The following is a 72,089-nucleotide window of genomic DNA, read 5'->3' on the forward strand; positions in this document are numbered from 1 at the left end:
TGTGGGCTGTGGGCCAGCACTCTGAGTCAAGCCTGATGTTCCCCACACGAACAGGAACTAAGACAAAGACAAATAAAAGATATTGCTCTTGGAGCTTCCCTCAGCCAAACATTAGGGAAGGGAGGTAATTGTGTGATTTATCAGTGAAGTCTGATTAGCCATAACTCTTTCAATTCATGACATTTTACTTCTGATTAGTTGTAGGAAATCGAAGGGCTGGAATTGGGATATGAAAAGCAGGGTCCTCAGAGATATCCCTTCATTGTGTTTTAACTTCAAAATGTTAGCAGACATTTTTTACTAAAATATCATGAAAGCAAAACACTGGAGAAAAAGTACAGACTGAATACGGTTTCCCAAACCTATAAAGTCTTGCAGTAATCTTACTATAATACAGGTGTTTCTTTTTTGTCCTTTGTCCTTCTCTATGTTTTGAGTAGAATTACACGATCTGAGACGTGGAGGGAATCTTGTGAATTACACAGTGAACTATTTCGGAAACATTCTTAATTTTTACAGATAAGTAAATGAAGTTCCACTAATTTTAAGGGATATATTCAATCCAATAAAGTCAAATTTGTCATAATTAAGGCTCTCATACTCTCTCGTGATCTTGTATATCGTGGTTTTCAGTACTTTCCTTTCATTATTCTTTTCTCCCCTGCTCTATTATCAACAATAATAACAACAGCAACAAAATATGTAATTCAGTGAATCTTTGGTGGCTGGCAATTAACTAATCTTGAATTATGTGATAATTAAATAAGAACACTCATTTTACCCACATCACCAGCTTGCTCTTAGGTTGGCAATGGTTTAAAACCTGGGTTAAATAATGTTGATGGGACACAGAAGGTTCTGAATTAAAGAAGAGCTGTACTTCTGATTTCCAATCAGAAGAGAAGCAGATTCACAAACATATTCTCATGCTTTGCAGATGAGAAAGCTTTAACAGAGCCAGTTGGCTGCAACAATACTTCCCCCACCCCTTGTCTCCCTAAGGAGGAGAAGGGTGAGTCAAGAGTCCAAGGGCAAAAGTGAATCTGAGGAGAAGCTATGCCACGTAGCTCCTAGGAAAGAAAAGAACTCCACATCTTTCAGAAAGGTATGACATAAATCTCACATCCTAAAAGTTCAAGAAACTTAATTATCTCTACAATAATCTCCAAATTACATCAGATTTATTCATTTATTATTGTGTCAAGTTCCTTCCTTTAAGAAAAAGATTTAATTCTGCTTTTTCTAATATGGACAAGTCTGCCTGTAGTCAATGCAATTTCTATATGAACAATGGGACATCACTATGAGGGATTTGTGTGTAGTAACGGAGTCAAATATTTACATGGTGCATACTTTGTGTGTCAATAAATTAATTCTAAAGTAAATAAAATCAATATAGAGTTTTGGGTTTTTTGTACCGGGAATCAAACTCGGGACCTTGTTCTTGCAAAGCAGGTGGCGGAATCACTGAGCTAAATCTCCGGCCCAATATAGAGTTTTTAATAATGCAGTTTTCCTGCAAATGGCAGAACTGAAAGTCTTCTTCCAAGCCAAATTTTCTTGGCAATTTTATGAACAGCGAAATGCCTGTCTTTCATCCTGTAGGCTCAAGGAGTTAAGCATTGTATAAATACTGGAGACCACGTGACCATTGTTGTTTTTGATTCTGACTTTTTGTAAGGTCCAAGTGCTAACTCCATTTACTGAAGCCTCCTCCAGGAAAGGTTCTGGAAAGTTTCAAGTACATACAATAAAAACAGTGATGAAGTACCTTAGGAATGTAGCTTACAAAGTCCTCAGGAAAATGGCAAGCCGACTGTAGCTGGGAAGTACTGTAACATTTGGTAAAAATGTCCATTGGAGGGAAGAAAAGGGCAATGGACACTGAAGCCTTCCCTTTTGTCTTCCTTCACCCTAAGCTTAAGACCACACAAAGGAAATGGGCACAGCGTACAACTGTTGTGGAAGAAAAGGCAAGAGACGAGAAGGAGAACTAGAAAGACACAGGGAATGAGAGAATCCTGAGCCAAAAGTAGCTTTCATGCTTGTGGCTCTTTGACCCAGGCAGGTTTTGCTTTTCACCTGGGAGGCTACTTTGGCTTGGGATCTCTGCAAGGTGAGGCTACACAGAGATGGAAGCAAACAGCTCATTACCCAGAGCTTATGGCCAACTTTTGGCTCAAAGACAAAAGCTTAGGAGCTGATTAGATAGGCCCCTATGTTTGTTAACCTAATTAGGAAAGACACAAATGCTCAAAGCTCCCAGTCCAGTATGTTTGCATCCTCCTGTGTCATATTTCTCTCTAGTGTCATAACTTCTCTCAACCAGGCCAGTCTCCCTCATCCAATGACTCACTTTTGTTTTAGATGATTAACTTGCTACTGTCCTTTTCCCAAGAACAAAATGCTATTTGTAGATTCTGTATATTTCCCCTGAGTAGGAAGATAAAGATTACTGAAACAAAGAAATGCAAAGTCACGTGAGAAGAGGAGAAAAGGTGTTATTGAACAGTTTTTACAGCATTGTCTATCATTTATCATCTGTCATCACTATATATCATTTTGTCTCAGCTATGTAGCTACAGAATTTACTTCTAGGGGAAAACTCTCTTATTTAGGAAAGCTCTTTCCTGGGATTTTTAGTTACAGAAAGTAGAGCACCTATAGGGACAAGTTATGAAAACACACAAATCCCTTTTCTTGTAAAGTAAAGGGTGAAAGTTGGTTTGATTTATTGTTGATTTTAAGGTATGTGGATTTATTCTATAAATTGTTGATTAGGTGGGTGCTAAGCATTTTCCATTCTGAGGGTCAGGCCCCAGAGTCACAATGTACCTGTGTCTAAGGGAACTGGAAGCCACAGAAAAGCCCTCTTTAATGGAATGGAAGAAAAGTTTAAAAAACATGAGATCTATATTCAGTTTTATATGGCTTTATGTTTTCTACTGTGATTCTCCTACATCATCTTCAGTGCTTCAGTACAACCTGATGCACAAATAGCTGTGTGTTAATGAGGACTTTGGGGTGATTTATGCCCACATTTATGTCACATCATGTGATGCAGAGAGAAGAAATCAACCAGAATGAATAGCAAGCAATGAAGTGGTGGAGATCAAAGGGAAGCTAGAAGTCCAGAATGAGCAATAAGAGTAACCAAAAGAGAAAAGTATGTGTCCTAATAATCCTTGGAATTATGGCTGACAGTCCTGGTCTTGATACAGTTAGATTAGCTGAAACGGAGAGGATTTGGTGACTTTTGGCTTACCTAGGAAAATAAAGTTAACCTATTACAGTATTTCAGGATGTTGAGCCAAAATAAAATAGAACTTCTAAGTATCTATAAATTATGTCGCTAAAGTAATGTAGTTACAGTGGGTTACAGAGCAAATAACTTTTAATCTGAAAGGGCCTAGAGGATGGACAAAGGTAAAGGAACCAATGAGACAAGATGGTCTCAACTGCCCATCTGAACATAGGTGGACATAGTATAGATGACTGTGTTGCTAGAGGGAAAATTTAGAGTTCATTGGTGTCTGCCTCTGAACTTCTGGCACCTGCTTCATCACGTGAGAGTGATGATTCAGAGCTCTCTTCAAGAGTGTAATTAAAGGACTATGCATATTTCATTATCTTTTCACTGTTGCTAGACAGACATACTTGAAGACTAGTGAAATTATAGAAATGTGAATCTTTGATTATTTTAAGAAAAAAGAACAATAAGCAAACAAACTTTAGAAAGGCTTATGTTATAATCTAATACTATGTTGTCTCTTTAAATCTTTCAATGAGTAATTTTTCTAATATGATTTTACATAGCTGATTTGAATAGACCATAAGTTCCTTAAGAGTGACTATATATTGGTTTTCTTGATACTCTAAAGCAATGCTGGTGAACCTATGGCATGCTGCAGAGGGCTCTTTGTATCACTGAAAGTTCTCAAATGTTCACCACCACTGCCCTAGAGTATTGATGCTTAGCCGGAAATTGAATCATTTTATTAATATAATAAAAAATTTTCAATCTGTGAATTACTCAGGGAATTTTTAAAATCCTTAAGAAAATACATTTGGGCTACAATTATTTGATTAATTAATGTAAATGTTATAAACTCTTAGGCAAATATGCACCTTTGTAGCATGTATGACCTTACTATCTTTAGTATGCTCAGGGGTTAATCAAGAATTTCAAAGAATATTTTTACATTTCGCTCCTATGCCCTCATGATTTTTATCTCGACAACAGCGAAATTCTCTAGAATTAAACCTTGAGTCAGTGAAGCCCTGTTTCCTTGTTGGTTGTTTTGGATCTTTTTTCGTTTAGCCAGTACCTGAAGAGGAACACATCACCTCTCCAATCATGAAATAAAGGTTTCATTTTCCACAAACCATTGTGCATATTAAGGGTACTGTTTTACCCCAAGATGCCTCATTGGTAAATGGTTTCCTGTCTTCTTCCATGGTAGTTCATTGGCAGACAGAATAGTTTAGCTGAGAAACATATTACATTATTCAGAAAAAATAGTATCTTTTGTTTTCAGTTATACTTCCCCTTAAGAAAAATCAATATCATTCAAGACTAACTGCATCCATGAATGACCCCTATAATAATCTTATCTTTTAACGTGGGCCATAAGAAGTATAATAGGCATGAGAAATGTTAACTTTTGGACTGAGAGTTCAGAACATTGTTATGTGGAACAAAGATCATTGCTTTAGTCAGATCAAATTGAATTCCTCTATATTAGGGATTGAATTTCATCTACAGTCATCACCAAACATCCAAATCATAGTCTAAAAATGAGTATATTTCAAATAAATTTTTTAACCATCATACTTCATATTTTAAAAACTTAGACCTCCATAGGTGAGTCTTCTCATAAATGTCAACTTTCCTGTTCTTTGACTCAATCTCTGAAATACACACAAACACACACACACACACACACACAGTTTTATAAAAACATAGACGTGGCCAAAATAATAATTAAATAAAGTTTTTTACACCAGAGTGTCATGAAGAGAAAAGAATACAACAGAATTTTGTTAAGAAAATCATTCTGATATTTGGTGAATTACACTTTGTTAACAGAAAAGTTTCTCAGCAGAAAAATGAGACGTTGCTATTGTGAAGTAGAAAACAACAGTCAGTCTTCTTTTTCTCATTCACTGCAGAATGGCTCTGAATCTAGTTTGAATTAAAGTCAAAATAATTTGGAGTATAAAAAATGAAAAAAGATTTCAAACCATGGAAATTATACTAAGAACAAGGTTCTAATATAATCTTGGCTGGTAATGAAAAATTGATTACGGAGTTAGGTATGGGAGTAATTTAAGAATAATAAACTGTGATGGGGAAGAAGAGAATGGAATCCGTAGAGTGGAACTATGTGATGAGAGCTATGACTGAGGCCTGTTAAATTACACATCCCTTGTAATCCCTAAGGCATTTGATTCCTTGCCTTGGTTGTATCGTCAATAGTGGCATCTAGCAGATTCATTTTCAGTACCTCTAAGAGTCTATGAACAAGGAAATTAAGTCTTTTCTCACTGTTTCCAAAGTTTGGCCTCAAATTCTTTCTATTCATGCTCCAGACTAAAACTACAGGTAGAAAAACAAATATATTTTATATGCATCCAGGGAAAGATGTAGTGCAGTCTGGCAATCATTTTCTTCTCATCAAAAAAGTGTATTAGATATTAATTTAGCTATTACTTGGGGCCAAGGCATAAATTCCCCAACCTTTATGCTTTATTGTAAATTATAAAGCTTTCTTTCTTGTTAAAAGAATTTTAAACAAGAGAATACAGGTTGAATGAGTGGGCTGGAGTGTGGTGCCAAAGGATGAAAAAGACCATGGAAAGATATTTGTTCATGAAATCTGTAAGCAAAACTACTCACTTGCTCATTTCATACAAGTGGGTTGAAGATTGCTCAACCAGATCCCCCCAAAAGTGGAGAGCTTTACTGTCTCTGACTATCCTGAATCTGAGCTCCTGGGCCTCTCATAAATATCAGGATTTCAAGTGTTGATCTTATTTTCATGGCTTCCTTTAATTCTCCTGTTTCCTTGACCTTCTCTAGGTCTATGTCCTAGTTTGCTCAGTTTCTTATGCTATCAGTTGAGACATTGTGGTTTCTCGGATCTGTCTATTAGCTGCCACAGGAATAGAGGGCACAGGGATGGATAGGTGGCAAAGTAGGTAGAAAAGCAAAAGCTCAAAAACCCAAATCAAATTAAATTTGAATTTATTTTCACTCACTTAATCATGCTGCACAAAGAGCAAAAAAAGATATGTATCTGACCCTATTTTCCCTTTTTAAAAAACTGGTAGATGCAGTAATCTCTGCAAAATACTTAACATAGTTTCTAGTTCGTAATTAGCACTCTGTAATTGTAGGAGCTGACATATGAATAAAGCCTTTACCACTACTTACATTGTTGTTATTAGTATTTTTATTTTGGTACTATTGGACCTAATCCTCCATTCAGTGCAGCAACATACTCTACAACTTAACTCCTGATAACTATCCAATCTTTTTATTAAATATTTTAATTCTTGAAAAATTAAAAGCACAATGTCCTCTGCCCAAATTACACTCTTTAGTTCTGCCTACTGGTGCTACATAGAACTGATTTATCTATGCATTTATCTTAAAACACATATGAAGCCCACTCTTATGTAGCACCCCTACTGGAGAATGAGCTTTATTCTAGGATATAAGAAATGAGAAAGATGTGATACTGTATTAGTCAGCATTGTATTACTACAATGGAAGAGCTGAGGCAGCTAACTTATAAAGAGAAAAGGTACATTTAGTCACAGTTTTAAATGTTCAAAGTCCACCCTGATCAGGCAGTTATTGTTTTGGTCTGTGATAGGGTGGCAGGTGGTCACACATCATGGCAATGGTGCACATAGCAGCAAGTGGTGAATTAATGACGTCTTGAATAGGATCAGAGAGATAGGCACAGTGGGGCAGGGCTGGCTCCTTTTATAACCATCCCCTCAGGAAAACTCAAGGTGTCTGCCTCACCACATTCCAGGAGCAGTGGCCTTAGAACCCCCCTCAAAACTTACTGTCCAGACTCTACCATCTCCCAGTGGCACCATCCTGCAGACTAAGCTTTTAATAATAGTGCGTGCTTAAGGAACAAAAACAATATTTAAATGGCAGCATATATCTACAAGAGTCTTAACTGTTAATTTAGTAGTTATTAACCTTTTATAGAAAACAAAACTATGTTAGATAGTTTTCAGGAGACTGCAGTATTGGGTATGCCCAAAGTAGGCTGTAAGCAATGCAGGCTGTGAAGAGTTAACTCCACAATTGGCTTTTTTTGAGAAGCCAGTCTGGCCAAAGCCTGTGTGCCACCGAGGTTAGAGTAACTTGCAACCAAATTCCATTCCTACAATTAAAACCTTCTTACTAGAAGGATAATGTTCTAATAACAACTATATATTTTGTCTGTTCTGTTCCTCATTTGAGAATGCTTTGCCTTGCCCTTCATGAGCTTTGCTTGCATTAATTTCCATAGAAACCACATGACTGCACATCTTTGCATGTACTTCTGCCCTTGCACATAGCTTGCCTTTACCCCAACTGATTACTAATAAAAATGAGTGGCTTGGACAGACCAGTGCCTTTTGCTAAAGTAGCATTGGCTGTCCTGGCTCCTGCTTTGTGTCTTAGTTCTGTCTTTTAGTTATTTTTTCCTCAGGCTTGCATCATATACTGAGTACAGACTGGAGCCTACTGCAGAGGTTTCCAGTAACATTTCAGGGCTTTCCAGTAATGGTTATCATTATCTAAAGTTGTGCAGTTAAATGCAAGCAAAGAGGACTGGAATCCAGATCTTCTGATCCATATCCTAGGTATCTTCAAATACACAACTTTTGCTCACTGTGAAATCTCCATAAATTATTTTTTAAATAGCTACTTTATGTTCCCAGTCAAATGGAATGGAGTATTAAAGATATGTGAACATAGACTACGAAGAATCAAAATTTCATACATTTCTCAGTGGAAATTTGTTTTCCATTTATATTTTTCCATTTTAAATTTTAAATTTTTCACTGGTCTTTGTGATGCATAATAATTATATTCATTTGGCAGACTTGGTACCTATATAGCATATCTTGATCACTTTTCATTTGCTCTCTCCCCTTTCCTATTCTTCCTTCTCCCTCCCTCCCCTGATCCCCTTCCTTACCTCTAAAATGTCTACTTCTCCCTGTCATCTATCATTTTACTCTTTAAATTATTTATATTGTATGTTTCTCACATAAAAGAAACCATTCTATATTTAAGATTCTATGTCTGATTCATTTGAGATCTATCCATTTTCCTACAAATGACTCAAATTTAGCGTCTCTGTAGCTGAAGAATAATTCATTGTTTATACATACCACATTTTGTTTATTCATTCATCTGTTGTTGAACACCTAGGCTGTTTCCATGATTTAGCTGTTTTGGGCATGGATAGGCATATATCAATGTACTAGGATGTCTAGCTGTTTTGGGAAGCTATCCAGAAGTAAAGCTGGTTCAAATGGAATTTCTACTTTGTGTTTTTTGAAGAATCTCCATAGTAATTTCCATAATGGTTGTACTAGTTTAAATCCCTACCAATAATGTAGAAGGGTTCCCTTTTCCCCACATCCTTATGACCATTTGTTGTTTTTTTATGTCATTAATGATACCCATTCTTACTGGAATAAGATGGAAACTTCTTGTTTCATTCCATTTGCATGTCCTTATTGGCCAACAATACTGAATAGTTTTTCATATATTTATTCCTATATATACTTTTGACAATTGTCTACTTATTTCATTTGCCCATTCTTTGATTGGGTTGTGTTTTTTTAGAAACTAGGGGTTTTTTTGTTTTGATTTTTTTGTGTTTTTTTTTTTAGCCCACTATCAGAAAAGGAGCTGGTAAAATATTTTTCCCATTCTGCAGGTTGTCTTTTCACTCAGTTATTTTCTTTTCTATGCAGAAAAACTTTAATTTAATATAATTTTTTTTAAATTTAATATAATTTCATTTGCTGATTCTTGGTATAATTTCTTGTTTGTGCAACTGGAGTTCAGGTCAGGAAGTCCTTGCCTATGTGCATGCCTCTGCTATTTTCTCTATTTTATTTTCCATCAGAGTCAATATTTCTGATTTGTATCTAGGTGTCTGATCCATTCTGACTTGATTTTAGCACAAGGTGAGATAACTGAGTTTAGATTCATTCTTCTGCACAAGGATAACCGGTTTTCACAGTACCATTTGTTAAAGATATCTTTTCTCCAGCATTTCTTTTTAGATTCTTTGTCATTGACCACATGGTTAAACCTACATGAGGCTCTATTTTTTAATCCAGAACCATCTTGTTTTTATTACTATAGCTCTGTAGCTCAACTTGAATCCATGGTTACAGTACTTCCTGCCTTTTTTAACCCAAGCATCCATTTCATGGATAGATTTAGAAGTTTTTGCAATGATTTTGATGAATAGTTTTTATATACCTTTAGTTTTCTTCACTAATCTTTCCTTAAATTCTGTAATTTTTAATTTGTTCTTTTAGTCATTCAGGAGCTCTTGGACCAACCTTTCATGCTGTAGCATCACTGACAAGACGGTCTAACACATCAGTCTTGTTTTCAAGTCCTGATGTTCTCTCCTTCAATTGGTCATATGTACTGCCATACATTTCAATTGTATTTTTATTTCCAAGATTTCTGCATGATTTCTTTTCATACTCTAATTCTTTACTAAAGTGGTTTATATAATGCATTGTCATCCATATTCAGTTGTTTTTTGGTACCTTCTTTAATCTCATTTATCTTCTTTGAGCTCACTGAATGTCTTAGTAATTGCTTCATGCATGTATTTATCTCTTCTTTGATCTCTTTGAACATTTTTAAGATTTTCTATTGGAGTTCTTTGTGTGAAAATTCCTCCCCTTCAGTGCATATGAGAGAAGCATTTTTTTCAGGAGTTAAGATTTTTCATAGAAATCCTTTTGTCTTATTTTCTCATATTTCTACTGTATTTGTGTTGGGGGCTGTAGATCAGTTAGTGCAGAAAGCTCGGCCACTATTGTGGCAATATCTTAGTTACTGGGTATCTCCCTGTGATGTGGCCTTGGGTTTGGATATGCTTTGGTGTTGTTCATGCACATATTCAACTTATGGATCATATTAGGAACAGTCCTAATTACTATGTTTGGAAGAAAAGATAACTATTAGCCTCTACAGAACCAACCATATATCAAAATATAATTTAAAACTTGTTAAAATTTTTCACATATTTTCAATAACCTAGAAAGACAGACAAATTAATAGGCTGGTAGCAACCTTATGTTCAAAGCCTCCATATACTACTCTTGGTGAAAGTTAACTTGACATGTTAATATAAGACAATACATGAACTAAAGCAGTAATTAACCCTTACTCACCATTGCACATATACATACACCTCACATATATATTCCAAGAAAGCAGAAAAGAAAAATGAGAAATATACATTGTGCTGATAGTATTTGTGTCACATAAAATTGTGGAGAGCAAGGGGGATTTGAGAGGATTGTGAACAGAACTAATTATAGTAGGGGAAGTGGTGGAGGGCAGGGAGGTTGAGTCTAATTTATGACCAAAATGAAAAACTAATCTAGCTATCCCTATGAAACAACACTTGTCATGGGAGAACCTAACATGACTTGGTAAGGAACCCTTCAGATAAAAGAAATAACTCATCATATCAAATTAAAAAGCTTCTATATAGCAAAGGAAACAACCAACAGAGTGAAGAGGTAACCCACAGAATGGGAAAAGATTTTTGCCAGCTACTCCTTGGAAAGAGAACTGATATTTAAGATATATAAAGAATTCCAAAAAATTAGACACCCCAAAATAAAAGACCTAATCAAAACATGGGCAACTGAAATGACTAGACACCTCTTAGAAGAAGTACAAATGGCCAATAAATACATGAGAAAATGTTCAACATCTCTGGCCATTAGAAAAATACAATTTACAACAATGGGATTTTACTTTACTCCAGAAAGAATGGCTATTATCATCAAATCAAATAATAACAAATGCTGGCAAGGCTGTGAGCCAAAAGAAACCCTTCTTCATTGCTGTTGGTAGTGTGAACTAGTACACTATGGAAATCAGTAGAATTTCCTCAAAAAACTAAAAATAAACATTCCATTTTTTTCCCAGCTGTTCCCCTTCCAGGTATGTTCCCTAAAGCGTTAAAGACATCGTATTACAGGGATATAAGCATACCCATGTCTATAGCAGCACAACTCATAATAGCTAAATCTTGGAAGTGGCCCATATGTCCATCAACAGATGAAAGAATAAAGAAAATGTGGTGCTTATACACAATGGAATATTACTCTACCTTATATAAGGAAGAATAAACAAGTTATTTGTAAGAAAATGGGTGCAGGGCCAGGGATTTAGCTCAGTGGTGCCGCCGTCTGCCTCGCAAGAGCAAGGTCCGGAGTTTGATCCCTGGTACCAAAAAAAAAGAAAAGAAAGAAAATGGATGCATTTTGAGACTATGTAATGTGAAATAAATAAGACACACGTGTTTAAATATTGCATGATTTCTCTTATATGATACCAAAAATATAAAGAACAAAATAAACGATGATAAGAAATAGAGAGATATTTTTAAAAAGGTAAGGAGAACAAGACATGGAGGGAGAGGGGAGGAATGGGAGAAGGGGAGAAAAACAATTAAGATGTGTTATGTATAAATACCCACACCCCACAATGAATGTATTCATTACATACTGCAAATATGTACTAATAAAAATAAAAATTTCAAAAAAGCAGTAACTCATGGTCCTACTTTACTAGCACAAAGCCACCATCCCAGCTCTTATAAAAAGCAGTATCAGAAGAAAGAGCAAATAAAAATAAATAAATAATACACTGCGTTGATATTTGTGTAACAAAAAAAGAGGGAGGAAGGGGAGATTTAAGAGGGTGTGAGGGGCGTGTAAGTCAAAGCGGGGGAAAGGGAGTTTAAATGTAACGTGATGGAGGGCTCAGGGTACCTCGGTGTGGAAGGAAGAACGTTACCTGGACTTGGTAATGACTATGGAGGTCAGAGCAATAATCGGATGCCTTCCTCTCAATGTCTCACAAACACCCTCACCCCGACTTTCAAAAAGCAACACCAGATAAAGAAAAGAAAAAACAAAAGCCCACGAAAACAAACAGTCCTCTCGCACACTACAGTCAGAACTGGACCAGGCCACTCTTTTCCTGTGTTCCATACGAAGGGACCCTGCACGGCGGGGAGGCCGAGCCGCGGCCTGTGGTGCTGGCTGGGAGCTGGGTGTGCCCACCACGCTCCAGCTGGTTCCCTGCAATCCACCTGTGCTCCTGTCTACCAAAGGCTAAAGGGGCTGGAGAATGCCGACGGACCACCCAAACTGCCTCTCATGCCCACAGGCGGCAGAGCGTTGCTGGATTTCGGGCAGCTCCCCTACGTGTGCCCGGATGGAAGCCTGGCCTCTGTCCTCTGACCAGGCGACCAGGCGCCTTCGAGTGGGTGGAGGTGGGCTGGGCACAGCGGGGCAGTCTGGCACCAGCCCGCTGTGCTCTGGAGCGGCTTCCCCTATCTCAGTCCCCTTCCGTCCACACTGGTTCCTGCGGCCGTCTTCTTCTGCTCATTCCATGCCTTACGAGCACTGTGCTCTGCGCCAACCCTTCCGTGTCCCCTCTTCTCCAGGTTTTTCCACTGCATTTTAAAACAATGCCTCGTCGTAAATCAGCACGCGCCGTAAATCACTGCTTCATTTTACGTCTATGCCTCGCCACCTGTCTGCTTTTCATCAGTGTCGTGGTGGCCACTGGCAGAAAAGGACTCCTTGCTTATTGGGCCATCCCCAGGGCAACGGGGCAGGTAGTTTCTCTGCCAATCTTGTGACTCTACTGTGTCACACTTGCCTCTTTCTAGGTCTCAAAAGGGCTGATAACCAGCTGCTCCTGTCAGGTGGTAGCATCTATGCCTTAAAGTTATAACAAGTTTCAACTGATTCATTTTTCTTTCTAATAGCTAGTCTCTCTGGATTTCACCTGGATACGTCCACTCTCGGGCTGTGATCTCCTGAATTTCGGTCTCCTTCCAGAGGTGCGTATCTGTTGGTTTTGGAGGACTGTGGCTCCGAGGTCCTGCTAGTCCACCATTTTGAAGTTTTCTTGTCTTCCTTTTAAAATAAAATCTTCTAATCTTTGCTTTTTCCTAACTCAGTGTGCAAGTATTAAATTCGTTAGTAAAATTTGAATACTGCCTAATTTGTCAGGCATAAAAGGAAATTTAAGACAAAAAGCTAGCAAGGAAAGAACATTTGAAATATAATGCAGACTAAGGTCAGTCCAAGAAAGATTCTATTTCATTATCCATTCACACTAAGACATGTGTTCCCGAAATATTTAAAGAAATAAATTTGGATTTGAATATCTAATGGCCAAATATTTTTTAAATTATATTATTAATGCTCATAAGCATATTAAAAAATATTATTAAAAGTGATATATTTTAGAGATTTCTAAATTGTATAAGAACCGAAAAAAAGCTTGTGTTAACTTAATGTGTGACCAAGTTAGTACCTTGTCTAGAAGTGTTTCATTAAAACTATAATAGCAGCAAAAAGATTACAAAGTTGTAATTTCTTTCTTCATTGCCCCATTCATCCCTTTGACGAAGCCACAGTGTGCCATCCTCCTAAGAAAATTGAGTATCCTGTGACTTCAGAGGCCTTCAGATGATTAGAGAAAAATCTCCTCACAAGATAATCAGTTCCTTTTTTGGGGAGGCCCAAGGGCATGTAACAGCCATGCAAGGAGCCAAACCTGCTTTAGAAATAATTTGGTTTTCGGTATTTTAAATATAGCTGAAGTAGTTTTTATGGCAAAAATCAGAACATTTTATAACTCTACAATCCCTTCATAATTTAGGTTGTTTTTTTTTTTGTTTTTTTTAATTTTAAACCAAAGCAGGGAAACCATAATCATTCATTGCTTACAACTTCCAAGAGCTGTTTCTTTTTCCGGAACTGCTATTCAAGTTACTTTTTTAAAGTTGAGATTTATTGCTATTTAAAATCACAAATGGCACACCAATTCTAAAATGATTTTTAGATTCTAGTGAAAACAATGGCCATAAACTGACCTTCTGAATATGTGTTGTCTTTTATGGCCACCCTCAAGGAAATTTTAAAGTTGGTACTGCTTTTACCCTTTGGCTGATACTGATTGGCCTGATTGTCACTTACTAGAAGTGCTGTGGAGGAGACTTTATCTCCTTGCCTTTCCCAGCCACTGGAGATGCCCACATTCCATGGCTCCTGACCCCTTTTCTTCATCCTCAGAGCCAAAAATGGTGGAGCCAGTTCACATCACCCTAACCTCCTCCTCTTCTTTCTCCTTCTGCTTTTCAGAACCGTGTTATTATTATATAATGTTCCTCAATCTTTAGTAACTTTTTACTTTGAATTCTGCTCTATATAATATTAACATAACGCTTCCTATTTTGTAAATTTAAAATGTATAGCTGTTATCATTCACTAAACACACACATATATAAAATTTAAAATTATTCAAAAAAAAGCAATGCAAGGGAAAAAACCTATAATAATATTCAAATATAATAGAACTCAACCAAAGCAAAACTGAAGACTACTTAAACATTTTTCCACATAATTTAAAAAAACATCTCAAGCATTAACAAGACATCAGAAGATGTGATTTGTTTTAGAAAGATTTTCAAAACTAATATTGAACAAATGGTGGTCTGGAGAAAAAATTCTAATTAAGTAGTAGACTCCACATAGGCCAAATTTTTTTAAATTTAAATTTCAATACAGTCATGTGACACGTGATGAAAATATAATCTGAGACATATGTTATTAGGCAATTTAATCTGTGTGTATCGCAAAGTACCACACAGAGTGCCAACTTCTAAGTGTAAACTGAGAAGGTATACATCAATCATCTGTGATGGCCGCTTGATATTATCCACATATGCAGTTAAACATGAGATACATGAAGCTACCACTGGCATAGCAGCACACTGTTTTACAGTAAACTATGTAAGTAGGATTATCCTCTAAAGGATGAAAAGCTCAGCATGTTATGGTAAGTACCTAGAACACTAACAGTCATTTATCACACTGTCGAGTACTGTGTACTATACATAGTTGTATGTGCTTCTTCTGGAAACACACCCTCCTCTCCTTTGATCTCAGTGACTCTTCCTTCCCAACCCACTGGTGAGCTCCAGCCTAGTCTCTATCTACATCTCTTCCCATAGTTTTAAACACAGTCTATATATGGATTCTTTCCAGATTCCAGCCTGTAACTCTGATCTCTCCCCTTCCCTTCCTGCCACCTTTACCCCTTTGAACTTTTTCTTCATATTTCAAATTATCAATTAATTGTTTTAATCACTTCAATCCTTAATTACACTTTCAGTTTCTCACACTGGAGAAACTATTTGGTATTTACACATGTTGAGTCCTATATATTTCACTTAAGAAGATGGCTTCAATATGCATGCATTTAGCTATAATTGTCTCTAGTTTGTCATTCTTTATGGCTGAATAGTACACCATTTTATTAAAAAAACCAAAACAAAAAAACCCACTTCTTCTTTATCCAATCTCCAGTTGATGGGTACTTGGGCTGTTTCCAAGCTTTAGCTATTACAAACTGTGTCGCTATAAACATGGGTGCACATATATCACTGTGGTATGATTCCTTTGATTCCTTTGGGAAGATACCCAGCAGAGGGATAGCTGGGTCAAATGGGACCTTTAAGCCTAGTTCTTTGAGGTATCTCCATACTGATTTCCACAGTGGTTTTACCAGTCTGCACTCCCACCAACAATGGAGAAGGGTTCCTTTTTCCCCACACCCCCACCAGCATTTGTTATTGGATGATTTCTTTATCACAGCCATTCTTTCTGGAGTGGGGTGAAATCTAGGCATTGTTTTCATCTGCATCTCTTGAATGACCAGTGATGTTAAACATTTTTTCATATATTTATTTGCTGCTTTTACTTCTTGGTCTGAGAAATGTCTGGTCATTTCAGCTGCCCACTTTTGAATTGGGTCTTTGAATTTGGGGGGTCTGGTTTTCTTTCGTTCTTGTATATTCTAGATAGTAGTCCTTTGAGGTACAGCCACTGAAATTATTTTCTCACATTGTAGGTTGTCTCTTAGCTCTGTTGGTGGTTTCTCTTGCAGTGCAGAAGCTTTTTAATAAGATGAGACCCCAGTTATTGATTCTTTGTGCTAGTTCCCGTACTACTGAGGTTTTGTTCATAAAGTCTTTTCCTATGCCAATGTCTTCAAGAGTTCTACCTAATTTATCTTCCAGCAAGCTTAGTGTTTCTATCTTAATATTTAGAAATTTAATCCACTTTGATCTTAGTTTACAGCATAGTGATAGGTATGGGTCTAGTTTTAATCTTTGGCAGGTTGAAATCCAGTTTTTCCAACACCTTTTATTAAACAGGCCATCTTTCCTCCAATGAGGTTGCCTGGCTCCTTTGTGAAAGATGAGGTGGCTGAGTATATCTGTAGTTGTTTCGGTATCTTCTAATCTATTCCACTGATCCTCTGGTCTGTTTGTTTGCCAGTACCATGCTGTTTTTATCACAGTAGCTTTGTATTATAGCTTCAAGTTGGGTATTGTAATTCCCCAGCCATGACTCTTTTGCCTAGAATTTCTTTTGTTATTGGTCTCTTCTGGTTCCAAATGAATTTTTGGATTTTTTTTTTCTCTAATTCTGTGAAATATATTGTTGGAATTTCAGTCGGCATTGCATTAAATCTGTATAGTAGTTTTGCGAGAATGGCCATTTTCACTATATTGGTTCTTCCTACCCAGGAACAAGGGATGTCTTTCCATTTTCTTATATCTTCCTCGATTTCCTTTTTCAGAGTGCTATAGTTTTCAGTGTAGAGTTCTTTTTCTTCCTTTGTTAGATTGACTCCTAGATATTTCATTTTTTTGAATGCTATTGTAGAAGGAATTGTTTCCCTAATTTCTCTCTGTGAGTCTATTATTTGTACATAAAAAGGCTATTGTTTTTTGAGTGTTGACCTTATATGCAACTACTCTACTGAATCTGTCAATTAAATCTAGAAGTCTTTTGGCAGAGTATTTTGGGTCTTCTATGTAAAGATTCATATTATCAGCAAATAATGACAGTTTAACTTCTTCCTTTCCTATCTTTATTCCTTTTATTTCTTTCTCTTTTCTAATTGCTGTGGCTAATTTTTCCACAACAATATTGAACAAGAGTGGTGATAGCGGGCATCCTTGTCTTGTTCCTGATTTTAGCGTGAAAGTTTCAGTTTTTGACCATTTAGTATGATGTTGGCTTTTGTTTTTTCATAGATAGCCTTAATCAAGTTGAGATAAAGACTTTCTATTCCAATTTTCTGTAAGGTTTTTATCATGAATGGGTGTTGGATTTTGTCAAATGCCTTTTCTGCATCTATTGAGATGATCATGTGGTTTTTGTCCTTGACTCTGTTAATATAGTGTATTACATTTATTGATTTATGAATGTTGAACCATCCTTGCATCCCTGGGATAAATCTTACTTGGTCAGGGTGTATGATCTCCTTGATGAGCCTTTGTATTCTGTTTGCCAGTATCTTGTTGAGGATTTTTGCATCTATATTCATTAGGGAGACTGGCCTATAGTTCTCTTTTTGTGTTGGGTCTTTCCCTGGTTTTGGAATCAAAGTAATACTTGCTTCCAGGAATGAATTTGGAAGCCTTGCTTCCCTTTCAATTTCCTTGATGAGTTTAAAGAATACTGGTGATAATTCTTCTTTAAATGTCTTATAGAATTCAGGAGTGAAGCCATCAGGACCTGGGGTTTTTTTGTTGGTAAATTTTTTATTACATTTTCAATTTCACTCATAGTAATTGGGGTGTTTAGAATTTCTATATCTTCTTCCTTTAACTTTAGCAATTCATATGTATCTAGGAATCTGTCCATTTCTTCTGTGTTTTCCATTTTATTAGAGTACAGTTTCTCGAAGTAGGTATTGATGATGCTTTGGATTTCTGCTGGGTCTGTTGTGGCTTCACCTTTTTTATTCTTAATTGCATGGATTTGAACCTTTTGTTTCCTTTTTTTGTTAAGGTTGGCTACAGGTTTATCGATTTAATTTATTCTTTTGAAAAACCAACTCTTTGATTCATTGATTTTTTGTATCATTTCTCTTAGTCTCCATTGCATTGATTACTGCTCTGATCTTTATAATTTCCTCTCTTGTACAAGCTTTGGGTTTGCTATGCTCTTCTTTTTCTAGGAGCTTTAGGTTCTGCATTAAGTTATTTATTTGAGTTCTCTCTGTTTTCCTCATATGGGTGTTGACTGCTATGAATTTCCTGTGTAGAACTGCTTTCATTGTGTCCCATAGATTCCTGTATGTTGTACTGGCATTATCATTTACTTGTAGAAATTGTCTAATTTCTTCTTTAATTTCCTCTGTGACCCATTGGTTTTTCAGGAGGGTGTTGTTTAATTTCCATGTGTTTGTGTGAGTTTTGTGGTTTCTTATGTCATTGATCTCCAATTTTATTGCACTATAGTCTGATAATATACATGGGGTAACTTCAATTCTTTTACATTTACTTAAACATGTCCTGTGAGCTAGCATGTGGTCTATTTTGGAGAATAATGCATGTGGAGCCAAAAAGAATGTGTATTCTGATTTTTTGGGGTGGAACACTCTGTAAACATCTATTAAGTCCATTTTTCAATAGCTTGGTTCAGTTCTAGAATTTCGTTGTTAATTTTTTTGTCTAGATGATCTGTCTGTTTGTTATAATGGGGTATTGAGGTCCCCCACTACAATTGTATTAGTGCTTATTTGGTTTTTTATGTCCATTAATACTTGCTTTGTATAGTTGAGGGCATTCGTATTTGGTGCATGTATGTTTATGATTGTCATCTCTTCCTCTTGGACTGTTCCCTTCACAAGGATGTAGTGACCATCTTTGTCTCTCTTAATTAGTTTTTGTTTGAAATCTATTTTGTCTGCAAATAAAATTGCTACCCCTGCTTTTTTCAGGGTTCCTGTGGGGTGGAGAACTGTTTTCCATCCTTTTACTTTCAGTCTATATATTTCTTTTTGAGTTCAGTGTATACAGCATATATGTTGTATACAGCATATTGTTGGGTTTTGCTTCTTAATCTATTCTGTCAGTCTGTTTCTTTTGATTGGTGAATTGAGGCCATTAACATTGATAGTTATAATTGATAGATATTGACTCATCCTTGTCATGATATTTTGCTATTGTTGGCTCTTTTATTTCTTATTTTTTCCCCCTTTTTCTTTAGTGTCTTACCTTGCCTGGTGGCTTCCCTCCATTGGGCCTCATGGAGTTGTGACCTTCATTGTCTTTTACTAGGATATTGCTTAGAATTGTTTGGAGTGCTGGTTTGGTGTTCATGAAATTTCTCAGGTGTTCTTTGTTGTGGAAATATTTAATTTCCCCATCGATTTTGAAAGATAATTTTTCAGGATACAACAGTCTAGGTTGGAAGTTATTTTCTTTTAGGGCTTGAAATACTTCACTCTAGGCTCTCCTGGATTTGAGGGTTTGTGTTGAGAAATCTGCCATGATTCTGATGGGCTTTCCTTTGTAGATAATTTGTCTCTTTTCTGTAACTGCCTGTAGGATTTTGTTTTTCTGTTGGCTTTCTGGGATCTTGACCATTATAGGTCTAGGCATAGATTTTTTTTGATCATGGATAGTTGGAGTTCTACATGCCTCACTTATCTGTATGTCCAATTCTCCACCTCTGTCTGGGAAGTTTTCTACTATTACTTCTGTGAACAGTTTTTTTATATCATTTGTATTTTTTCCTGTTCTTTTGTGGACTCCTATCAGTCTTATGTTTTTCTTCTTTGCATCATCTAGCAGCTGCTCGATTGATTTGTCAAGGTCCCTTACTATTTTTAAGAATTCTCTGTTTTCATGGTCCTTCACTGCAATCCTGTCTTCTATAGCTGATATTCTATCTTCATATTCCCTTAATCTGCTCTGCATGCTTTCAATGAGTTTTTAATCTCCTGAATATGTGTTTGAATCTGTTTCATGGATTCCATTTCTTTCTTGTGTTGGGTGATCATGGTTTTCATTTCTTTCTTATCCTGGGCATTCATGGCTTCCAGCATGTTTCTGGGCTCATTTTTTTTTTATCTCTTTCTGTTCTAGAGCCTCTAATCATGTCTTTCACTCTGCTCATGATCTCTGTAGTTATCTGGGAGATTATTTCTGGGAGATTAATTCTATTTTGAATTTTTCTAGAGCCTCATTCATCTGTTTTGTTACTTCCTGTGCTATCAGTTCAGGGTGTCCAGGTGGTGGATTGTCATACTTTCCACCTCGTTTCTGTCAGAATTTGCCTTTTGTGGGGTGGAAGTCAGAGTTTGTGACTTGCTTAAATGTCTTCTCACTTTTGTTTTTGGTACTGTCCTTGGTTTAGTTCCTGGGTTGATAGTTTGAAGTTGCTTATTGTGAGTATCTTCATTGATGTATTTAGAACCCTTATGGAATGATTGCTTCTCAGAGGTGTCTTCCAGGTATAGCTGTTCTTTAAGTTTTGAGCCTCTAATGGCTCTGAGGTTATCTCATTTTCATTATAACTGGAAGGTCAACTGATTAGATCAATCACAGCACCTTAGCCCAAGTGATACAATCAGCAACACAATAGTATCAAGTACCTTTTAGAAAATGATAATTTGTTGTGGTTATTAACCTATCACCTTTAACTGTGTGAATTAAATCCAGATCAAGGACCAATACAACATATGTTTATAGTGAACAAACTCTTCAATATAGCAATTTTACCCTTTGGGATGGGGAGTCAGAAGGAGTTAGGGTGGGAGATATAGGTAGATAGAAGGATAGGGGAAGGTTAGCAGTGAAGCTAGAGGGCACAGGTGAAGAAGGAGAGAGAAGAAAAGAAAAATAAAGAGGAAATACGAATTAGGGCCAGAACAAGAACACAAAGGGAGATGAAGAACAATGTGTGACAGCAAGGGAACAAGGGAGAGAGAAAGAAAGAAAGAAAGAAAAGAGTAAAAGAAAAAAGAATTAAAATTTTAAAAGAGTAGAAAAAGAGAAGAAAATAAAAATAAGAGCAAAAAAAGTAGTAATTCTGAAAATAACAAATAAAAAATAAAAATGAAAGGTCTCCTTCAGGGTATAGCTCTGCTGTCACAATAAACAACATGGGCAGCAGTGTTCAGTTATAAGTCAGTGAGTCACAATAAGCCAGTCGCAGACCTGTGAGATTCAGGCAGATTTCTGCCTGCAAGTCCCAAGTTGAGCTCCCTGTTCTCCTGCAGGGTTGAACCCTGCAAGGTTCTATTACAGATTCCAGCTTCCTTTCCCCTGAAGATAGTCCAGGTTCAAGTGGGAGGTGATGATCCCTCCAACTTACCAAGTACAGTGGTCTGGTGTGCCTTTATTGCAGAGATTTTCCAGTGGGCTTCAGTTTCAATCAGGGACCCTGAGAGAGGCCCTCTCTCTGTTGTTCACTTCTGCAGCTCAGGACAATGGCCTTTATGTCTCCCTGTGCCTCTGTAGTGTGGAACCAGGGAGCTGTACAGCCAAGAGTCGGGGCGGGCAGGGGGCAGGGCCTGTTATTGCAGGGGAGCTAAGCTGGTGGCTGGTGGGCATGCCAGGGGGTGGTCCTCACAGTCTCCCCGATGCAAGTGGGTCAGGTGAGCCAGATGGAGCAGGGCGCAGCCACCCTCCATTGTTCTAACCAAAGGGCCAAGCTGGTGCCTGGTGGGTGTGCCCAGGGAGGTCCTCACAGTCTCCTGGATGCAAATCTCCTATTTTCTAATAATCAGTATTTCACAACATTCTTCTTTTGTCTGATTTTGTTTAATTTGCAGTTAGGTTCATTGAGGCAGCATAGGTTTGGATCAGATTTTTAAATTCACTCTATCAATTTCTGTCTTGAAATAGGTGTATTAAGTTTTTTATGTTTAACATTAAAATTAATATTTTCAGTGTGTCTTTTAAATTTTTTGTCTGTTTTTTCTGATTTTCATGTCTTTGTTGTATTCTTCCTATTTTCCTATATGCTATCAGAAATTTTTTTAGATTTTCATTTTGACATATGTTGTTTTTGAGTATCTTTTTGTATGGCTTTCTGGTGGTTGCTTTAATTATCATACAATGCACACATAAGTAAAAATCATATTCTACTGTTGCCATTTACCATGTATAGAAATTTAATATCCCCTTAAGTTCCTTTACTTTTCTCCATTTGTAATATGGTTGACTTAAATATTTTCTCCACATTTAGACCTACATTACACTCAGTGTTGTAATTTTTACTTGTATAAATATGGTAGAAGCAAGAGAAGAAGAAAAGTCTATTGTATTTAACTACAGTTTGCTCTTCAAAAATCAAGTAGCTCTGTGAGAGAAAGCAGTTTTTCTCAACAGTCTTAGAAATTTGTGTTGTAATACTGCTACTGGCTGAGAGAATCCATTCCCCATCCTTACCACAAACATATCTTATATCATTGTATCTTCCATATATACAGCCTCAGTAGTAGGATGAGGTTTAGAACATCTTTGGTGTCCTATAATTTTCTCTATCGTTTTGGGTCCCATTGGAAATTGCAACTTTAGGGCTTACCCAGCAAATAATGAAGAAAAGTGTCCCCAGAAGTAGCAAATGCTTTCCATATCACAAGAACTTGCTGAGTTCTGTGCTCCTTTCTCAATGACCCAAAGTGAAAGAGGCAGTAACGTCTTTACTTCACAAAGGATCATTCCAGGATACTTCTGACACCTCAAATTTCCCCAGTTTAACAAATGTCTAAATCCTCTGTAGCCTAGCCACTACCATGTCTTACTAGGGCAACAAAACGACTTACCATGTCCTGCACAGTGGACTCTTTGACCTCTGTCCTAATATAAGAAATGTCCTTAATAAAAAGCTTCATCTTTGTTTTATAATTATGAGAAGTGATTTTTAATGGTAAAATGTCTTTAAAAACAGGAGCCAAAGCCAGCAGTCTGGCAGAGCTGTGCGGGGATGTTTACTCCAGTGGGTGGATTTAACTTCATATTAAATTCAGTGTTATTTATGTGTTATTTTGTCTAATTAAGTTTTTTAATCCATAAAGGCCTTTCCTGGGTAATAAACTGTATATTTTGCTCATTTTGTGTTTGTTTCTGTGTTGTTTCATTTTATGAAAATGTAGACCCTACATGGGGGGAAAGTGAGAGGTGATTCTCCAAGAATACATACGTCAGCCAAGGCCATCAAGAAATTCTCTGTACTTCCTCTTTACTCTCAATCATTTTAAAACATTTCCAGAAAGTTTGAACATGTAATTTAAAGTAAAATTAATTACACTGATGGAAACTTCAATTCACTGACAGAAAACAGCTCATGGAACACAAAGAACAACTACAAGTTAGTTTCAGTGGACGTTTGTGCACACTTATCACTGGTGTCATGGGCACATCTGTAAGCTCTCTCTCTGTACAGAGTTCTTTCTGCTCTTTTCAGTTCACAGTTCAAAGTCTTCCTCTGCCAAATTCTAGAAAATAATAGAGAACAGTTTGTCTTAATTATATGAATGAATAATGAAACACATTTTAGAAGCCATTTTCACCCTTGAAAAATTTAGGTATAACTATTATTTCTATATTTCTTTTATAAAACTACATTCAGTATCATTTGGGGTATCAGAAAAGCATCAGAAAAGCTACTAAAAAGTTGGTAAGGATATAAAGACAAATACATGAAGAATAGAAGTTTTTCTTTTAAAATATGATGCTAGGGCTGGGGATTTAGCTCAGTGGTTCCACCTCCTGCCTTGCAAGTGCAAGGACCCAAGTTCAATCCCCGGTACCAAAAAATAAATAAATAAATAAAAATCTAAAATATGATACTAATTATTTCAAACAGATGAAAGAGCTAAATCTTTTCAGACAGGCCAATTGATGAGTAAATGTTTAGCATTATGCAAATGTCCATTGGAGAATAAAGCAACATGGAGGATAAATTCTGGTACTAATAAAATGATACTTATCAAAAGTAATTGTCATTGGATGAAAGATTTATCACTTGAATTATTCAGACTTAACAATGAAGAAATGTCAAATGTTTTAGTAGCCAATAGGAAATGTAAAAATGTCATGTATGGAAACTTAATGCATTATGCAAATTGAACCAACATTTTCTCAGCACTTTTTTGCAACATCATAAATTCCAACTCAAAGATGCTGAAAATCCAGTTGTGTCAGGTAGCATATTTTATTGTGACCAAATATTTATAAAATGGACAATAAACGTTCTTGCTGGTAATGTTGGATAATATAGGCTGGTATTTCTTAATCTGTTTGTGCAGTAGTCCAAGATGCCCAGCATTACCTATAAAAGTGCCATGAAAGTCTCATACTCCACTTCTTTGAACAAGTTCTCAAAACCAAATAAGATCTTAACTCATTTAATCTTCTATTTTAGTAATCAAGTATTAAGAGGATAGGACATTTAGGAAGAATGGGTACCATAAAACAAGGGTAAACTCCAAAAAGTTTAAAAACTGTTTTTTAGGCAATAAATATAACCATCAAATGAGTGACATTTCCCATTGGTAAAAATTCTCCCTGTGATTTGTTTCATGGTTAGCATTCAAGGCAGATTTTCATAGTTCTAACAATATATGAATATGTTTTGTTTTATTTTCCTTTTGTTCTTTCCAATACCAGTAATTGTGGGGATTATTTCTTCTAACTAAAATCAGATTTTAGCATTTGACAATCCCACTGAACATGAGAATAAATGCAAAATGGGATGATTTCTATTTTGGTTTAGTAAAATAACAAATCATGTCAACTTCAGAATATTTAATATTTAGTTTTGAGCTTGGCAGCTTGGAAAACTCAAAAGGAGAAATAATATTCAAATAATATTCATGTCTCAGCTGAATTTTTTAACTGATATTTAACGAGTCTGCTATGAGGAAGGCACAATACTGAGCAGAAAAACCAAAATAATCCTTGGTAGATAGGAGTTTTCCAAGTAGACAGGGTCATTAAGCACATTCACCAAACTGAAAAAAATACAAAATAATATGAGTGATGCAATAAAATGCTATTAATATTTAACAGGAGGACTATTAGCCCATATCTGAAGCTGTATAATATTTTGGCACACAGAAATATGGAAGGAAATTCCAGGTGGAGAATGGAGTCAAATATTCTTAGATTATGAGCAGTGTATGAAGTAGGTAGAACACACCCTATGGTAAGGCTATATTGTAGGCAGATTATAGGAAATTTCTGAAAACTGGCATCATAGGTGTGGATTTTATTCAGTAAGAAAGCCAAGGGAGTTTCTTAACAGTAGGATGACAGTAAAATACACACTTTACGACAATTAATTTTTCAGAAATATGCAAGAATAACTGAGGTGGACAAAAGATGTAGGTGCGCGGGTTATTATATGTTTTAAGTCAGTGCATGAAGGTAAAAAAGACTGAAGTGTGGGGCTTCCCACAATAATGGAAAAGAAAGTTGACTACTGGAGAGAAAGAAGGAAGTTGTTAAAAATAATATTGCCATATACTTTCAAAATGAAACACTAGCAATATATTTTATTAATAATTTTCTGTAGTTGGAAATATATCAGCAAATTTCACTAATTAAATTAGTTATGTTTAGAGATAAAATATATTCATGTCTAATAATATACTCACAGATCTATTCTGCTTTTCCTAAACATTCAAAAAAGTTAATAATATGCTTTATGTTTAAAATATATTTTTGATAAAAATTCATTATTTACTTTAAAATGTGAACAAATGACTTCAAATTTACTTAAGTAGGTAGATACAAATATAATTTTATCAGTATGAATTAATGGGCAATCAATTCAGCTATTTATTACTGAAGCTACTTACTGTGCTTGTAGTTTGAAGAATTTGTATAATGCACCTGTAAAGAAATAATCTAATTTTTTAAGCTAGAGGAAACCCAAAATGTACATAACTGAATACAAATAAATGATAGAAAATTTTTAAAATTTATGTTACATCATTGAAAAAAAAATTAAAAACTCAGGTCTATAGCAACACCAAAGTAAATGACATTGGTCAGCTTAATATTCTATATAGCTTTGAGTTGCCCTTATTGTTTAAAAAGTAAATAGTGAAACTATTCCCTAAATTAAGAATGTTTTCTTATTTTCCCAGATCATTTTACCATGCTTCATAAAGCTAGAGATTCAGTGGTGTAGAGTGTGAGACATTGGCCTAAATAATTTGGTTGTTTCTATATTATGGCACCAAAGCTTTCTCTGGAATTCATAATTCTTCTATGTTCCATTTCATTCTCACATGTTTTTGCTAATGACCTGCCCTGGATTACTATCACCATAAAACATCAGCAACCAGACCTTATACACTGGATATCATTGGGGCTTTTGTTCCTCTCTGTTGTGTTCACTGTTGCTGAATACCAAGGAACTGCTTTTCTGACCACGACAGACTTTCCTCTTGGCATGTTTCTTCCAGTTAAACGTGGGAATCATATCATATGAATAATTATGTCCATCTTCAGTCCCACAGGGGCAATTCACCAGAATTAGAAGAGACAATTCTTTGGAAATGCCAGAGATCACACTGAACTTCCTTTTGGCAGGTAGAAAAAACTTTATACTCTAGGTATTTTGTTTATTCTTTAATAAATTTAGAGAAATAATTTCATTATTAAAGTTATTATTTGTATTTCTTTTATTTTCAGGCTAACATGTTTCAGCCAGTCACTCTGAGGAATTAGATACTAACAGAACCCTTTTGGAAGTCAGGTCACCTGATATTAAATCGTGTCCTCTTTAGTGGGTGTTTCTACTTCTTCCATGAAGAAACAAGTGCCAACATCAATATGTCCAATAAGGATTCTTTTGCTCAGTTCAGAAGGAAATCATGAATCAGTAAAGTATTGTTCTCAGCTCCTAGTTCCAGTGGCCTTTGGTTCTTACAGTTACACATCTCAGCAGCTCCGAGCTGTCCTATCAGCTCTTCAGCAGCTGAGGTTTCCAGGCCCCCTTTGGCAGCTTTTTGGATTTCTTCCACCAGCTTCTCCTGCCTCTTTGGGATACTCCACAGATCCATTCAAGTCTCCCCTGTTGTCTACCAGTTGCCACAGCCAGTTGGTGCTGGCTGGTGACAGTTACCATCAGTAGATGCTGCTAGTCTCTTCTCGTCTCTGTGGCTGGTTGCTGCATCGCGATCTTCATCCGTTGCTGCTGGTCTCTAGCACTCTTCCAGGCTAGCAGCCCGGAGTGTTACCAACTCTTTTCAGTGCAACCTGCTCTGTGCACATTACCTGCTAAGAATCATGAGTAGTTTTAAGGACCACAGGAATGAGACTTTATTTGGAATTGTGTTGCCACACAAACTGGTGGACACTGGAAGGTGCCCTCCTGGACTAATCCAGGGGCCATGAGGGAGCACTGCTACAGAAGGGCAGCAGACCACACATGATCAGTTTTGTACATTTCTCAGACCTGCTTGAGAACTTTGTAGACATGGGGGTGGGGAGGCAAAGGATAAACAGGAGCCATCAGGAGTGGCTGCAGGGCGGAGTCATCTGGGATTGGTCTGAGTTTCAAGCCTGCTGAGGCCTCAGCAAATACCTCCTGGAAGAGCTGCAGGGCACTTAGGAGCACTCTGGCGGTTCTGAACTTTAGGACCAGAGGCTGCTTGATTGACAATTGTTGCCTCTTCTTGAAGATAGTGGGGCTGAAATTGAGACTTTCACCAATTTTGAGAATTCTTTAGCAGGATTAGCCATGTTCATCATATCCTATTAGGGTTTAGCAATTTTGGGGAAATTCACAATGAGGCTAGTCCCTGCTCCATCTTTGCCCTGTCAGGCATGGTTTCTCAGCTGCCTTTCAAAGAGGGAGCAGCAATTCCTGGAGCTGGGGAGGACAGCTGTCATTCAAGCTGTGACTCCTGTGGACCTGGCCAGAGGGTGGCCGCCACAGCAGCCACAGAGGTGGTGGCCTCCTGGAGCTAATCACCCCAGACCACCCTGGAATAGGCACCAGGGAAGGCAAGGGGGGAGTGTGACAAGCTGCCAGTTGGATTATGCCCCCACCCGGCTGACACAGGGAAAAGAGAGGTGTCGGACCTCATTTCTTTTTCATCTCAGAAATAGTTCATTTTTAATTGCCCCTCCATTTCTTGATTTTTAGGAATTATAACCAAGACCTGACACCCAGCCCTTGAAAAATGATGAAAGCAAGAAGAAGAATACATGACAGGAGTAAAATGTGGGTTCTCAAGTATGAATCACTTGGGAGTTACGTGGATATTAAAATTTTATTAGCTCATTCAATAGAGTAATTCCTAAAATATATTTTCAGACTACAAGTTAATTCTTGAAAAATGAATTAGATCATTTATATTGCAAGATCCTTTATAAAATATTTAAAATTTTAATTCCTATTAAATTTAGGAAAAGGGTCATACTTCCCCTATTTCTTTTTTTTTTTTTTTTTTTCCAGTACTGGGGATCAAACTCAGGACCTTACGCTTGCAAGGCAGGTGTGGTGCCACTGATCTAAATCCCTAGCTCTAGTTTTTATTCTGAATATACACTGCCAATTATCATTGTATTGTATGTTTTAAATAAATATCCATACCATTTCTCCTCATTCTTTTAGAAGCCATAGTGACAGGTACCTCTTTTCATAAACTTGTTTTTTGCATCCAAACCTGTGAGCAAATGAAAACTTTTTCTTGTTATAAGTTGATCATGTCATGTATGTGCTATACTGGCAGCAAGCTAACACATTATCTTTCATAGATGAGGAGATGGAGCTCTAAAATAATCAGTCACCTGCTCAAGGTCACATAGATCCTGCCTTCACAGCCTCAAGTAGAAGGATTACCCACCAGAACCAAATCAAAAAATGCTTTTATATATATATATATATATATATATATATATTTTTTTTTTTTTTTTCAAGATGTACCTTGATCAACAAGAGATCAACAAGTAGTCACACCAAATCAAATTTTGGGATTTTTTTTTCACTCTGAGTTTATTTCAAATGTGAATTTCAGAAGATGTGCAATGTTGCTTTTGTGTCTTTGCATCTCACTGTTTTTAACATTTACAATACGGTATGATCTCAAATACATTTAAGAATGAAGTAGAATTTTTTTCTTCTAAAGTAGTCATTCATTTTCTTTTAATTGCTTTTCTATATATCAAATTACTTCCAGTTACCATTAAATCTCATAATGCCCATCTGTGTAAATACATATAGATACTATGCCAAAGAACTATAAAACAGGGAGAAATCCTTTTGGCATTCACTAAGATTTTCCATTTCCTTTGAATTTGATTTTCCTTCTCTACTAAGCAAAAATGAAAGCATATAATTAGCTAATTTGATATTCAGGGTTAAATTTGCTATTTTATTTTCTATATTAATTTCCTCCAACATATCTGTGGCCTCCATTTTTATGAAGAAGCAGCTCATCCCAATGATATTTAAACACTAATTATTTCCCTTTAATGTCTGAAAAGGAGCACACACTCAAATTTTAACTTTCCAGTTTTTTCTCTTTTATTCCCCATGGTGTTCTCAAGCCGATTAAATTACGTGCAGAAGATGATGCTGAGTTTGCTCACACAGCCTGCCAAAACAAACTCCTGCTAAAATAGTATGTCTACTTATGTCTCACTAAGTAAACTAGCGCTCCTGAAGTTTTATAATTTGGTATTAGAACTAAAATTAAAATGGTGTCTGGAAATGTCAGACTGTTAAATGATACATATGATGTCATCTTACAAAATTCCTCTACTTTAATGTTACTTTGCTTGCCAATTACTGTATTGAAAATTACTGTGTATTAAGAACCTACAGAGTCAGCCATAAAGAATGAGAAACTAGCTAAATGGATGCACACTGAGGCCATACTCTGAAGTGAAATAAATAGGACAAGCATGTAAATACTGAATAGTTTCTCTGGTGTGAGAAACTGAAAGTGTAAATAAGGATTAAAATGAATATTTGATCATGTGAAATAGGAAGAAAAGGTGCAAAGAAAAGGGGAAGTCAGAAGAAGGGAAAGGAAAAAATATGATAAAAGGAAAAAAAGGAAATAAAGTCTTTGTAAATAGGGAAAGGTGGAGGGGCTGAAGGGAGGGCAGGGGAATGGGGAAAAAATAAGAACAAAGATACTCATGTACAGGTACAAGCACCCAATGATAAATGAAAATATATTGTATACCTAAAATGTACCAATAAAAGCATTTAAGGGAAAAAAAAGAACCAACAGAGGGCTTGCTTTTCATACCAGGATATTAATAATTTGTATTTAGCCATCTAATTAATTCCAACTATGCAAAACCAACCACCCAGAAAAGTGAAAGCTATACTTGGTAGAGTTACAAGAGCAGTCAATCATTTCTAGTAATTATAGTACAAATGTCAATCATTTACCCTAAGAAGACTGAGTTTAGATTTTCAGGCCAGCACTTCTTATATTACATTCTTGGTTTAAACTTTCTCCTGGTATTACAGATACTGTGCTATCTCAGAGTGGTTTTATATGATCACTTGAACAGGCAGTGAGTAAGAGGTCCTTTTTTGTGCAAATATACCATTTTTTGAGGTAGTTTGTGTTTTGTTTCTTGTATACAAAGATCAGGAAAAAATATAAATACTGCTTCACATAGATAGACTTGCCAATGTAACTCTTCTATAGAATAAACCAACAAAATATTTGACACATTACATAGTTTCATCACTGAGATGTTTCCTTATTCAAGCTGCAATAACCTTGGATGTTGGAGCTACCCACTGATTTTTAAATGATGCAAAGTTATGGATCTGTTTAACAATTGGAGGTAAAAATAATTATATTTATCATTAATTCTCCATAAATAGTTTGTTAACAGTTATATACTGGCTTTCCACTTTCTTTAGCTGCAATTTTTTATCAGAAACCTGGGAAGAGTATTAAATAGAAATTTTCACCTTGCCTCTGAAGTTTTAGAAAAAAAATCTAAACTTGAATTCCAATGGCAGATAATTTTGGGAAAACAGTATTGATTTTTACATGGTAAACTGTGAATGTTAAGGCTTTTACTTAGTCAATGTTTCTTCCAGGTTTTCCAATGTATATGTTACTTTACAGACTTAAAAATTATCACTGCAATTTAAGTAAATCTGTGTTTGAAGAAGAGTAAGCTTTGTCCTTCAAGGAGAGAGACATTATTTTCTTATATTTTAATTTCCCTTTCCTCCAATATTCTTCTCATAATTATTTTCAGAAGTAGTAAAAAAGTAATTATTTTAGTAGTTGCAAGCTGATTCATCCCATTAAAGTATTCTGGGTTGATTTTTTTGACCTTTGACATTTTAAAAGCATAATTTTATGATTTTCTACCTTCAGTAATTTCTAATGTGAAATCTTCAGAAATCTGCTATTTTTCATGTATATACATACATGTAAATATAATATTTCCTATGCTTAATATATGCTGGCTCCCTTCAAGGTTGTCTCTTCATCTTAATTTTCATCACTTTGAATATACTTTGTCTAGTAATTTCTATATTTGTATTATTTATACTACTTGGTTATTTATGAATTTCTTCAATCTGCAGTTTCAAGTCTTTCATTTATTTTGGAAATTTCTCAGCCATTAACTTAGAGTATTTTCTTTCCTTTCTTTTGTTCCCTTTTCTTTGTTAGAGTGATCAATATTGTTTTCAAGGTCTTCCATATAGTCCATATAATCTGTTTTGATACACTTTTTCTGATTTAGCCTAGCCAATTTCTATTGAATCATTTTCATATTTACTGTCTTTTTGCTTTGTCTAGAGCAGTTTTACTAGCTCACCATTTTTCCTGTATTTAGCATTTTAATTTTATTCTTATGTTTCATCAATATGATGAAATTTAAAATATGTTCTTATAATTTTATTTGTCTGCTCTCAGACATTCATATGGATTTTAATGTATTATTCATAGTTATTTAAAATTCTCAAATCATCTTGACATTCTGGTAATCTATCATTCTGGTTCTACTAGTTCCACTGTATTTCAGCAGCATATTACTTTTCTTGCATTATCACTCTGTGATTTTTTTTTGTTGGATTATAGCCATTATGTATAAGATAATACAAATTGAAATAGATATTGCTCATGCCTGAAACAGACACATCTCTATTTATGTGAGGCTCTAAATGTAGCAAGTTGAGTTAATCTAGTCAAGAGTTGAGGAGGGATTTTGTAGTTGCAATGGTTTCAGGGAATTATTGCCTTGCAGTTCCTCTACACTTTCCTTGTGCACATGATGGGGAGGAGAGTCTCAATGATTCTGTACCTCCATAAATTCTAGACTTGTTTGTAAATTCACTCATTGGAAAGATCTCACTTTCAGCAATAGACTGGTTTTGCTTATGATACTTCACTTAGTAGTTTGTGAGGGATGGAGAAGGTTTTCTCTTGTCCTGCTTTAGCATTACTCTCAGCAAATCCTATGTTCCCAGGTCTCCAGCCTTTCTCAAATGCAGCAACTCCGCCCTAATATACTGACTTTGCCTTTGTACACAGGGTTTTAGTTTGTTTGTTTCTTCCATTTTCTCAGTCTTTAGTGGTTTCCACATGGTCCCTGAATGACATGGAGTTTTATCCCCCTCCTTCAGTTGTTCCAGGCTTTTTGTTTTTTAATAGTAGTATAGACAAAATACTTCAAATAGAACTTTGTACCTTCTTTGGAGTGGTTGCTACTTTTCTCCTCAAGATCTGTATCAAGCAAGAGGGTATCTCTGATATCCTGCTCTGACCTGAATCCTTCTCCTTCTTTTATTTTTAATTTTTTGTACATATTTGCAGTATATAATGATTACATTCATCATGAGGAGTTGGCACATGTGCATAACACATTTTAATTCTTTTTATTTCCCCTTATCCTCTGCCCTCACCACTCTTCCCTCCATCTCTTGGTTCTCTTTCCATTTGTAAAAGATTTATTTTCTGTTTCCTATTATCTATCTTTTAGTTTGTTCTTTGATGTATTTCTACTTTGAGTTTCTCATATAAGAAAAATGAAGCAATATTTAAGCTTTTGCATTTGATCTATTTCATTTAACATTATGCTCTCAATGCATCCATTATTCTACAAATGATCCAAATTTCTCCTCTGCATGGCAGAGTAGTCCTCCATTGGGTACAAATGTCATATATTCTTTAGCCATTCATCTGTTGAGCACTCAGAGAGGTAAGTGGACCAAAGCTTGACACTAGGTGTTCAATCTGCCTTTCTGTCTGCAGTTATAAGGATTCTATATTTGCATGCCAACCAATGGTCAAAGTTAGGAGTTTATTGAAATATTTAGCTAACTTTTTATGTTTATTTAGCATCCTACATCCCTCCCAACATTATTTCCTTCAGATAAGTCAGTACTTTCATCCTACCTCTCTGGAGGCACCTGTGTTTCTTGCTTGATTGTCCTGAGGCCTCGGCTCTGTGATAGACTCATGAAAAGTTGTCATTTTCTAAGTTATCCAATTTGTTATTACTGGGATGAGGGCACTGTGTTTTTAAAACTCTCTACATCCTAAGTTAAAATCAGAGTCCATCTCAAGTGCTTTTGAAGATATGACTTCTACAGTTAAATATAATGCCATACATTTAAAAGTTTAAAATTGTTTTGAAATACTACTAATAAACATATATTTTTCTCATTGAACTCATTAAAGGATGCTGAAGAAAAACAAAGGAAGAGATTAATGAGCAGAAATATTGGGTCACTGAGCAAATATGTAAATTAATTTCATGTACGGGATTAACCATTAGTGTCATTAATTTAGCATGGGACTAGTGAGATCCTTGCTTGATTTTTCTTTTCAGTCCTGAAGACTGAATTCATTGTACCCAAGACCGTCACACTGAGCTAGATTTCCACCTCTTTTTTATGCTTTTATTTTGATTCTAGGTCTCCCCAAGTTGCCTAATGCAGGCTCAAACTTTAGCTCCTCCTGCCTCAGGCTCCAGAGTGCTGGAAATATAGGTACACACCACCACACTTGAGCTTGATTTTTATAACTAATCAAAATAAATGTAATATTTAAGTAAATCATAAATGCTTTTTCAAATCCTACATTCTTTGGAAATATAATGGGGTATTAAATGCTATTCAACACATGCTTATGATTTGAAATAAATATTTAAGAACAATAGATCTACTTTAATTCAACTGTCAACATTTAATATCATGTGTTCAACTCATGAATTGTCATCAAAAAATGTTAGTTCATTAGTAAGATCCTAATGTAATTTTAGCCATTTTTCAGTGCCTTTAATAAATCAAATAACTTGTGTTTACATAACATGAATAATATTATTATTAAAAATGTAATTTTCAGCGTCAAAAAATGTCAGCTTTGTACTGATTGCTTAATACTTTGTTTTAAAATTAACCCACTAAGCTTTATTAGGAAATAAGAAATAATTAACTGTGAGGAAATGAATTCAACTTTTAAAAGTTCATAATCTGGGCCAGGGATTTAGCTCAGTGGTTCTGCTGCCTGCCTCACAAACACAAAGTTGAGTTCGATCCCCAGGACCCAAAAAAAAAAAAAAAAAAAAAGGTTCATAATCTAATAGATACTGAACAGAAGTCAATTAGATATTAGATAAAAATAAATATCTTCCCTCTTTAACATAACAAGTTTTATGACAAATATTTCTGTGATGTCTGCCATGGCCAGGCATTATGCTATGTAGAGGGAGAGACAAATGTGAAGAGTTAAAAGTATAAATATGACTCCATAACACTTATGAAATAACTAAAAAAATCCTAAAAGAAAACTAAACACAAAGCAGTCATCATTGAGACAAAAATGGACCAATTTTATTTATGTTTAAAGACTCTTAGAAATCAAGAAGGAAAACCTCACGATCTAATTAGAAATGGGCCAAATGACATGAATAGTACAAAAAAAGGACAAAACGATGATCTTTAAACTTATGAAGGATATATAATCTAACTTGTAAGAAAGTAAGTGCAAAATCAGGCTATAAATTGTTTTTTAGCAATCACATTGTAGAGATTGTTAAAAATTGTGACCTGCTATATTAATAGAAAGAAAAGAAACAGATAAACTTTCACATTCCTCCTGGAAGGAGAAATAGACATAACCTTTTCAGTGATCATTTTGCCAATATCACTCAAGGAGTAAAATATATATATTTACCACTTCTAGGAATTTATTTTATTCTCTAAGGGCCAAAAATTGAATGGTATGTTGTACATTATAATGTGTTTATAATAACCAAAAATTAGAAATATATTAAAGATTCATTATTGACATTCATTATATAACATATATTGTATAAGATGCCATATATCTATGTAATGCAATAAGAAATGTACATGGTATAATGTACCAAATATATTATAGTGCATTTGGACACAATACTATACTCTCATTCAAACAAAGATTGGTTCTACAATAACTGTCATGGAATTATGTCTAAAATGTATTGTTAAGGGAAATATGTAAATTAGAGAACACAAGACTATGCCACAACCTGTATAAATTATATAAATGGATATCAGTGTGCTTTCCCATGCATAAGTTAATCTGTGTTTGTACCTCCATTGAGTATTCTTGAAAGATATGAAATAAGGAAATGGGACTGTTTGGGGAGGGAAACTGGGGACATGGTAAAGTATGGAGTAAATTCTTATTTTACCTCATCTATAACTCTTCCTCATCAATAGGTCTTATATGAAAATTGTAAAAAAATCGTAACAGAAGATAGTTTTCAGGAGCACAGGTAGGAAATAATGAGTGCATTAGTTTGGCTGGTAAACTCAAGACACAATTAAGAAATACTCAGTTTGTAAAATGTTAAATGCATTTTGATCCATCACCAGTTTCTGAAGTCTTCCTGAGATTATATACCTTTATTTGCATGTAAGAAAAGTTGTTGTATTTGCAATTAAGAAATATAAATGGAAAATATGCTCTCCTGTCTGACTGCACAGCATAAGCCACTGATCCACAGGGAAGCAGCAATGGAACAGGAGCTCCCGACCCAGGATTACTTGGGCTCTGTCTGGGATGCGAGGGAGGATTTAGCTACCCAGGCGGACATCTGTCCCTATGCAAATTCACACCCAAACCTTGTTGAAATTTCTTTTTTCATGCATTAATCAATTTTCTAAATATTCCTCCTTACTAAAGTATTAGAAAAATAATTGAATTGCTAATGTAATACAGCTAGCACAAAGTTATTTCATATAAATATGAGATTTTCATAAGAGATGAAATCTATTTCTACTTTAGCATATGTTGTAAATTAGTGTCGACATCCATCCTGCCATGAATCCCACACAAAAAGTGATGGAAGCCCATGATAAATGATTCTGTTTCCTACTGCTGGGGCAAGTCTGAATCCACTTCTTCCAGCTTGGCAAAGATCTTTTTAGTTTTTTAAGTTCCAACATTAGTATTTTTAATTCATTAGTTTGGCACATTATGATAATAAGTAATATGGAACATATTCTATACCTTAAGGACTTGTCATAAAATTACAGACACAGAGAACATTTCTAAAACAGTCTGTCTAGTGAATATAAGCCAAATGTGACCCCAGTAGTCAAGGATTGCTCACAGAAAACTACGACTTTATTTTCTACTTCTCACCACCTCGTTTTAATTTCTCATTTTACCAGTCCATGAGATAGATATAAAACTATAAGTAATTTCTCTTTTTCAAATAGTATTGTTCTGAAGAAGTGTTTAATAACCAAGATTTGTATTAATGCATGTTAATATAGAATGTTTTGCTCTTTAAGGAGACCTATAGGTAAATCTTCTAGAGTATAAATTATAATACCCAATTGTTAAATTGTTATGTAACAGATTTCTTTTGAAAGAGGAATGCTAATTACTATCACACATCTGTAACGTTTCATTATGGAGGTCATGGTAAGCACTTCGGTGGCCCCTTCTTGCTGGGCCCCACGTGTAGGAGGAGCAGGTAGCTCCCTCACCCCTTTGGCATCGATTCTGTTCTTGAGGGCTCCACTTTTCACTTCCCAAAAGGCTCTACTTCAGACCTCCACAAAGGTGATGAGACTTTGACATGAATTTTCAGTGACACATTCAGAATATAGCAGAAGGCAATTTGTAGGAACTGTCAGAAATCCCTATGAAGAAGAGATATTTGAGGTTCACAAGTCTTTTGTTTTTTACCAGGGACCAAATCTCTGGAATACTTTCGTTTAATCAAGGTTAAAGTATATGATAGGAGCTTACGATGAAAGCTTTAAATCCTAAAGCAATAAGCAATGACTATTTCTCTTGTAAATATACTTATTATTATTTTCCATCTTTCCAGAAGTTTAAAAATAAAAATAAAATAGAAAAATAAAGCTGGAATTCAATTGTTTCTGTATGATTTTCTTTGCAAACTCATATGATTGATGGATTTATTAATTCAATGATCAATGATTAAAGATGTTCTATATTTTATACCCTCTTGAATTGCCAGGCACATAAAGCCCAGCAATTGTATGATACAGAGAAAATTTTATCCAATAGGGGAAGACTTAAGGATACTTTGTCCAGAAGGTTGCAGTTGAATTGTTTCCAAAGGAAAACTGTTTTCAAAACAAAAGACTAAAAAGATTAACATCAGAACAACAGGTAGTATAAACACCCAGCAGTATTTAATAGGCTGGTAGTGTAAAACACAGTAACAAAACTTTCAGAGTAATTGGGGGCGGCTGGATGAGGTGAGAAAATTTGTTGAAGCAGACAGAGTGCCAATTGGTAAGGACTTTATCCTGCAGATCATATGAACCAGAGGAACAGTTTAAGAAGAGTTGGAGGAAATCGTGGGCATTTTATAAATTATGAATAATTTTATAGAAGGAGGCAATGAACAGTGTGAAGCTTACAGTGTTAGAAGACTAAAAAATGAGTCTTTATAAAGTTCAAAAAGAAATCTAGTCTCCCTTGGCCAGAAAGTTGCAATTACTTCACCTCTAAAAGATTTATTATGTTATGGTGCACACCCAACATGAAGATAGGGTGGTTCTAAAATATGCTGTAAAATGGAGGCATATGTGAAAGCTAAATTTTCTATGAAATACATAAAGTACTGTGAATGTAGACTCCTATAAAATAATATTTTTCTGAGTCAGATTTGTTTAGTGTGCTTTTCAGTATTTATTCTTATTATGATGATTTTATTCATTCTGTTTCATATAATGTTGCAAACAACTACAACTTTACTTATTTAGATTGTTTGTATCCAGCAAGAATCATTGTAACTGACACAATATCTATTTGTTTATAGTATAGAATATTTTTTCTTATTTTTCAAAACTAGTTTTCTTTGCAATTTTCATATTTATATACCTACAAGTATGGAAGTAGGTTTATTTACAATTTCCCTGTTTTATTTTTGAAACTCTAAGGAATGCTCTTGATATTCACTTGAGTTAGAAATATATTTCTGGATATTTCATGTATAAAATTAATAATTCTGTGTAAAATATTTTAATAGTAATATTTGCATTTCCCTTACCTATCAGAAATTCTAAGAACAGCACAAAATAAGATAAAATATAGTTACCTCCGAAAGTGGAAAAAAGTGCGATTCTAAGCAGATAGGGATAAACTAGACAGTGCTGAACTCAGAGTTGTTGATTTTACTTTTCCTCTGGTAGTGTCTGCGCTGAGCATCAGCTGTGGAGGCCTTCAACCTGAACTCACTCTACCTGCATGGGAAGACATGCAATCTCTCTCATCTCCTTTGTAGTGTGGTCTGTATGGCTGAGACCTAGAACTGTTGGAGCCATCTTGCTATCACAGTGGAAAGTGGCTTGTGGCATAGGGAGAGAATCACTTAGACATGAAAGTGAAATTCTGATTAAACCATCCTTGAATACCTCCTATTCATAAAGTTCTGAATGTCATATGAACTGGGGTAGACCTTTCGTGGTTAAAAAATTTTGAGTATTCTGTTACAAGTAGAAATAATCGACATAGATGCAAGTAGTCTAAAATAGAAGTAAAATTCTATGAATATGTATTTGTCATTATATAATAAGAAAAAGTGTGAGAGAAGAGACAGGTGGCATGAGTTGTGGTTTAGCTTATTGTACATGATCTTCTAAACACTGAATAAGCACTGGAATAGAGGGCTGCATAAGAATATGTGTCTCACCTCAGAGAGGTAGACGAAGTAGGGATGAAACTGGCACAACAAATAATTTTATGAAAATTGTGTGTGTGTGTGTGTGTGTGTGTGTGTGTGTGAAAATACAGTGGTTAAGATATTTACAGAAGAAAGATAATCAACTCACCTTCTGTGAGCGGAGGACCAATCATTACCCAGGTATTAAAAAGCAAGATGATTTAACACATAAGCAAAAGCATCCTGTCATGAAACGGCCCATTACTATTGGGGAGCAATTAGACTAAAATATAGATGTAAGACAAAGTTTAGAAATAGATGAAGTTGCAGAGGTAGATTATGAACAGGTAGTTGCATATTTCTGAGAAGTTCTGGCTTTAAAATTGTAAAGTGGGTAATAATCATTTTAAGCAATAATATTAAAACTACTAATACTGAGCTCAATAAAGTACACAGGATGTATTCAGCAGGGCAAATAAACCATGCATATCTATGAAGACAATATTATTTCAAGTCAATATAATTTAAGGCTTATTTATTCAGATCAAATCATCTAACAATAAACACATCAGTGATATCATGTCCCTGAATTTAAGACTAGATGGAGTGAATCAGTAAGGTTTGATTTATTTGACTTCTTTAAACTTAGAAGAAAAATGCGTTGTCTTGTAGAATAAAGATGTGCTTTAGGTAATAGAGGTGAATAACAAGATAAAGAATCACAAAATGTAAGGAAAATTGATTTTCATAGAAGTACAGGAAAATGGATATACAGTGGGAGAAAAGACCAGACTCAGAAGGTAGGGTGATTTATGGTTAGGTAAAAAGAGCATGTGTGAAAAAAGGGTTTAAAAGTAGGCTTCTGATTGTCCAAAGATAAGCTATTTATCTAGCACACAGGAAAGGTCACTAGCTGTTATCTATTGCTTTTATTGCTTTGATTATTTCATCTTGGGGCCTTTCCATGAGTCACACTGCAGTGAACACAATAAGAGGGCCTCGCCATGGGCAAGAGAGCCTTCTCCAGTGCTGTCAAATCAATCTCAATATTCTGCACTCTCCCACAGTCTCCCTGGCTATCTGACCTCTTCCCTAATAACCAGGGATTTAAGAGAGTTCTTTGGCTGTAACTGTGTGCATCGCTGGATTCTTTCAGCCTTTGTGCTCTTACCATAGGCATCCCTGCTCCCAGTCTTGCCCTGTAGGGTCTGTATAGGATGCCAGTTATGTTTAATCTGCTTCTGAAATGTGCATTGAAGATTAGAATTCGCACATTCCATTTTCATTGGTTGGAAACTGTCCCTGAAATAAGCCATGCTGGAGTCAGTGAATCTTATTCCTTTCATTTTGCCAGTTAGCAGTTTAACCAACTTCAATAAATCTTATATTCTTTTTATAGACATGGAGGCATAATCACAAAGAGTTTTGTAAACACCAGCCCTATTAAAAGCTAGCAGGTATGCTTTAGCACACACTTAAATTTGAGTGAGGGCACTGGAAGTAATTAGTCCTCTTCCCCATGATGATACAATTCGCAGTTACTAGATGTACTCTGAGTAACACATACCAGCTACAGGAATGGTTCAGATTTTTCACACACTTCTCTCAGAGGTGTAATCAAAGCCAATAATATTACTGACTAGTTCATGCCACATCCTCAAACAACCAGTGGTTAATTGTCTTGCGATTTGGGGAAAGGGATTTATATATTTTAAAAGAACAATGAGTGCATAAACTAACCACATTCCACATGCATAGCATGAGGTCAGACTAATTGATTATTTTAAAACCTAAAGCCTAGGATAATTGTTTGGACTTTCCTATTGTCCAGAAATAAATACCTAGAGGAGAAATGAAGTATGAGTTTATGCAAAACTGAGAAAATCTATTTTTAAAAGACTTAGAAATCTATGATATTATAATCCTAAGAAAAAATTCCCTGGTTTCTATTTTTATTTGTTTTAAATCATTTAAAAATTCTTAAGTGATACGTAGCTTAGTCTGAGGGAAAGTGCAATTTGAATGACATCTCTACTATATTAGAAAGACAAATCAGAGACTCTACAATGGTTATTGATGGGTTGATAATGGATCTAATGCAGTTAACAAAATAAATAAAAATAAGTAAGTGCAACAATAACTACTTCTACTCAATACATACAGACACAAACACATGGCCATGCCAAGTCTTTGGAAAATAATGCTTATTAAATCAATAAATTGCTTTAGTGTTCTCTAGGTAATCGTGTTAGGAAAATAGCAGTTGCTGAGTACTCTGTGATGGATATTTACTTATATTCCCAGAACTTGTTCTTAGCAACCAAATCTGGTTTGAATCATGATCCAGAATCAGTCCTTTTATCTGGGAGGCCAAATATTCTGTGACTATATAATTTATTTTTAATATGTTAGAAACAGGGTGAAAATTGAATTCAGAAACCCTGTGTTAGCATGCTAATACTACTTTTAAGATTTTGAGCATGTTACTTATCTCTGTAACTTCAAATTTAGTATATGTTGAAAGATATATAAATAATGCCAGTTCCTTGTTAAGGATTTGAATAAAATAGCAAACGTTAAATTGCTTATAAGTTGTGAAATGATATGAAATTGTTATTGTGCAACAGATTTCTACCAAAATACTTATTGCAGGCTTCTGGTCTTTGTATATTTGAAAACACCTTTATTTTCCTACATTTTTGCCTAATAGGTTAATTGGTTGTCAGCATGCAGGGTGATAGTTCAATCAGCAATAGTCTATTCTTTTGCTGTTAATCTGTGTTTTTCCTCTCATTATTAATTTCATATTTCAACTCCCAAAGAATTTAATTATTAATATGTATTTCTTTATAATTTTATCTTGCTTTGAACCTTTAATTATCACTGCCAGTCTGAGGTTACATATCTTTAATTCTGTAAGAATAATCTTACCCATTCTTTCCTTCTTTCTTTCTTTTTTTTGTTTTTTCTTTTTGCTACTGGGGATCGAACTTAAGACTTTGTGCTTGTGAGGCAGGCACCGGAACCACTGAGCTACATCCTCAACCATCCATTCTTTCTTCAAAAAATATTCTGCTCTTCAGGGGAAGTGGGAGGGGCAGGGGAAAGGAAAAGAGGGAAAAGAAAAAATATGAGAAAAGGAAAAACATGGAAACAAAGTCTTTGCAAATAGGGAAGGGTGGAGGGGGTGAACAGAGGGCAGGGGAAGGGGAAAAAATAAGAACCAAGATACTCATGTAATGGTACAAGATCCCAATGATGAATGTAACTGTATTTTATACCTAAAATGTACCAATAAACTTAATGGGGGACAAAAAAAGAAAAAAAATATTTTGCTCTTTCCCCTACTATTTTCTTCTGGGACACATCTTAGACCTCCACTTCTGAGACTTTTTGTTTTTATTTCTCTGTCTTGTGTTCTGGTAGAATTCCTCAATATTATTTCTGAATGTGCTAGTTAGTACTTTCCTTTCGGTGATTTTATTTTTAATTTCAAAGCTCCTAGTTGCTTCTTGTGTCAGTTCTGTTTTTGACATTTTCATTCTCTCTATGTGGATATTATTAATTCTTTAAAGAATTATTATATATCTTATACAATCAGTTTTAAATTGCCTCATTATTTGAACCTAACATAATCAAATGTTGGTTTTGTTTACAACCCAGGTTAGCATTAATTTTCTTCATGTATTTTTGAATTTGTATTTATATAGAAATAGTCATTAGGAAGGATATTTTTATGCTCATCCTTTATCATCTTTTTTTCATATTTTCTGGTTTTATAGGTTAGAACAAGGTCCTCTGTTTGCAGTTCAAATAGCCACATTATGCTTAAAAGTACAAGTCTTATTTTAATGATTAACACCAAAGAGTTGCCTGTAAGTAGCAACTCCCTGTGTTTAGGAATATACATTGCAACTTCTTTTGGGAGTTGTATTTTATGTTAGGTTGGGTTAATCTTTTCTACTCATCATTCCTCTCTTCTGTGGAATTATACTAAGTACATTTTGCCATGTGACTATGATATCTCCCATTCAAGTAGGTAGAGAATGTTTATCTACTTTATTGATTTTGGTTAGGTTAGAACTTACAAATTGTTTTATCTGAATGAATGTTAGCAAATAAAATATAACACAAGGCTTTTTGTGCACTTACATCATTGGCTCTGGATTCTTGAGTTTCTATTACCCTCTAAGAAAAAACCTGCCTTTAGTAGCTGCAGATAAAAATCCTAATCTGGAGTCCTATGGAACACGCCAAATCAGCCCATGCCCCGGCAACAATCCACTGGAACCCCCCCCCCCACTCCTCTGTGCAGCCACCTGGTTCCACACTACAAAGACACAGAGGACACCGGACTACCAGACCACTGTACTGAGTCCTGCTGCTCCCAGCCCAGAGGTAGGGGCTTCTGAGCAGACGTCCCACTGCTCCTGGTCCAGAGGAAGGAGCTTCCCAGCCACCATCCCTCCCACTGCTCCCACCCCAGAGGAAAGGGCTTTTGGGACACCATCCCTACTGCTGCTCCTGGACCCTGTCCCACCTCTCCCAGCAGCCCCCCCCCCAGTTGAAATGAGAAAACACGTAAATAAGTCTCAAAACCAGACTTCCAGATCACCTACAGCAACCCCAAAGAGAAATGAGATGGAACGTTCTGATACTCAACCACCTGGACACACTGAACTGACAACAAAAGGGGATCTGGAAAACATGAAATCAGAAATAATTTCTCAGATAACAGGAGAAATTGTGCCCCTAGTGTAAGATACGATTAATAAATCTAGACAGGAGCTGAGGAACATGATGGAATCCCAACATAAGAAACAAATGGAATCCATAAAACAGATGCAAATAGATTTCCAGGACATGAAAAATTCCTTTGAAAGTCTACACAGCAGAATGAGCAAATGTGAGGACAGAATTTCAGATATAGAAGATAAGATTGCAATTAATGACTAGGAAAAGAAAAATCGCTTCAAAATTATAAGGGAACACAAGAAATCAATCCAGCAGCTACTAGATGATGCAAAGAAGAATAACATAAGACTGATTGGGCTCAATGAAGAAACAGGAGAGAGTGCAGATGACATAAAAAAAACTCTTCACAGAAATAATGGCAGAAAACTTCCCAAGCAGGGGAAAAGAACTTGACATACAGATAAGTGAGGCATATAGGACTCCAAATAGCCTTGATCAAAAAAAATCTACACATAGGCATATAATTGTTAAGATTCCAGAAACTCAACAGAAGAACAAAGTTCTACAAGCAGTTAGAGAAAAAAAATAAATCACATACAAAGGAAAGCCCATCAGAATCACAGCAGACTTCTCAACACAAACCATCAAGGCAAGAAGAGCTTGGAGTGACATATTCCAAGCCCTAAAAGAAAACAGCCTCCAAACCAGATTGATGTACCCTGCAAAACTATCTTTCAAAATGGATGGAGAAATAAGATACTTTCATGACAAAGAGCACCTTAGGAACTTCGTGAATACCAAACCAGCACTCCAAAGAATTTTACACAATAGCCTAGGAACAGACATTGAGGATCACAACCCCAGGAAGCAAAGCAGAATGAACCCATCTGGCATGACAAGAAATTAAATATAAAGGGGGAGAACCCAGCAAAAAAAAAAAGTCATGGCAATGACAAGTCAATACATTTCAGTTATAACCATCAACGTTAATGGTCTCAATTCACGAATCAAAAGAAATGGACTGGCAGAATGGGTCAAGAAGCAAAATCCAACAATATGCTGCATACAAGAAACACACTTAATTCAAAAGGAAACTCATAGACTGAAAGTTAAAGGGTGGAAAACAATACTCCATGTGACAAGAACCCGAAAAAAGCAGGAGTAGCTATCCTCTTTGCAGATCAAGCAGATTTCAATCCAACACTGATTAAGAGAGATGAAGAAGGACACTGCATCCTTGTAAAGGGAAGAATCCAAGAGGAAGAGATGACAATCATAAATATCTATGCACCAAACACTAGTGCGCCCAACTATATAAAAACAAATACTAATGGACATGAAAAGTCATATATGCACTAATACAATTGTAGTGGAGGAACTCAACACCCCACTGTCACAAATAGATAGATCAACTAGACAAAAACTAAGTAATGAAATACTAGAACTCCATCGAACTCTTGAACAAATGAACTTAACAGATGTTTACAGAGTATTCCACCCCACAAAATCAGAATACACATTCTTCTCAGCTGCACATGGGTCATTCTCCAAGATAGACCACATACTCACACATAGAACATGTTTAAGTAAGTGCAAAGGAATTGAAGTTATCCTCTGTATATTATCAGAACATTGTGCAATGAAATTGGAGACCCATAGCAAAATAAACTCAAAAAATTTCATAAACATGTGGAAATTGAACAATACACTTCTGAATAACCAATGGGCCACAGAGGAAATTAAAGAAGAAATCAGACAGTTCCTTCAATTAAATGACAATGACAATACAACATATTGGAATCTATGGGACACAATGAAAGCAGTCTTATGAGGGAAATTCATAGCAGTGAATATGCATATTAGGAAAACAGAACAAGCCCAATTAAACAACCTGATCCTGAACCTCAAGCTTCTAGAAAAATAAGAGCAGGACAACCTCAGAGCTCCTACAAGGGAGGAAATTATAAAGATCAGAGGAGAAATCAATGCAATGGAGACTAAGAGAACAATACAAAAAATCAACGAAGCCAAGAGTTGGTTATTTGAAAGAATCAACAAAATTGACAAACCTTTAGCCAACCTTGTCAGAAAAAGGAAAGAAAAGGCCCAAATCCATGCAATTAGGAATGAAAATGGTGAAAAGACAACAGACCTAGTAGAAACCCAGAGGATCATCAATACCTACTTCCAGAGCCTATACACCAATAAGATGGACAACACAGAAGAAATGGACAGATTTCTAGATACATATGAATTACCAAAGTTGAACGAAGAAGACCTAAGAATTCTGAACAACCCAATATCAACCAATGAAATTGAAAATATAATTAAAAACTTATCACCTAAGAAAAGCCCGGGCCCTGATGGCTTCACTGCTGAATTCTACAAGACATTTAGAAAGGAACTGCTGCCACTACTGTTTAAACTCTTCAATGAAATTGAAAGAGAAGCAATACTCCCAAATTCACTCCTGGAAACAAGCATCACCTTGATCCCCAAAGCAGAGAAAGACCAACCAAAAAAGAGAACTATGGGCCAGTCTCACTAATGAACGTAATGCAAAAATCCTTAATAAGATACTGGCAAATAGAATGCAGAAGATCATCAAGAAGATCATACACCCTGATCAAGTGGGATTCATCCCAGGGATGCAGGGATGGTTCAACATACACAAATCAATCAATGTAATACACTCTATCAATAGAGCCAAGGACAAAAACCATATGATTATCTCCATAGACACAGAAAAAGCATTTGACAAAATCCAACATGCATTTATGATAAAAACCCTACAAAAAATTGGAATAGATGGTCTCTACCTCAAACTGATAAAAGCCATCTATGAAAAACCAACAGCCAATATCATACTAAATGGTCAAAAACTGAAATCCTTCACACTAAAATCAGGAACAAGACAAGAATGTCCACTATCACCACTCTTGTTCAATATAGTTCTGGAAACATTTGCCATGGCAATTAGACAAGAGAAAGAAATAAAAGGAATAAAGATAAGAAATGAAGAAGTGAAATTGTCATTATTTGCAGATGACATGATACTCTATATAGAAGACCCCAAGAACTCCACCAAAAGTCTTCTAGACTTAATAACCAAATTCAGTCAAGTAGCTGGTTACAAGGTCAACACACAAAACTCAATAGCTTTCCTCTACACCAATGACAGACTCACTGAGAGAGAAATAGGTCAAATAATTCCTTTCACAATAGCATCCAAAAAACTGAAATACCTAGGAATCAACCTAATGAAAGAAATCAAAGACCTCTTCTCTGAAAACTATGGCACTCTGAAAAGAGAGATTGAAGATGATATCAGAAAATGGACAGACATCCCCTGCTCCTGGGTAGGAAGGATTAATATAGTGAAAATGGCCATACTTCCAAAACTGCTATATAGATTTAATGTAATTCCAATTGAGATCCCAGCAGCATACTTCACAGACCTTGAGAAAACAATCCAAAAATCCATTTGGAACAAGAAGAGACCCAGAATAGCAAAAGCAATTCTAGGTAACAGAGACATGGCAAGGGGTATCACAATCCTCAACCTGCAAATATACTACAAAGCTACTGTGATAAAAACAGCATGGTACTGGCAAAGAAACAGACCTGAGGACCAGTGGAACACATTAGAAGATGCAGAAACAACACCAGACACACTCAGCCATCTCATCTTCGATAAAGGAGCCAAACCCCCTCACTGGAGGAAAGATAGCCTCTTTAATAAATGGTGCTGGAAAACTTGGGCTTCAACTTGCCAAAGATTAAAACTAGACCTATATCTCTCACCATGCACTCAACTAAAATCTAAATGGATTAAAGATCTAAATATTAAAATAGATACTCTGAACCAGTTGGAACAGCGGTTAGGTAGAACTCTTGAAGACATTGGTGTAGGAAAAGATTTTATGAACAAAACCTCAGTTGCCCATGAACTAGCACAAGCAATCAACAAATGGGATCTCTTCTTATTAAAAGGCTTCTGCACAGCAAAAGAAACCACCAGCAGTGTGAAGAGACAACCCACAATGTGGGAAAAAAATCTTCACCTGCTCTTCCTCAGACAAAGGTCTACTATCTCGAATCTATAAAGAACTTAAAAAGATCAGACCTCCCAAATTTAAAGACCCAATCCAAAATTGAGCATCTGAAATGATCAGACATTTCTCAGACAAAGAAGTAAAAATAGCAAATAGATACATGAAAAAATGTTTAACATCACTGGTCATTCGAGAGATCCAAATGAAAAACAATGCTGAGATTCCACCTCACTCCAGAAAGAATGGCTGCTATCATGAAATCAACCAATAATAAATGCTGTTGGGGCTGTGGGGAAAGAGGAACCCTCCTCCACTGCTGGTGGGAGTGTAGACTGGTGCGAGCACTGTGGAAATCAGTATGGAGATACCTCAAAGTACTAGGACTGGAAGTTCCATTTGACCCCGCTATTCCACTGCTGGGGATCTTTCCCAAAGAATTTTAAAAAATCATACTACAGTGATATATGTGCACCCATGTACATAACAGCACAGTTTGTGATAGCTAAAACTTGGAAACAGCCCAAATGCCCATCAACTGGAGACTGGATAAAGAAAATGTGGGTTTTTAATAAAATGGAGTACTACTCAGCCATAAAAATGAGAAATTAGAGACATTTATAGCTAACTGGATACACATTGAGGCGATACTCTTAAGCGAAATAAATAGGACACACATGTATAAATATCTAATAGCTTCTCTGGTGTGAGAAACTGAAAGTGTAAATAAGGACTAAAATGTTTAATAGGTAATGTGAAATAGGAAGAAAAGGGGCAAAGGGGAAGGAAGTGGGAGGGCTAGGGGAAAGGATAGAAGGGAATGGGATCAATATGAGAAAATGGAAAAATAGGAACAAAATCTTTGTAAATAGGGAGGAATGGAGGGGTTGAATGGAGGGCTGGGCAAGGGTGAAAAATAAGAACCTTGAGAGACTATGTAAAGGTGCAAATTTCCAATAATGAATGTCATTATATTGTATACCTAAAATGTTCCAATGATTAGAATGAATAATCAATAATGCAAAATAGGAAGAAAAGGTCCAAAGCGGTAGGGGTAGTGGGAGGGGCAGGGGAAAGGAAAGAAGGGAAAGGAAAAATGATGAGAAATGGGAAAAATGGAAATAAAGTCTTTGTAAATAGGGAAGGGTGGAGGGGGTGAAGGGAGGGCTAGGAATGGGGAAAAAATAAGAACCAAGATTCTTTATGTAAAGGTACAATTCCCAATGAGAAATGTAATTGTGTTGTGTACCTAAAATGTACCAATAAAAGAATTTAATAAAAAAAAATCCTAATCTGCAGATCAGGTAAACATGGGTGAGCCTACATAAGATGGCCGATGAACTAAGTCATAACCAACACAGAGACCCATGGATGAATAACAGACATATGTGGACTCTGGCAGAGGCCTGACAACAATAAATATTAGTAAAGAATTCCTGGTAACACATTAGCAAAAAGACTTCAAAGAATAGATTTATCTAATCTCCAAGTAAATTTAAATTTTTGAGCTCTAATTTCCTAAACATTTTGTAAATTCTATCATGTGTTTTCAACTGCTTTATTAATGGGGGTATATGGGCATGTTTGTGTTTTCAGTGAAAATTTAAAATTAGTTGAGTTAAATATTTCAGAAGGAGAAAAGAGAAAATTTTATTATACAAGAAGATATAAGAATGAAATTCAGAATGCAGAAGGAGCAGTGATTGTGTATTAGAAATAACCATGCAAATACAAGTTCAAAGGAATTTGCAAGAATTTTAGGCAGAATGTTTGACTTCAAACAAAAGTAAGTTACAAGTATTGGGCCAGTGTCACAAAAATATCAAAGGGTAAGGTCGCTTTTGTTAAAAATCACTCAACAAATATTAAACTACTCTGACTACTGTTACTGTTTCTCAATCTAGGATACTGTATATTATAAAGCATATGAAAAATGTACTACCAGCTGGGCATGGTGGCACATGTCTGTAATCTCAACTCTTGGGAGACTGAGGTAGGAGGATTGCTGTGAGTTTGAGACAAGCTTGGGCTACATAGTGAGACTCTGCCTCAAAAATCCAAAAATAAATTTTAAAAATGTACTACTAGACTTTCCTGGAAAAAAATAATCCATTCTACAAGAAACAGTAAATGTTTTAAGTTAATATATTAGTTTGTGTTCTGTGAGGAGTAGGCCTACTGTTGAGATTAAATATGTAAGGAATTACTGGAAAAACACTAGTGAGTGAAAATGAGAGAGACAGCAGAAGGGGATGGGGACCCTTCAGACCATGGTTCTGGTCCACCCTGGTGGCTGGAAGAAGAAAGGAAGTCAGATGGAGGGTGCCGTAAAGTTCTACAAAGGTCTCAGCAAACCCAAGGTTCTGTCTGCAAGCTGAAGAGGCTAAAGAGAAGGGCCTGTCTGCCTGTGTCTTTTTCAAACGCTGTTGAGGGGCAGCTGGGAAGTGTGACCACTGTATTAGCAATGAGGGGTCTCAAGTGAAGCCCATGGAACCATGGGTTATGGGTCAGCTATGCTGCCTACAGTGAGGGTGAGATGGTAGAGGAGAATTTTCAAAGGGGCCGAAGTTAGCTACCTCTTTCTTTGGCAGATTAAGACCAAAGTAAAGCATACTCTGAATTATTATTATTATTTTTGGCTTTGTAATCAGTATATTAAGGAGACATTCATACATTTCAACAATTGCTTAAATTCTGATACCCAGATTTAAGTATGTGAACATGACTTAAATACACAAGTAAAGCTATTCATCATAGTTTGCTGTAGTATTACCATTAAATTACAGTTACTTTGGAGCACAAGTCAAAAGGGTTAAAGTAAGCCTGTAACATACCAAAGGAACACCTTCTTATATTACACATGCAAATTAGCTTTCCGTGTAATCTCTTCACTTGAACTTCAAAGTTACCCTTTTATTTCAATGCTCTGAAGTCACTAAAGGCTTATTGTGGTCCAAAGAGAAGGGAACAAGAATATAACCAGGACTGGTCAACATAGTTTTTTATATATATTTTAAAAGATGGCACAACAGAAGGGAGTACAATCCTAGAAATGCAAGCCCTTACGAAGGAGCGTTATTATGATAAACCCCTTCTTCAGAAAGGTATCATTTTCATTACTGATACCACAGGCTAAATTATATTTTATGCCACCTTCAAGTAATAGTTGAGGCAATAGAATGCAGAGACATCACAATGAGTCCCACTTAATACAAATTAACTAGACAGAACAACACTTCTACAAACTGTTTCCTTTTTCTGATTGCCAGTTAAACACAGTTTTAATCCATAGCTTAGCAAGGAAGGGTCATACATTAAAGTCAACACATATACCTAGCATTTCAGTCTAAACTTGTCCGTGTATACAACTACAATCGATTACAATGTATGGCCTATCAGACACCAGGGTTAAGTACTTTTTACAGGCATTAAACTTCATCTTACACACTGAAGTCATCATACATACAGGGCAAAGTCGGAGCTTTTATATTTGCTTTTATTCTTCCTTTAACTTTTAAAACACTACTATAATTGAATATTGAAACAATAGCAAGGAGTGAGCAAATGATGATTATAGTCCTTCGTGTGTTCACTACTCCACACAAAATGCCAGCAGTGAATATTGTTCACTGCCCCATTAAGAGGTCTGACACTGAGCACCACCCCTGGGATAATGTTCGTCATCCTCATAGGTTTCTCCATTATAATGGCGCCATCTTTCCTGATTTGGATCAAAGTCCACGAGTTCTACCTGATTTATTTCATCTGTCTCTTCTTCCTTCCTCTCGGGTAGGAGTTTTTCCAGCAAAGACAGTTTATCAGGAGAGAGAAAGCCATTTTTAGGAAAGTTTACCTTAAATTCAATAATTAGACAACCCTTTCCAAATGGTCTACGATAAATTGGCATGCCTTCATTTAGCACACACTTGATGTCTCCATGCTTGACAATCTGGCCTGGATGAGAGGTGATGACTATGATTTGGTTGTCAAGAGTGGATACTGGCTTTTGGAAGCCACACAGTGCTTCAACCAGCTGTATATCCACACACATGAAAAGGTTTTCTCCTCATCAAGTGAAAATAGCATGGTTTCTGATCTAACACAATGATAATATCTCCTGGCTCCAGTCCTGGTTCTTGGTCTCTTTCATCATGGAATGTTACCTTCTGGCCATCTCTCATGTCTTTGTCAATGTGAACTGGTAGAATCTTCTAACTATCTTCCTTCTGTTGCAGCTTTTACATCTATCTTTAGGATTGATGTGTTCTCCATGGCCCTGGTACTCCATGCACACAGACTGAATTTGCTGCACCATTCCAGGTCCTATCTGATGAATTCTTTTTTTTTTTTTTTCTGACGAATTCTTATTTGCACTCCAGTACTTTGGCAGTTGGGACAGCACTCACATTTGTCACAAATCACGTTGTTCTGCAGAGCCAGTTTCCTTGTTGCACCATTATATAAATCTAAGGTAATCAAGAGCTGATGTACCACGTTTTTACCTCTCCTTTTCCTTTGCACCCTTCCTTCTCCTCCAAAAAACATATCAAAGATATCCATGGAGAAGCCAAAACCGCCACCTGCTCCACCCTCCTTACTTGCCCGTTCTCCTCCTTTGTCATATAATTCCCTTTTCTTGGCATCAGAGAGAACTTCATAAGCTTGAGAAATCTGTTTAAACTTTTCTTCATTTGGATTCTCATCAGGGTGGTACTTCAAAGCCAGTTTCCTATAAGCCTTTTTCAATTCTTCTTGGGTGGCAATGGGTTTAACCCCCCAAAACATCGTAGTTAAGTGGTTTCTTTCAGGATTTTGTACAGCCGGTGAGCGGGCTGGGCCCCAGCGGGGTTAGCGGGAAGGAGCGCGCAGCAGTGCGCAGCTCAGACAGCCGCCGTTCCTCCACTTCTCAGCGCAGTCTGGAAAGTTCCGTCCGGTATGGTACGTTCCAGCCATCGTCTTTTGTAGCAGAACCCTGGCACGTCACTCGCCGGAAGTCCCGCCCCTTCGGTCGCTCTACTCTGAATTATTTTTGAATATTGTAAACATTTTGTTTTTATAATTTTGAAGTATCATATTTAGAACTGTTTACATAATTTTGAGTCAGCTTAAAGAATACTGTTAACATATCAACAGATGGTCATATTAGCTAAATTAGCAACTTCATTTTCCCTTTTAATGAAATGTGTTCTGGTAGCTTAATGGCTTCTCTTGAAAGTTAGCTGGCAACTTTTGACAAATAAATGAAAGAAAGAAAAGAGGGGGAGGGAGAGAGGGGGAGGAGGAGGGAGGGAGGGAGGGAGGGGGAGGGGGAGGGAGGGGGAGGGGGAGGGAGGGGGAGGGGGGAGGGGAGGGGGAGGGGGAGGGGAGGGGGAGGGGGGAGGGGGGAGGGGGGAGGGGGGAGGGGAGGGGAGGGGGGAGGGGAGGGGGGGGGGGGGAGGGGGAGGGAGGGGAGGGGGGAGGGAGAGGGAGGGGAGGGGGAGGGGGAGGGGGAGGGAGAGGGAGGGGAGGGGGAGGGGGAGGGAGAGAGAAAGAGAGAAAGAAAGAAAGATTTTTCTCTTAATTTTCTAATGGTTGAATTGTCCTTTGTAGACTCACCTAGCTAAGAAAATTTTATGATCTACTTCAAGAAATTTTCCAGTTTCTAAATTATGTTGTGATAATAAGTAGGATTTATATACAGATTTTTAAATCTCACTGCAATATTTGGAGACATTTAAATTAGAGATTTAGAGTCCAAATTGAAATAAAAGTTAACCCTATATATTATGCTGAAAGTAAATAACACAACTATTGTATCTGTCAGAGGAGAAGGTATTTGATGTATAAGTTTGTTTACACACTAAAAATAAGACAACTATTTCACCTTACCTCAACTGTGGCAGTCAGGGCTCCTTCAAATTTCAAAAACATTGTATTTTGAAATAAGAGGTATTTTCTTATTGTTATGGAGGTTCTAAGTATTTTAGGAAATTGGCATACAAACAGATTTTTGTCAAAAATTTGTTTCTTCCTGTAAGTTCTATGTGTAACTACTTAGTGATCAACTCTAATTCAAATATCAAAATCTCAGCTATGTAAAAGATCATTACTTCTGGCAATTTTTTTTTCTAGTGTTAAGGATTGAACCTGGGCCTTTGTACTGAGCTCTTTCCTCGGCTTTTTTATTTGTTATTTTGAGACAGTCTCATTAAGTCACTAACATGCTGGGGCTAGCCTCAAACTTGCTATCCTCCTTTCTTAGCTTCCCAGGTGCTGGGATTATAGTCATACACCACCACTCCTGACTTGTCATTTTAAACATTAATTATTTTTTCTTTTTAAACTAAGTCTTAGATGACCATCTGATATATGAAACATACATGAGCAAGATTGTTCTTATCAAGTTTTTGGTTATATTTTTGGTTCTGTTTTATTTATTTATTTGTTACTGGAAATCAAATTCGGGACCTTGCGCTTGGGAGGCAGGCGGTGGAACCACTGAGCTAAATCCCCAGCCTTGTTCTATCAATTTTGAGAAGTGCTTCCTGGTGCTCAGTCACTTGACCTCTTTCTGTTATCACTTTCTCCTTCTGTAGCTTCCGGACCCATTTCCAATTTTGTTTCTGTATAACACAACTCAAAAGCAGATTGTGAAATTATTTGAATGGAAATCTTGTGAGTGGAAATATCTGCTATCTTGCTTATAAAGGGCATGCATTCAATGTTGTAGTATTATACTAGCTATACATTTTTCACTGAAGCTCTCTGTTAGATGGTAGAAATGCCCTTCTGATTATGATTTGCTGAGACATTTTTCTTCATTAATGTATTTTGTCAAATCCTTTTTCTGTATACTTGTAGGTAATAATTCTCTCTTTTCTAAATTTCTTCTGAATATGATAAGTTTTATGGATTGACTTTAAAATGTTTAGGAATTCAAAAATATTATATTTCTCAATTCAGTTTGCTGATATTTTACCGAGGAATTATAATCCATGTTCCTGGAGGGTATAATTTTCATTCTTCCATTTCCTTCCCTAATAATAATTTTGTCAAGTTTTCTAAAAAGATTATGGTCATAAAATGAGTAAGGAAATATTCTTATTTTCACTGGATAATTACATTTTCTCTTTATTCATTTTGTCCTTTATTAATTTCATTATGGGTGGCTCTTTCATTAAACTTCTAATAATTTGAATTTTAGACTTATTATTGCATCCTTATTATTTGCCATTTTTGATCATTTCCTTTTCTGTGCTCACTTTACTTTTAATTTTATGCTCTGTTTATTGGTCTTTAATGTGGAGATTTTAATCTTTATTTTAGAAATTTTCTTATTTATAATTTCAATATTTATATTTTCATGTCACTGAATGATTCATCAATTATATCAATAGTTCTTCATGATATTGGAAAATCTTTTTGGAGAATTCATTGTATTTATTGAATTTAAAATTTGAAGAATTTCTTGGGGAAAACTTCATGAAATAAATAACTCATCTTTTTTCACAAGTAAAATAAACATTATTGCCTCAATAAATTCTGGAATTAATTAATACTCCATACTTGAATTATCAAGAACCATGTCAAAAGTAACCATGCCTGTCATGGTTTAAATTTGAAGTGTTTGGCAAAGACTCATGAATTCAGAGCTTGATACCTAATGCAGCAATGTTGAAAGGTCGGACTAGAGAGGTGAATGAATCATGAGGGCACTCACCTCATGTATGAATTAATACATTAATGTCTTCACAGCTGAATGGCCATTTATGAGGTAGGGGCCCAGGTTCAGGAAGTGGGTCACTGGAGCACATCTTTGAAGGGCTTTATCCAGTCCCTAGTGCCAGTCCCTTCCTCTCTGTCTGGCTCCTTTTCATTCTGCTTTTTGCCTGCCATGTGCCGAGCAGCTGTCCTTCAATTATATTCCCTTTCATATGATGTTTCTGCTTTGTCATAGGTTTAATGCAATACAACCACCTGACCATGGACTAAACTATGAGCCAAATATTTTTTATCCTTTAAATTGTTTTCTCAGGTATTTGCTTATAGCAACCAAGAGGTGACTAATACATACTGTCACTTATCATCAATTCAGGACTTAGTCCCAAAGAGATTTGGATATAAAAGGATATATAGGCATATATCCAGGCATTGCTACTATTTCTTCAAAATGTAATAAAATCCAGATGTCTGATAAGTATTCAGAATAATTGTAAAAGGATATATTACATTCTTTCATTGTTCAATTCTTATTTCCTTTCTATCTCCTTCCTTGACCTAACCTACTTTACCTACATTAGTCCTAAGAATCCATTGATTGTAAATCAAAGAACATATTTTTGTCTGAGAAGAAATATATAACTCATAATGCTATTTCAATTTTCAAATGCTTCCATAAATTCTCATGTATTTCAAATGACCAGAGTGAAAATAATTTTTCATATTAGATGATTCAACTCATATCAAATTTTGAAATAATTTTAAAATAATGAAAACAATTGTTTTTCTCTCAAGCATCAGCTTAATATTGTGTTACTGAAGTTACAGAAAAAATGGTTGCAAAGAGAGAACATTACTTTCTTGTAATGACACATTATTCAATTAATTCTTCAGCTGGTCACCACTGTCAGAATGTATACATTTTGAAATAAGATTTTGAACAGTCATTATTACACAGGATGATATTAGCATTCTTAATGCAGTAGTGCTTCTGAACCTTGCATCGTCTTCCTTAAATACTGGACTGTGTGTTGTAAAACAAAATGGGCACTCTATTTTATGTTACTGGCAAAATGCCCCTTTTGACTTCAAAGTGACACGAGTAGACAGAGCTCCTTTTATTACTGACTGTAAGAGAATTTGTAAAATATTTTATAACATTAAGAACTACGTTTAAAAGACAATAACAGCATTGACTGTATTCTTAGAAATGAGAATATTTTAGGAGTTAGGAATATTAAGAATGTAAGTTTAAAAGGTCACCTTTCTATTTTGTGCTATCCAGTTGCCTATAATGATTTCCATTAATTTATGTTAATCATGGAAATAAAGTTTTTTCAAGAATGTATTATATTTTGCAGGAGGTCATTTAAATACTTCTTATTTCTATCATAATGGATAGTCTTTTCGTTAGGGATTATAGAAGCACACAAAGTAACAAAACTTATGATACAAAATCCATGTTGTCTTTAATTTGTGGTAGATATCTATGTCAGTATTTCATATGTATAACATATTAATGATAACTGACTGCCTACCATGTGCTAGATACTGCGTTAAAAACTTTGTGTACATTGTTGAATTTATCTTCATAGCAGTCCAGTGTGTATTTTTATGTAGGTCATGTGAATAAATTAGATAATTTGTGCATTTTACCCATGTAAGTAGTGAATAAAGATTGATTCAACCCAGATATGTCTGACTATGAAACTCAGACTGTTACACCCTCTCTGAGCTGACTATTTTGAGTTTCATGTTCAGAAAAAGTAAAAATCAGTTGGGAAATCAAGTAAATTTTACTATATACAACAAAGAACCAAAAATCATTCAGATTTTTAGTTATTAATATCTCTTCCCTATGCTAGGCCTTATATGCCTAGACAATAAGCATTTTTTCTGTAATACAATACAAATAGATTATGAAGTCTGTAAGACTTTTGATCTCTAGAATCTACCATAGTATGTATGTGGCAAAGAATGTTTTTTTAATCAAACTGTCAGGATATAAATTGCAGATATACACTTTGATATTCCCATAATTGGAAAAGTCAATAATACATAAGGGAATCACAACTAATTAAAATACAAATATAAAATATTTGGAAAAATTAAATAAATTAGGCAAAATGTGTTTAGATAAATGCTAAAGCAAGGAATTCCAAACACATACAATTTATTATACATATACACTGTATATGTATGTACATGAGTATGAAATACATCCCTTAGTTTATTTCATGTCTAAATATATTCAAGGGTATCTTTTTTATTAACAGACAAATCAAAAAATATCCATTGAAAACTAAAGTGGGACTAACATGTCTCTTCCTAACATGTATAAAACAGTTATATTTAATTATAGACAATTTAAATAAACTATAAAACAATTTATATTTAACGGCAATTCTCAAAGGAAGATACCTGGATGCATCCTGTTGACCCATGTGTAAAGGGATTCACCTGATTAGGAGTGTGCTAATTTACAGAATGGACCAGGTTATCCATCAGGGAGCAATATATGGGATAAAAATATAGTTGAAAACAAAAGGTGATAAGTCAAAGTCATGCTCAATAGCAAAGTTTAGGACTGTGATGCAAATAATCAGTAATGCTTACTTGCTCGGTGACTGACACGTTAGGTACCAATGTAGGTCATTTACAGTTACGACCTCATGAGCTCCACATGGATTTGGGGAAAAATAGAATAATTTTAAGTCCTATTTTTGCCAATGGAAAAAAGAAAAGGAGATTATCTGACTTGCCAAAGTCATCATTATTAAACAATAGTTACTATTATGTGTGGTGCATAATATGTCTTGAGAAACTTACTCTTAACCCCAAAATATTGCCTCAAGTCAGGGCTATCAGTGAAATAGGTCTACTTAAATTTAAATATTATAATATGTTACTTCTAAACAGGTAGATAACTCTCAGGAAAGAATCCTAAATTGCTAGAGTTTAGGGGAAGGGGGCTTGTCTCAGGTCTGATCAAATTAGCTGTATTTTTCCAGGTATCTTATTTATCTTTTCTATGCCTTTATTTGCCAATTTGTATAAGAAGAAGTTCAGTGAAGATGTGTGAAAAACTCATTTTCTTTCTTTAACATTCCAAGTTTGCAAATACCCAGCTGTTTGGTTTTTCTCCTAACTCATTCTGCCAGGGGCTTGTCCTCCACTCCTAGCACACGACCACATTTACATGAACAAGGGTGGTGTGGAAAGTCATTTGTGCTGTTAAGCTGGACTCCTAACTATTGCTAAATCAAATGAAGACAGCTTGATCATTCAAGACGGTCCTGGAGAAGGCTAAAATAAAAACCTACATTAAATTAGACTTGGGATTTCAGGTTTGAGCCAATTCAAGCACAATGCTTGCTAGTGATTATACATCTGTGCTAAAAGGCTTTTTTATTTAAAACTGTAATCCTATTGAGCTGGAAATTTCTAAATATATCTAACAACATGCTTTTAAAATCATTTAGTAAGTGAAATTGAAGTTTTCAAGGTAATTTACCATAACTAATATTATTAAATACAATAAAACATAAAAATACATTAAAATTTAGTCATTCATTAAAAAACAAGTTTATTCAGAAATATTTTGTAGTCAGTCTGCAGTTTTGAGAAGAAACAACAAAAACATTTCTATGACTTAAGAAACATTTATTACCCAAAGAAGATTTTCTAAATGCTGTTGAAAAGGTAAACAGTATTTGAGTGGATCAATAGAAATTGCTAGTTTTATGTATGGAATATAACTTACTTTGCTTACTCTTTGATCCCTATACTTGTTCCTCTTGTCAGACATTTTAGCCAAACATGTTTTCATAATTTTAGAATAATCCCTAATAGACATAGCTTTTAAATTAGCAGGTAGTGATAGTACTCTTGCTTGTGACCAAGAAATCAAATGGAATGAATTTGTTTAATATATTCAAGTGGACTTGTTTCTTCCGGTTCCTAAACAGAAACAGCCAGACCTCCTAGTCTGGTAGAAGCCTGAGGCCCATAAGCAGCCTGCAAGGAGCCAACCGCTGCAGGCCGTGGGGCAGGAAGCCTATTTCCTGTTACTTGCCACTTGGCAATCCCTAGCATGTGTGTACACAGGTCCAGCGTGCCCAGGGTTGGTTCCTGGCTACAGAATGGCCCAAGATCTCAGACACCCACTATTGAAGATCAGGAACCAAGGACAGACTCTTTCTTGAGTCTTCATTGAATAGTAAGAGGATAAAGTGCCCCAGCTCATGGAGAGAACCAAGTTCAGCGGAGAACCAAACAAGCTTCGCCTAATGGCAACATCCTACTGCTGCTCAGTGAGGTCTCTCTCTAGTCTCCTATGCTCCCACACTTAGACTACCCTGTGTTATGTCCCCTCCATTCAACAGCCATATTCCCCATTCAATGAGATAGTTCTATTAAATTATGTCTTCCTTAACTGTTCTTTTATTTTAAAAAGAGAAAATCAGGAGGAAAACATTACATTCTGATTTTCATCTAGGGAAAAATGTGAAGTTATCTCTACCCAAAACACTCACAATATAAAAATGAATTTCAGTTAAAATATTTTTGAGTATTTTTTTAAAAATCTATATAATTTTAAATGTAGAAGTGAAGAATATAATAATTTTTAGGCCCAGGGATTTAGCTCAGTGGTTTTGCCACCTGCTGTGCAAGCACAAGGACCCGGGTTCAATTCCCAGTACCACCAAATAATAATAATAATAATAATAATAATAATAATAATAACAATTTTTAAATATTAAATTGGAGGTAATATCAAGTGACATTCAATGAAAATTCTGAGAAATGAGACAGATATGTAAGTCTGCATTAAAATAAAGTATTTGTATGACTATACATAATAAAAGTAAGCAAAAAGGGCAAGTAAATATTTGCTGTATACTGTACAATAAAGGACTAACATACAGGATATATTTGAAAAGATCTAAAATTATGCTTTTAAAGATAAAAACTCAATGGAAAGAAGTCAAAATATGAATAGACAGTTCTCAGAAAGTGAAACCAGGATATTCAGTAATCATTTAGAAGCTGCTTACCCTCACTAGTAACTAGAAAAATGCACATTAAAACAATGCTAAACAACTTTTATTCCTCATATTGACAAAATTTAAAGAAAAAGGCTGTTGGTATATTTGTCAGAAAATGACAATTTAGCGGTAATATTGCAAAGAATATAAAATTGACAGACTTTTGAGGCAATTTGACTATGAATATTTGTTGAAAAACATTAGGGTATAAATTGCTTGATTTGAGGGTTAAGAACTTCCATGTATTTGTTGCTGTTATATCTACACCTGATATTCTTTTACACACACACATTCTCACACTTGAGTTTTACTAAGTAACTTCTGTACTGAATTCTTATATTCAGAAAATCACATTCTCTATTCTATTTAGAGGGGAGTAAGATGTTATTTGGATAATATGACACACTCATAATTACAGTTGCTAGTTTTTTTCTTACTAAAGCAAAATACAAACATTTGAAATGTGTATACTTCTTGAGTATGAAACTGACTCAAAGAACAAAGATCTAATTTTTGATTCCTGGTATAATTGTTAACTCCATCCCAACAGTAGCATATCCGCTTTTGTCTACCTGGTCTACTTCAATTTCTATGTCGAAATGCTTATATTTACTTTCATTGTGCCCTTATTCATGCTAGCCAGAACTTATACACTTACCCTTTATATATTTTGTTGAGGATCATAGATAAAGAAGAAACAAGTACATGTTTTACCCTTCAAATAACTGAGGAAGAAGCACATATACAGCAATCAAGGGAAAAAGTGAATGCTGAAGTAAAAGACAAAAATAGTTGCATAAAGGCGTAGGAAAAAAATGAATAATTTTACTCTTGGGTAGAAAAGATGGCATTTATGAGTTGATATTTCTTATGTATACAACTTATGATTGATAATAAAATACTTGAAAATCATAGGATAAAATAGCATCGCCAATTTTATTTTATAGTTGTGTTCCCTAAAATGTTTCAAATAAGTACAAATTGTGTAAATTCCCAGAGGAGTTTATGATTTTTTTAGTGAATCATTGATGAGAATGAATTACATTTCCCTGGTGTTCCTCTTCTAGAAATCCAGATTTCTAAACATGGACAAGTGGAATGAAGACGGGCTGCACACACCCACATGTAATCAATTTGATTTTACATGGTATTACAGAAGATGATGAAAATATTAAAAATTATTTTTGAAATTTGAAAAAAATGTAAAAATTACTATGACATTCATTGTTTTGCATATGCATTGTATCCATCATAATATCTGGGAAAAATAGGGCTCTGAGGCTTTGCCTCACTCTGATCCTTCCAAATGGTCCAAGCTCTCTCTGCTTTGCCGTTTGCACCTCTCTCCTGCTACCCTCCAAACACAGATCTACCATCCCCACCCATGCCACAAGCAGCCATAGCACCATCGTGAAGTTTTGTTCCCTGTATTCCATACTGACCCCCCAAATAAAAACTAAGCCATGGGGCTCTGAGTTTCCGGCTTGTGAGGGGACAGAGAGGATTACCTGGATGAGGGGTGAGGAGAAGCTGGACATTTCGGGAATGGAATTGGCACAGAGGAAGGGCAAAAGTACGAGGACCGGGAGCCAAGAAGAGAAGGGGAGAGTGGAGTACAGGAAACTGTCTGCAAGGGCAACTGCCACTTCCTGTTGACTCATTTATCCATTTAGCAACCATCAGATCTCAGTTCAGTCCCTGCCTCCTGTGTGACGTCACAATGGATTGTCTCAGGAGTGATTAAACAACATTTCTTTATTTAACTTTGCACAAACCCTTATAATAACAAATATCTTGATAGTTTGTGTTGCTTTCATGGAGAAAACTTGATTTCCTGAGCAACAGCTGCACCCCCTGCCCTTCAAAAAGAGAATTTCTGGGGCTGTGTCTCGTGCTCCTCAGGGAAGGAAGATGGCGCCATGTTTTTTTGGCTGAATGGAGTGTGAAAGGTGAGGGCCCCCACAAAATGACCTGATGATGGAGGGGACAATAGAGGGGACAAAGGAGAGAGTGGGGAAGTAGATAATGACAAGGAGACAGAAGGGGAGCTTAGAAATAAAGCAAAGATCTCAGATTTTAAAGAGGTGATTCGAGGTATAGAAAAAAATGCATTATGTACTGAAATGATTGCAGACCCTACATTGCTTTAGTAATGATGGCAAAGATGATTAAGAGCAGAACATGGCAGTGAATTAGGTGTAGTCTCTGTGTCTGTGAGTGAAATACCAGCTTTCCACGCAGACTCAGCAGTGGTAATTGTGCATTTACAAGCTGTCCCCTTTCAAGTGTAAGCCAATTAAGTACAGGTGTCTTTTTTAATCTTGCTATATCCAGGAACTCATGTAACATGAATACCGGTGGTTCAATAAACAGTCCTAGAAATAGTAGAAAAAAGAACAGTCCAAATGGTGTCTTGGGACAGAGTGCGAGCTGAGTTGGGCTGAACTGTGTTGTGCTAACACACAGAGTCCCGTGAGTCCAGAGTATGTGTCCTGCTGTCCGCTCCTGGCCTGAGGTATGTTCTCTAGCTGCTAAGTCATTTTCCTTGCTCATTAGCCAGTAAAGAGGAAGCAGACAGAAACAACAAAACAGAGCAGGGCCATGAAGGCCATGTGACAGCCTACTATTTACATAAGTATTTTCCCAATACTTGGGTACTTCACTCAGTACCCAAATTAGGCATGCAAGCATTCCCTCTGTTACCTGTTGCCATGGTACATTTATTTGGAAAAACTGGGGGCATAAAGTGTCATTGTCCATGTGCAGAGGGAAATATGCTCTTGGAAAAGGTCAGAAGATCTGTCCGCTGTGCATTTACTCAACTGATGTCTGGTGCTGGTGTTCTGAAATCCAGAGCTAACATTCAGAACCCTTTTGTTGTTCTAGCCAGTAAGGAGCTCTGAATAACAGTTACTTAATAAGATTTTTGAAAGGTAAGTTAGGTTATTTATAAAAACCTTTGGAAATTTTTATTTTAAAATCATTGGTATATTCAACCATACCTGCATACTCAAGATGTTTATTTTAAAGTATCACTATTCATTAGGATAAAACTGAAGGAAGTTTTGGTTTAAAATATACTGATACATAAATATTAAAAGATAAGTCAATCCTAAAAATCTTTTTAAAAATTTATTATGATCATTGCCTCAGATGTTTGTCTCTGAGGAGCTAGGATTTCCCTTCATTTCTTGAAAGTGGATCAATTATTACTTTCCTATGAAAAGAAGGAAAATGAGAAATTTTATTTACATTAATAAAAGAAAAACGTAATATTTTAGGGCTATATACAATAGAAATATGAATGATTTTTAAGTTTATTAGGAAAAAATAGAACAATATAAATGGAAATGAATTTTAAATGTATTTAAATTAGACCAATTCATTTATCTGTATTTTAAAACATGCTATCCAATGGGTTATATCACACTTCACTATTTTCATATTGAAAGTACCAGCAGAATTTAACTGGAGAATTCTGATCAAAGAAAAATATTGCTTATGTACTGTCCAGTGATAGCCTGACCACCAGTTAGTTATCGTGTGATGCCTGATCGCCTGATTGGGGTACAGCAGGGGATGAAAGAATAATATACGAAAAAACAAGAATAAAGAATAAAGAATGATAGTTTATTACTTGAGGAGCCAGGAATTGATCTTAGCTTTCTCCTGGCTAAAGACCTGATCTTAGCTCTATCCTGGCTAAGACCAAGATCTAGATTGGTCAGTATTTATGATCATACAACATAGCAAGGTGGGCATAAAGGCAGATGTAGGGAATGGCAGAATTAATGCACTAATGAGCTAGGCTGTAAATGAGGAGGAACTATGTATAGTTGTGAAGGACGGGTCATTGCTAACAGTCCGCCTGTGCTATCTTTCAGGTCATAGCTAACAAGCCATGTGCATCATCTTTAGCTAACTTTTGATCTTGGAGAAGGGCTCCACAGAGTCATAATTCCTCAGCTGTAGTGTTAACTTTCTATAAGAGAAGTCACAGCCTCATCAGTCATTGAGATCTCAATTGTGACTGTTGGCACAGGGAATCTGTCTCTGTACACCAGTGGAAGGCTCGTTTAGCAAGACACACTTAGGCCTCGGAATGACTCATAATTTTCATCAGTAGCCAAATTTATAAGCCAAACCAACAATATCTATAACCTGTTCAGTACAGTTTCAAGCTGGTGTCCTGCAGTGTATGAGGTAGTAAGACTGTTTCTGTAAGTAGGAAGTCTCAAAATATCTTTAATCAGCCTAGTATTAATAGATGTAGTAAATCTGAATGTACTTGGCAAGCATATACATGCCTTCCCCAAATTATTCAAGTTCAACCAAAGCAGTCCTGATGGTTATTCAAGATTGCGCTTCCTCTAGACTTGTAACCTCTATTTTCTATTGTCATTCATATCCAAATATTAAATAAACTAATACTTTTAAGAGTTATTTTATCCAATATTTTGAAAAGCCAGTTAGAAAATGATGCCTGCAAAAATGGAGTGCTTCAATGACTGCATTTTCTTCCTAGTCTCACACAAGGCTATAGTGCTCATTCCCACCAAAGGAAAAATGACAAATTTATTAAATAATGTACTTTTACAGCAAGAAAACCACAATACTTATTCAACTGATTTTTATAGGTGAAGAAACAGCCAAAAATTTTCAGTCTTCAGAAGCAAGTACATGTGTGTGCATGAATTTTAAAAGTTTTATTCATTTTAAGGTAAATTTATCTTAACTGGTACATGAAATCATAAAATTGTACTTATTAACATAGTAATATGAGTGATTGGTACTTGCATGTATATATTATGTAATGTTTAAATCAGGTTTAAAGTTATCTATCTCTTAAATATGTATCACTTATTGTAAAAACTTTGTGTATAGTGAACTTATTATGCATTACACAGCATACAATATTTAGATAAAAACATGAATATACATCCATATACATCCATAGATATGTACATATACAAAAAATTCTGGAGAAACCAACCTTTCTGGCTATGTTTCTTCATATATTTATAGATATGCATGTGTGTGTGTGTGGAGAGAAAGAGAGAGAGAAAAAATACGAATCCATATTTTTGTCTTTCAGAACAATCCTGTCTTTCCACTACATAACTGTTGCATGATTTTCAAATGAACTGCTTTAATGCTGCTGATGTGTTCTCAATTTCCTTGTTAATAAAGCCAATTTCCTACCCTTATTAAAACAACTTTCTAATAGAGTGGTGATGCTTTATTTGAAACTCAAGTAGTTTTAACAATTGAAGGTTTTTTACTTGACTTCCCTCCAACTTCTCTGGTAGGCTGCATATAATTGAGAATGTAATGTCGATGAGAAGTTACTAAGCAAATGCTTTGTCTGTCTCTGTGTGTTTTTGCAAACATATCACATGTTTCTGTAATGAAAAGAAAGGGTGGGTTTCTTCCACTGAAACACAGTGGACCAGTGTCAGCACCAACTCTAATTTGGTCACTTCAATCAAGTCATCAGCCATCAAGGGAAGTTCTCACTGCCAGAAAATAGTCGAGTTGATATTCAGAATGCTAAATAGTGGGTTTATCACAAGGGAACCTTTGAGTTGATGTTGGTTGATGGATACTAAATCTTAGCCTCTAAGAAGCTATATTACATTACTGTGAAGTCCAAAATAGTGCAGAATAGGGGGCTATTTACATTATAAGGATATTCATTTTTCAACAGGATTTACATGATTGCATGCAAGCTGCTAGGTGTAAAGATAAACACAGTCTCATATATTTATTTTGCTACAGATGGAAATTTATCTTGTATATTTGATTCATTTATTAAAATTTTATATTTTTCCTCTATATTGAACACTGATACAGTATGAACTGAAATCATGGTAAATAGATAACACTTTATACTACCCTTTCTGTGAAATCCCAGGAGAAAGGTACGCTTCCTTAAAGCATTTTCTCTTGGTACCTTGAAAGGTTACAGTTGAAAAAATATTTTTACAGAAAACATCCAGGCATTTAGAGTGGGCCAAAATGCTCTTGTCTTCCAAGCGGGACTCCCACTGAAATTCTTGTCCACTACTCGACTATACCTAAACCCAGGCTTTTAGTGTGTGAGGAAACAATTAAGATTGAATAAGCCTTAGGAGAAGGAAAAAAATCCTTGAACTTGTAGGATAATTCATGGTCTTTATGCTATAAAGAAATATAATGATTTGTTAAGCTACATTAATATTTGAAATCTTATCTTGATAAAAATATTGCGATTACAAACAATTTTTGACTGATGAACATGATGCAATTTCTTGCATGTGTAATCTCAGACAAGGCTTGTCAACACAGGATCGAACACTAAATGATCACGTCCAATTAGCCTGCCTAGCGAAAAAATCATCCAAAGAATTGCTCACCTTCCCCACCTTTTGAAAGGGGTTGATGATATGCTTAACTCTTTAGTAAACTCTTGTGCACATATAGTGAAAACATTTTCATGTTTCTCTGTTAACCCAGCTTCTTTTACAACTTCATGTGACTAGAAAACAACACCAGGCAACCCAGAGATGAAGTAAGAAACTGTATTAGCCAAAGCTTGCTTTCTCTCACTTTTTCCCTTCCCTCCCTGTCTCTCTGTCCTCCCTTTCTTAACTGGTTTTCTTTTCTATTTTTTTCTTTTTCTTTCTTCTTGTCACAGATGTTAGTAATGATGCATCCAGTGCTAGAACCGATGTGGAAAATATTTCAAAAAAGAAACCCTATCCCTTTAGTCTTATTGCCAGGTATAAATTGATTCCATACCCTTTGGCTATCGTTCTTGTTGATTCTAGTTCTTTCACACAAAAATGTGTTTTCTTGCATTGACATCTGACTTAGTTCTCACTACTCAATATGACATCTTTCATTCTTTCATTTGGGATAACAGGAGAGAAAGTTGAGTATGTCTAACTATTCAAAAAACTAAAGATGGGAAGTGATGGTTTAAATATCACACTTACTTTGGTTGATTTTTAAAATTGTATATAATTTAATTTTCCACTGCAAGTATGACTTGGCTTTAAAATATTGTTCAAAATATATCTTGATAACTAACATTTATTAAGTGTTCAGATACTTTTTTAAATGTATAATTATAGGAAATAGTTTTCTCAGAACTATTTCACCTGTTGAGAATTTCCTAAATCTCTATAAGCTTTAGATAACAAAAGATTTTACATCTTACTTAATATGTGAACGAAAGTCTCCTAATGATATCTACTCCCTGAATGTTTCCATGCAATGGATTTCTTTTGCATGAGTCATAGATTTGGGCTCTTTCACAAAAATAAAACAGTCAAACTATTAAAATAGTTAATTTGGCATTTTTGCTGATGTGTGTTTTGAATAAATTGAAACCAAGGAAGAGCTATTAAAAAGAAAGTTATTTGGTATACATCTGTGTCTATTCACTATGTAAGGCAAGGACATGAGGCTTCCCCTGGATAACTGAAAAGCAGATTTGAGTGGTCTCATGGATTTTCTTCTGTATATTTTAATCATAAATGATACTTTAAGAGATAATCTGAAATGTAATGATTTCTAAAGCATCCCTCCCACTCCCTGATGCATCTTTATTTCTCTTCATATTATCCCACAAGGTTTATTATAAAAAATTACAAAATATATGAGAACATTCACAGAAATGTCATGTAGCCAAAACTAACAGGATACTTTGTTAAATAGGCATATTTTAGATTAACATATAAAGATCTCAACTTTCACTGTTCTTGAGAAGTCAATGCAAAGAATAATTAAATATAGATTATATTTTTCTATATTCAGCTAGAATAATATTATCTTATTTCTTGCTAAATTCTCTCCAATAATGGGAAACTATGGACTGGATAGAAGATTGTGACAGAATATAAGCTCTGAACTTAGATGGAAGGTAAACACAAAAAATTGGGAATAAGGAAATATATTTGAAAATGCTGAGAGCAATTTAAAATAAAAGACATAACAAGAATAATTTTAGGGACCAGAGTTTTAGCTCAGTGGTTCTGCCACCTGCCTCGCAAGCGCAAGGTCCCAATTCACTCCCCGGTACAAAAAAAAAAAAGAATAATTTTATTTGTCAGAATTACCAAGTAAATATATACTTTGCGTTCAGAGAAATTTAATTCTCCTTATTATTTATTAAATGAAGGTAGACATCTCCCACATATTGAAAGAGATTATTATACTATCATCTTTATTTTCAATCTATTTAAACAATGATTTTAATTGTATGTTAATGATAAATACTAGAAACTAAAAAAATTTAGTGATCTTTTCATTTTCAAAGAATAATAGAGGCTTTGCATCAGTATAATTGACATATAAAAACTACACATGTTTAATGTATACAATTGATCAGTGTGGACATATCCATATACCCATGAAATCATTACCACAGTCAAGGAAATAAATATATCCATCACCTTCAAAAGTTTCCTTGTATACTTTTGTGTGTGTGTGTGTGTTCGTGTTAAGAATACTTAGCATGTGATACACCTTGTTAATACATTACAGAGTAAATCTCTAGAATTAATTCATCTTACACAAATTAAACTTTATACCAATTGAACAGCTTCTCACTTCCCATTTTCTCTCCCCCCAACCTTTGATAACTATTGTTCTTTTCTTTGCTTCTATGAGTTTGACTATTTTAGGTAGTCTATGTTCATGGATTCATACAGTATTTGTTCTTATTGGATGGGCTTATTTCACTTAGTAAAATATCCTAAGGTTTTCTACATCATCATGAATGACAGTATTTTCTTCTTTTTAAAAGTTACAAGATATCTTACAGTATATATGTAAATTTTCTTTGTCCAAACACAGTTTTTTAATTATTTAATTTTTGAGTATATTTTAGATATGCATAATGATCAGATTCATCATAGGGAATTTGTACCTGTACATGATATGTTTTTATTCTTTTTTCCCATCTCCTTCCCCTCCCTTCAACCCCTCTTCCCCTCCTTATTTACAAAAGCTTTGTTTCCATTTGAATTGTTTCCATAACTTGGTTTTTATGAATAGTGCTGCAATGAACATGTGAGTGAAAATATCTCTTTGAGGTCTTGATTCCAATTTTGGGGGAACATATATGCAGGAGAGGAACTGCTGGATAATAAGGGGTTTCTATTTTTAACTTTTTGAGGAAGCTTCACACTACTTTCTATAGTAGCACATTTCCACCAACAGTATGGAAGTTTCAATTTCTCCACAACTTTCAGCAAAACATATTTTTTTATAGCAGCCACCCAAATAGATGTAAACTGATATCACATTTGTGGTTACAATTTTCATTCCCCTGATGATTAGTAAAGTTGGCCATTTTTTATGTACATATTGGCCATTTGTATGTCTTTCAGAGAAATAAGTTAGAAGGCATAATACAGTGAAATCTCTAATGTTTGCCGTAAGAAGTTTCCATGGGCTCACATGACTAGAAGACAACTTAAATTTGCAAGAAAGACTGGTAGGCACAGAAAACTGTATTTTAGCTATTTTTTCCAAGAAGGTTCCCACATTTTTAGAAGTTTGTCCTGTTAGGATAAGCGAGTTTGGACACTAGAGATGCTCCACACTCTGTGCCAGATTCAAGCCCATTTATTACAGCCAGTGGCAAAGGGAAGCTAGTGCCCAGAAAGGTTCCTAGGTAATGGGTAGCAGTTTGATTTCTCCTTTTAAATCATGTTTTCAGTTGGGGAGGGCTCATGGGAAAGCAAGCAGAATCTTACAGAAGCAGAACCATGCCAGGTTAGTGGGGGGGGGGGTGCAAGGAAGTTTCATACACTAGGTGAGCTACAAAACTGCAGCAAGTTTACTGCCAAGCAGGTTTTGAGGGTTTGGTTGCTTTGTTCATGTGCAAGCCCTTTGTTCCAGCACAGGTACAAAATGGATTGAGCCACAAGATGGAGTTGGGTCGTCTATCACAGTCCTTGAAATAGAAAAAATGATTATGTATTTCTTATTTTAATTTTTATTGAAAAATGAAGAATGAAGTGAAGTGGTCTGTCTTCTAGGGCTGGAGACACAGGCTGGGTGCCACAGGGAAACTCCCTGAGCATGTCAGTGACAAAGCTGTTGTTAGCCATGCTCGCCATGTTGCTCGCCATCCTGAAGATTGAAGCAGACAAGCTTCCCCCCACAGCTTCAGGAGAGACTATCATCTACAGAAGTTTACTGCTAGACCTTATGATCTGATTTTTTAAACTTATTTTTACCACAAAATTCATGGTGGGAGAAAATGTTTCAAGAAAATGTATTAAGTAATAAAGATATATTCTTCTACAAACATAATGAGATTTTCACATTGAGCAAACTCCCAAATTAGTCCTGGTGGGTGAAAAAGTGGAGCTTCTGTGTTACAAATGGATCTTGATTTTGTTCCTTTAACTTCCTTGTATGGTGACATTTAGTTCTCTTTTATTTCTCACCCTCTCCTCCTAGACAAATCAAAAGACTCATGGCTGCAATTAGCCCTTTCACATTGCGGATTCCAAAATCTCTTCAACCTAGGCTAAAGCTCAGAAAACTTCCTGGGCATTAGAGATATAAATTCTACTGCACATCTCAGATGATCTCAAGAACAAGTGAGACTTGTTACAGACAGGATCCTTATCTAACCCATACTCCTAAAACTGTATATATTAAAAAAGCTGTCTCCACTTGCCTGCCTCGTCACAGCTAATCACCTGCTCTAAAATAAGAGTCCATCTTGGACTTTCTCTTTATGCTGTAGCACTCTGATATCCCACACTCAGTCAGTCAGTGCTTGTCAATCCCTTCACCACATTTTTAAACATCTTAATTAATTAATTTATTTTCCCCAGAACTATATCAACTACCACAGTTTAACTATGGAACCACAGTTCAGAGAACCACAGTCTCGTCATCCTGCTCTTCTGTCCAACGTGTACACTGCCTTCAAAGTGAAATTTTCTCATTATCTCTTCTTTCTAAACACACTGTCCTTTCTTTCCTTTCCTCCCCCCTTCTTTTCTTTCTTCCTTCCTTCCTTCCTTCCTTCCTTCTTTTCTTCCTTTCTTTCTTTCTTCTGGGCATTACTGGTGGTGAACTTCAAGGCTTACCATAGAGACAGGATCTCTCCAAGTCACTAAGTTACTCAAACTCAGCTGAATTTGTGATCCTCCTGCCTCAGCCTCCCAAAGTGCTTAGATGGCCAGGGTGCCCTTCCAGGCCTGCTCATTCTCTAATTCTCACTCCACTAGGTTAAAAACCTGTAGCACAACACACAAGATCACTCATGACCCAATTGCTTTTTCTACTCCCACTTCTTTCAGGTA

The 72,089-nt window shown here is 35.6% G+C and overlaps 1 long non-coding RNA gene and 1 pseudogene across 1 annotated transcript; one reads left to right on the forward strand and one right to left on the reverse strand.

The window, feature by feature from the left end:
* Positions 1-12,750: 12,750 nt before the first annotated feature.
* LOC110347182 (uncharacterized) lies at positions 12,751-28,431 on the forward strand. The gene is made up of 3 exons (XR_002391625.2): positions 12,751-13,148; positions 26,652-26,732; positions 26,835-28,431. It is a non-coding gene; the product is annotated as an uncharacterized LOC110347182 (long non-coding RNA).
* A 23,058-nt stretch (positions 28,432-51,489) lies between these two features.
* LOC101715241 (dnaJ homolog subfamily A member 1 pseudogene) lies at positions 51,490-52,989 on the reverse strand (annotated as a pseudogene).
* Between the last annotated feature and the right edge of the window lie 19,100 nt (positions 52,990-72,089).

The sequence above is a fragment of the Heterocephalus glaber genome, unplaced genomic scaffold, assembly GCF_053883595.1.
Source record: "Heterocephalus glaber isolate CG9 unplaced genomic scaffold, H.glaber_assembly_v1.0 deba00001058, whole genome shotgun sequence".
Classification (NCBI taxonomy): Eukaryota; Metazoa; Chordata; class Mammalia; order Rodentia; family Bathyergidae; genus Heterocephalus; species Heterocephalus glaber.